The sequence below is a fragment of the Drosophila sulfurigaster genome, chromosome 2L (genome assembly GCF_023558435.1).
Source record: "Drosophila sulfurigaster albostrigata strain 15112-1811.04 chromosome 2L, ASM2355843v2, whole genome shotgun sequence".
Lineage (NCBI taxonomy): Eukaryota > Metazoa > Arthropoda > Insecta > Diptera > Drosophilidae > Drosophila > Drosophila sulfurigaster.
In genome coordinates, this window is record NC_084881.1 from 24,287,845 (window position 1) to 24,339,528 (window position 51,684).

Sequence of the window (51,684 nt, forward strand, 5' to 3'; positions counted from 1 at the left end):
AATAAAAATATATTCAATGAAAGCAATTATTTTGTTTTCTTTTTTTATACAATATAAAAAAGATAAAGTTTACATGCAAATATTAAAAAAGATTTTAAAAATATTTGGCAATAAAAGTGCTGAGGTGTGCATACGTAATTTATCGAGATGTTAAGAGCAGGAAAAGAATAATTAAAATAATTTATACATATTGATGAAATTAAATTGAACAAAACATAACAATCAAACATATTGATACTTTAAATACGGAATTGAATTTAAGTTTTTACGAATTAATAAATATTATTTTAAAGAGATAAACTAGCTAAAAGAATGCAAATTCCTAAACTAATATGTATTCAAAGTTATCATTAAAGATAATCTAATTAAATATAATATTCAATTTTCATAAAATATAAATTGATTTCTGAAATATTTGAATACTTCTTAGAAATTTGAATGCATTATTCGGCATTCTTTCGGTATTATTCAGACGTTTTTTCTAAAGAGCGTGAATAATAAGAACTCTTTCAATATTTTTTACCCATTTCTCATAGATTATTACAAATTATTTAATGTATGACAGGAAATTCTCATTTATTGAATATATATTAGTTTTTCAATTGTTAAGTTTTCAAAAGGTCACATTCCGAACGTCAGCTGGTAGTGAAGAGCAATTTTCCGACTGTTGGATAGCAAATATTTATAATAATTATATACAACAGTAGGAATATGAACTGGTGCATCATGACAATACAAATAAAATCATTTAGAAGCGAGGGGCAAGGACATAACCCAAGTACCGTAACTCGCAATTTGTGTACAAACATGCGACAATGAAAACTAACTTTCTGGACAACAAATCGTGCTGTTCGAACCACAAATGTCGAAGCCGTATAATTACTGCAGCCCCCCTCAACTTGGACAAAAGGATGAGCGTCATGCGTTAAAGACGCTACCAAAAAGGCAAAAGTGGGTGGCAGACAGTCAGAGGGGGGGAAGACAGAAGGGGGAACCGTATCGAGTACTGCATAATTCATGGTTTCAATGCCTGAAATTATGTTAAATTGCTCGGGAACCGCACAAGCGGCCAGCCTTCCCCCCCGTCCAGCCCCGTCCCGTCACCCTCAGCAATTACTCTACGATTGTGGGTGGTGTAGTGCGGGGGTGTTGAACGACATGTAATTTAAACCAAGTTCTCTAAATTGTTAAGTATCTTGGCTAACGGACAGTGTGCCCAAGTGCGTGTGAAGGTGTGTGTGTAATAGAGCGTCACCAAGCGCGTCACCAGCTGCTGCTTTCCCCAGGTGTACGTCCCTTCCTCTGCCCCTTCCTGCTATTAACGTTGCCCACTGCGTCCGTTGTGTAATTTGTTGACGAACCCCAAACTGAAATCTTAATACGCAAACCCAACTGAAGTGAACCGAACTCAAATCACAGCCCACAACGTCACGTGGCGTTTGTTGCCTTGACATCGATTGCCTCTCTCCCTCCCTCCCTCTCTCTCTCTGGTATCAGTATTTCCCTTTGTTGTTGTGGCTCATCTGGTGGCAAATTAATTCCAAGTTCTATAACTCAGCACACAATGCTGTCAAAATATTGCATTTTTTATATTTGCTAAATTATCAACGTCAAACAAGCTACCAGAAGAACAGCTTGCCAAGAATATTTCAATAAAACTTACAACATGCTTGACTAGAATATACCCTAGAAAAATATCAATTGACAAAATAAACACTAAAGACATTCATTTAATTATAATTTGCTAAGCTTGATCAACATTTTAGTAAATTGATCACTATCTCAATAGCCAATATGCCCGCTTTCATTGAGTACAGGGTATAAATTCGCGAAGTTGTTGTCATCATCGGCTTCATTACCTTTTTTTTTTGAATATAAAATTTCGCAGAAGCTCAAGGTATTCCGAATTGACAGCCCCTTTTGGACCCAAAATTCAACGCGAGAGAGAGCGAGAGTGTGAGTTAGATAGAGAAGGAGTATACGTGTGAGTGAGAGTGAGAGAGCAAGCACGCTTTGTGGCCAACCCATAACGACTATAAATTTCCAATTTTATTTTACCGCCGTCACCGACCGAGAATGAAATACACATAACCCAGAGAATCGGGGAAACAGAGAGTCAGAGCCAGATAGAGGGTACAGCTTACGCTTCTTCTGATGGGCTTTTATTATGAACGCATGAAAACAAAATAAGCAGTAAAATTAATCGTCGACTTAGCTGCCGATTAAGTTTTATACGCGACTCGAATCGAAGACAGCATCCATTTTGTGTCGTGTTGTTTTGGTATTTGTGATGCTCGGAATGGAAACTTTAGGCTAACTTGATGTCTGCTCTAAGCTATATATGGTCAAGTGAAATATTTACAAAATGATTTTCTCCACTCTTTTAGTAATTTGTACCAATTTGTAGCCATTGCTTATCTGCGTTATAAAATAGTTAATTGAACAAGTTTGTATTTTAAAACGCCAACAAATTTAGGTATAATAAAATGAGCATTTTTCAAATTTCAATTAATTGAAAATAGTTAGCTATATGAATTATAATACTTTAAAAGAAATTATTTAAAAAATGGTTGAAGTGCGAAAACAAATTCGACTTTGTTGCTATTTAATCTGGCAAATTTTCAAAAGAATTTTTTGCTTTTCTTCACAATTATGCTATTGATAACTTTACACCTTTTACTACTTATTACATGTTTGGAATCTATGGAAAATCTATAGAAGAAAAGAACTCTCTGGATATGATCTCAGTTGAAGGTGAACTGATGCCGGCTCCATTACGTAACAGATGCGATTAGATCGAAACCATATGTGAGTGCCATCCACATAAGTAAAAGTACAATCAATAGACGTAGTCGAGAAGAAAGAAGGGGAAAACCCCTTTTGTAATTGAATAATGGCAAAGTGAGGCAGCTCAGTTTCGTCTTCGGCACACCTTGACATGGTGTAAATTGAGCTGTAATCAATGGGCGACGATCAAAAGGAGCGTAGGAATCCTTTCTAATTCTCTTGCAGCCATCTCATGTTTACCAAAAGGTGCCGAAAATAGGCAAAAGGCTTGAGGGAAACCCTTCTGCGAGATAGCGAACCCAAAGCACACACATGCAATAATCAGATTTGGGGGATTTTGGATGCTTTGTTGCTAAAGAATAGAGCCAAATTAGTTATATACACGAGTTTATATGCAACTCGAGTGCAACGTGCAGAGGCTGCAAATTAATTGCATTTTGCTGCCCAGAAATTTGATATTTTTCCAAAAAAAAAAACCAAATTGCCGCCGCCTACGCTGAAATGCTGAAATTCTAAACTTGAGCAACCTTCGAGTAGTTTGCTCCCCTGCGATATGTTTTGATAATTAATTACGTACATAATGTGCTAATTAATAATATTTTATAAACAAGTGAGGCACTTCAAAGTAAGAGTGCCTAGCTTAGAGGATTGCATTGATCGCCAACACCGAGGAAGAGCGAACAGAGGAGAGATGGAGGCCACACGCAAGCAGCAGCTACTGGGATTAGGCACATGGCCATATCTACATCTGCCATCGTCCAGCCACTGCACCGCAAAATGTCTCGAGAGCCAGTGACACACACACACACAAATGCACAGAATTGAACAGTTCCAAAGATGAAGATAAGTTCCATCATCATCGTCATCAATGCTGCATCGTCTCGCCCTGGTCTCCGAGTGTTGACGTTTTGTAGGCGGTGCCTTGAGTGCCGTTTAAACGCTCATAATGCCGCCGTCGCAGCCACAACTTATCGACAGATTCATATCGTCTCTTGGACTCTTGCTCTCTCTCTCTGTGTGTGAGTCAGGTTCTTATGGTCGTCTCTGCCGCAATGTGCTTGTGTTGCCGCTTTTCGGTTTCGAGTTTGAGTTTTGCCGCAGGATCTGCGATAAATCACTTTGTACATCAGAATCAATAAAAAAAACCAACAGCAACCGAAGGTGTATAAATTGAAATGTTGATGTCTTCATCAACAACATGAGCGGCGTTTGATCTGAGCATTCGTTACACTCATGTAGGTCGTCCATTTGATGTGTGTGTGGTTGGGCCTTGCAGGTAGAACTCTGTTGTGAGTTGGACTTTGGGTTTAGTCATGTGCTTGATTTATGTGCTTAGAAATAAAAACAAATGTATTGCTCGTTAATTTGACAGCTACACGATGACTTAATTGCAAGCTATTGATGTATTATTATTATCTTTAGTTTTATTTATTTCCATCTCTTAAGTTTTAGTGTAGCTGCTGCACATTAGATTTGAAGTTGCCGCCACATTTGTGCGTCATTGATTGGCAGCACTTGATGCTGGGCAGCATTTTATAATTGGCCGCACTTTAGTCCGATTTTTCCATTCAGAATTTTTTTTTGGCATATTGTTATACTCGTTCACGGTCACTCTGGTTTGAGTTTGTTTTCTTCTATCGATGGTTTTCTAATAAATTACTGTTTTGAATAATTTGGCACTGCACAGTGACCACAAATTGTGTTATATATATATTATATACTTTAGCGAAAATTAAAAAAAAAAACTGGATTTATGTATTCATTTAAAATAATAATTCATTCACATAATTATTAAATTAATTTTGAATCGATGTTTTGCCATGAAGAATCGATATCTAAACCATTTTGAAAACAATGTTCTAATCGATAGTGCCTTCGATGTTTCTCCACCTCTACTGTCCGGCTTTTTGTTTGAAATTAAATAAAAAAGTTTTAGTTTGGATCTAGCAATCTAATTAATATAAGTAAACACAATTTCGGTTAGTTTGCTAGCTACACTTCCAAAATTAATAGTGTGCGTGTAAATGTAAAAGGTAAGTGAGCTTTCTATTTGAACTGATGTCAAACGAAAACAACGCCACGCCGGCTGCACAAGGGCAACAACAACAAAAGGAAAAACAGCCAAGGCAGCGAATTTGCTGCAGCCGCAACAACAAGAACAATGTTTACGCGCGCTTCGTTATATTTAAAAAGCGAGCATATCTATAGTCAAGTATTTTGGCCAGCGCCCAGCGATCTTGTATCCATTGATATGCACAACTGATTGCTCGATAAACGAAACTGAAAAAGATGCTTCTTAACGATTAGAGAGTACAAGCAATGGTCGATGCATTGTTGTCGTTTTGTGTGTCACGGGGGGATGCAACGGTGAGGGGGAAGGGGAGGTGTTTGATCTTGGTGCTGTGCCATGATCGAAAATAGCAGCCATTGACAACTCGCAGCAGAGCAGCAGAGGCGGAGATATCTCGATAGACAAACAGACTATATCGCTGGCTGGCTGGCTAGAATTAATGGCGTTACACAGCTGGCAGAATCATCAATCTATCGTCACATAATCCAAACAAATAACAATATATATTGTGTTTATATATCTGTTTTTGCAGCATTCAAAATTTACTGTGGAAACGATATGGCACAGATTACAACTGAGAAACTGAGGACAACGCCAGTCATGCGTTCACATGCAACACCAGCAGTCAATGCTGCCATAGTAGCCTCGGCTGGTGCTGCCACAAAGGAAAATGCTGCAACAGCCAGACAGCGAACGTCGCCATCGACGAATGGCAAAGGCATCGAAATCTTAGACTTTCACGAATCGTGGCTGGAAGAAGTTGAACTTTATAAGGATAAGCTGTTATCGCATCATAATCATCAATCATCAGCGACTCATCATCATCATCATCATCATCAATCAACGCACAATTACAATTACAACAATCGCAGTAGTCCACATCGGCAATCAACTCAATTGCGGAGCTCACCTCCATTGACAACTGCATCGAAAACAACGAAATCGCCACAGCAGAAATCCCCGCCATCGCCTAGGCGATCAACAAAGATCACAGCTTCGGCTGCTGCCGTTGCGGCTGCAGCACCCGCGAAGTCGCCGCCACCGCGTCTCACACCCAAGTTGAACTCTGTGCCAGCGCCAATTGTAGGAGTGCTACAGTCTGAGCCATACAAGAAAGTTCAGGTGCGTATTTGCCGTCAACTCGCAGCAGCATCTACTCAGTTGTTCCCACTCTACTTTGTTACATCTTGTAGTTCGCATGATTATGTTGCATGTAAATAGAATTCTTAAAGAAACCTAAACCAAAACTAGGTTAAAATGAAGTTAGTTAGTAAGGTATTCAAATGAGAAAAGTACTAGAGTAGATATTGTAACTACAGTTTGAGCTTAGTAAGTTAGTACTAAGATTTTTTAATGAGAAAAGTATTATGGAAGATGTGACAATACTATTATATAGTACTAATATAAGAAAAGGGCAATCATACTGTCATACTATAGTAGTTAATCTAGTCTAGTTTGACCCTACAAGCTTTTTGTCTTCGGCATGCCGAATCATTGAAATATTTATTCATTGTTATTTGGTTAATTGTTGATATCATTCTTTGTTCATGTTCCCTGTTCTCCTCACCCAAATCACATTCCTTTTTGGCTGTGCCTTGGCTTTGCTTATTTTTTTGCTAACACCAAAGATGCTTTTAAAGCGTGCACGTGAAGATGCTCTTGCCAAAAATGCAACGAATAGCAACGGCAATGGCAACAGCAGCAGCTGTAAGCGTTCCAATAACAACACTACCAACAATGGCACAAGCACAAGTCCACCAAAAAGCGGAATAGTGGCCGGAAGCTCCAGTGCAACCACACTGAAGGCGCCCAGCAAAATAGTCGTTAATACGTTCCATGCCAGCAGTATGCTCAATGGACAGCAACACGATGAGAAATCCAAAATATTAACACAAAATGGTCTTACCAAATCAGCTGCATCGGCCCTGGAGACTTCGCTCTATGCATCGTTGTATGCGCAGCCGTCGCAGTTGCCATTGCAGTATGTTGGAACACGGATTGCGTCTGGTGAGCAAAACTACATGGGTGTGACGCTTAACAAGTGTGTCAGCATCAATCACGAAGGTCGGCAAAATGATGATGATCCTTGCGCCGGTAAATGAATTTTAATTGAGTTGAATAAATTTATATAAACCTTTTAATCTTGCGATTATTTCTTATTGACAGCCATTGACGAGATAACCAGCTATGAAGACTCCGATTCGGAGGAGGAATATGTGGGCACACCATTTTATCTCGACGAGGACAACGACGAGACCAGCCAAAGTAGACACATTCGCCTCAAACTGGATAAGCAGCCATCGAAAGCCTCAGTGGCAACCACAAATACCACAGACTCAGAAGCATCTGTTTACTATAAGCCAGAGGCGATCTTATCGCCCAGTTTGTTCCCAAATGTGCCTCCATATTTGAACTTCACCTCGCATGCTGATAAAGGACCGCCTATGCCGGCGGCCTTGCATCGTGTGCTCAAATGGAAGCTCAGTCCAGTGATGCCCAAGATTGTGAAGCGTGTTGTGCTCAACTCTGGATTTCGCATCATTAAAAGTGAGTGTTTGCTCCTAAGTATTAGCTTGATTAAACTCTTGAATCATTCAACAGACACTACTGACTGGATGGCCGTGTGGGAGAAGCACATGAAGAGTCCTGGTTTTCGAACCATACGCTCACATCAAAAGTACAATCATATGCCAGGCTCATTTCGTATTGGACGCAAGGATACGATGTGGCGCAGCATAGCCAGCAACATGAAGAAATTCGGCAAAAAGGAGTTTGGCATTATGCAAAAGTCAGCTAACTAACATATAATAATTGGCAACAAATTAATCATGTTTGAAATACACTTGCAGATCGTACATAATGCCGGATGATCTGGAGAATCTGCGACAAGTGTGGCCCAAAAATGCCTCTAAGCTGACCAAGTGGATTGTGAAGCCACCAGCAAGTGCACGAGGCACTGGTATACGCATTGTCAACAAGTGGAGTCAGTTCCCCAAGGATCGTCCTTTGGTTGTCCAAAAGTAGGTGACAAGAGTAATAACAATTGAACCTTTAGTAAATACTTCTTTCTGTTGCAGATATATTGAACGTCCGCTGCTTATTAATGACAATAAATTCGATATGCGGCTCTATGTGGTGTTAACTTCTATTAATCCGCTGCGCATCTACATGTTCAAAGATGGTTTGGCTCGTTTCGCCTCTGTCAAGTACAGCTCAGAGTTGGGCAATCTGGATGAACGCTGCATGCATCTGACCAATTACAGCATCAACAAATTCTCACAGAACTATGCCAAAAACGAGGATTTCAATGCGTGTCAGGGCCACAAGTGGACCCTGCAATCGTTGTGGTCCTGCCTGGAAAATCGTGGCGTCAACACGAAGCGCCTGTGGGCAACTCTGAGGAATTTGATCATACGTGGCATTGTTAGCGGTGAATCCGGTCTCAATCGAATGTATCGCCAGAATGTCAATTTCCGATACAATTGCTACGAGCTGTTTGGTTTTGATGTCCTACTGGATGAGAACCTGGTGCCGTGGCTGTTGGAAATTAACATATCGCCCTCGCTGCATTCCGAACTGCCGCTCGATTTACATGTGAAGGGTCCGATGATACAAGCCGTGCTCAATACGGCGCTGTATCAGGTGCCGCCGAAGCTGAACGAACGCCAACAGCAGGAGATACTTGAGGAACTGCAGATGCAGGGACCCCTTGTGCATGACAAGCGTATCTTTACCACATGCCTAACTGCGGAGGAGGTGCGCAAACACAATCATTTCACTAGTCGCGCCATCGAATTCCGCGAGGAATATGTCGACACCATACTGGACAATCTACTGCCCGATGATGTGCGTTGCCTGATCATTGCCGAGGACGAGCTGGCGCGTTGTAAGCCACTCGAACGCATCTTTCCCACGCCTGGTACTCACACGTTTCTCCCCTACTTTGAGAACGCACGTTATTACAATCGCCTGCTTGATGCTTGGGAGACCAAGTATGCGAAAAATCGAGAAGTGGGCATTGCGCTCTTGTCGCGACTATGTAAGGAGAAATATCATTTACAGGTGTCAGAAGCAGCCATGGAAAAGGTATGTGCTTTAAGTACATAACCGCTTTTATTTTTGTTTTTTATCGACCTTTTTTCAACAGGAACCTAATGTGGCCCTCACTGAAATCGACATGTTGCATGTGAAAAAAGACGAAATGCTGGAAAATCCTACCAATCTGCCAATGAAGCCGGTTGATGATGGCGAAACTGTCCAAAAGCCAAGAAGTCAAGAACCAGCGATAGATCATTAAAAAAACTCCAAGACTGAATGTAAATAGAATCGGCGACCATAGCACTAGCCCTTTACCGTTTGTTGTTCCGTGTTCGTGCATGAAAACGACGACAGAAAAACAAAACTGCAGTCTTTTAAAAGAATCAAAAAAAAAAAACTCACGTTCAATATCAAATGAAATAAAGTTCAAACATTTTTGGTTAATACTTATATATAAACATAAATCAATTTTTTTTTGCATTGCCTAGGAAAACATTTTAATATACATAATTCGTGTTAATTGTAAATAAATATAATTATCACCTGATTAATTCCAAATTCAAAAATTGCGCGAAATAAATCGGTCACTAAAGCGTTATCGATATGTTGTGCTTGGTGCTTCACCTTAATTAAGTGTGACCATGACGATACAAAAAATCGCTAATTGGATTTTAATTTATTTATGAAATCAAATGGTATTCGAATTTTATAATGATTTACAATGAATTATTCCCTCACCGAAATAGGCGAAATGACTGCAAATTTAAAAATAGTATTATTTTTAGACGTAAAATAGTATATTTTTATATGCAACTGCGGTCACACAGGCTATAAGTTATCGGCAAGGCAAACAATGAATGCACGACGTATAACGACGTCTCGTTCTAGAACGAAAACGCGAAATTGTTATTAAAAAGTGAGCAGGCGTACAATTACGTGTAAAAACCCGGTCACCACCACAAATGCAAGTGCAAGTGTATGCCAAGCAATAGCAACAAATTGCGCGTGAGATTTAGATAGCTTCCTGAGTAGCGTCACGTAGACGGCAAAGCGATTTGCAAATCGATATTCACACTCACACACACAAACGCACGCACACACACTCAAATAGAAACACACCAGTACAAACAGTATGGAAAATACATTAGAAGGTGGCGGCAGCGACGGCGGCGGAGGCGATGATGGCGAAAATAATATTTTGCCGCTCGCAACCATGTGTCAGGACACCACTACCGCACTCAGCACCACGCCTGCTTCCCCAGTTCCAGAAGCATCAGCGGTAAGACAATCTCGTAATCTGCCGCCCAATTTTTGCGCCTAATTCTTTTCATATCCATTCCACATACACACACATAGACAATGATAAGCAGCGACGCAGAACTTGCTGCGGCGTCATCGGTGGTAATGGCAACAAACAACAACAACGGCAGCAAAAAATTCGCAATTGGAGAACGAAGAAGAGACGAGCACGTTGGCGATAGAACAGCAGCAACACAACCACCTCAACAATAATAATAATAACAACAATAACGAGAGCAGCACTAAAACTAAGAAAGAGCAAGAGCAGCTGTCAAAAGGGGTTGACGATGGCAATGCAAATACCACAACAACTAAAACTACAACAACAACAGCTACAACGAATAATGTCAAAGTGACGGAAACAGCGCCGACAGCGACGCCAACAAAGGCAGCGACAGCAGCAGCAGCGACTAGTGCCGAATCAGACAGCAACAAAACGGGTAAGCAAAGCTGCCAAATGATTTGTTTTTGTTGTGTACTGTTGCGTTTGCTTATATTTGTTTTAATGCATCAACCCATTTTAGCAGAACGTAATCACAAGAAGAAAAAAGAAAGATAAGGAACGCGAACGGGATGATGATAAGCGCCACAACAACAGCAGCAGTAGCAGCAGTGATCCACGCAAGGATCGCGAAAGCAAGACGAGCAGCAGCAACAACAGCAGCAGCAAATCCTATACGAATCGCCATAGCAGCGATTACAAGAACAGTTCCAGTTCCTCATCCTCCAGCAGCTCCCGTAGCAAAGATAAAAAACCACATAGAAGCGATCGCGATAGGGATCGAGAAAGGGAAAAGGATCGGGATCGTGAGAGGGATAGAGAGAGAGAACGTGACAGGGATCGAGAGCGGGATAGGGAGAAGGTAATCATATTAATATATATTTATAACTGCTTTATTAGTCATTAATCAATCATAATTATGCACAGATACCATCGTCATCGTCAAGTTGCTCATCGAATTCACATTCAGATAGACGCCGTAGTTCGGACAGCAGTCGGAGCAGCAGTAACAACAGTTCCAGCAAGCTGACTGTCATAAAAGAAGAAAAGGATAAGGGAAAGGACAAAGAGAAGGAATCGATCGTGGAGCAGCCAATCAAAGTGGAAGTAGAGCAGCAGCAGCTGAAGGAGCCTGGAGCAGGAAACAATGTACTTAGTAACAACATCATAAACAACAGCAAACACATCAAGTCGGAGAGTGAGATCAAAAAGGAAGCAATTGAAGCGAAGCCTTTGCTCAATGGTGATGCTAACAAAACAGTGATAAAAACACGTGAGGAAATCACGCGACAACTGAGCTTTAACTCACAGCCAGATCCTGTAAAGAAGGAGAACAACACGAACCCAGATAACATAAAAAAGGAGAACAACACGAACCCAGATAACATAAAGAAGGAGAACAACACGAACCCAGATCCAGTAAAGAAGGAGAACAACAATTCAAGCACGAGCACCCCAACCAACTCCTCATCCGTTTTAATGCCTTCACCAGCGCCAAAAAGTAATAGCGGCAGCAGCGGCAATCATCATTCCTCATCTTCAACTTCATCCTCCAGTTGCAGTGTACGCAAATCGTCATCTTCATCGTCATCCAGCTCATCGAACAGTCATCACAAGACATCATCATCATCGTCGTCCTCCTCATCATCGTCCTCGTCACGGCATTCGTCGTCGTTCTCCTCACGCGACTGCTCTAAGTGTTATAAACGCTCCAAGATAAGACGCAGCAGCGTTGGCGTTCAATGCTTGCAACACGCACCGGTTTCCGGAGCCTGGCAAACAGTTCAGAGTCTACCACCGCCACCAGTGGCAAGTCGCAAGGCTCCTGGAGGACTGGAAAATCTCAAATACGGTCAATACTTTCAAGTGGAACAGTACCCGAATGGTGGCGCCTCCGTTGTGCATTTGTATCAGCATGAAATCGATGCACTGCCGCCCGATGAAATGGAGCAGCTGGTGGATGAGTTCTTTAGCGTATGTTTTGCCGAAGACGAGCAGGGTAATGCGCATCACGTGATGGGCATTGTGCACGATTCTGCGCGCTATATACCCGATCTTCTGGAGCACATGGCCGAGAACTATTCAACGCTTACAGTTAAGGCAGGCGTTCTCGGTCGCAACTCTGACATTGAGACATGCACCATGGCGCAGTACAATGAACAGGTTAGCGAATGAATCTATATACACCATTGCTCAAATTGAAATAACTTCCTTTATTATTCAATTGCAGGTGGTGCGCAATTATTGCCAAGGCACATTTCGCTATGGGCCACTGCATCAGATCAGTCTGGTGGGCAAAGTGCACGAGGAAGTAGGCGGTTATTTTCCGGATTTACTCGGTCGCATCGAGCAGAATCCTTTTCTATGCAAGGCAAGTATTATCCACAAATCATTTTTGAACTATACATTTAATTGGCTTATTTAATAGACCATGCCTTGGGGTGTCAATTCCATATTGCAAACGGATCCGCGGCAATCAAACGATGGTCCAATATTGTGGATACGCGCCGGCGAGCAACTGGTGCCCACGGCGGAGTTAAACAGCAAGACGCCACTCAAGCGACAGCGGTAAGCACATACATTTTAAACTTCACTTACAATTCCTTCATTCATTTAACTATTTATTTAATAAATACTTTGCCTCATTTAATCACTAACCTTAACTAAAACCATCACAGCTTTTTAATTGTAATTCAACATTAAATAGCATTTATGATGATTAATAAATAAATCTCATCTATATTTAAATCAATTCGCTTATTATTAATTCCATTGCTTACTTATTTAAGTTACAAATTATTTAGTTTACTTTAAAAATGCATCATTTCCTAATTTAAATGTTCTCGAAATTAATAATGTCCTTCTGCTAAAGGACTCGCATCAATGAGCTGCGCAACTTGCAGTATCTGCCACGTTTATCAGAGGCGCGTGAAACAATGATTGAGGATCGCACAAAGGCGCATGCGGATCATGTGGGACATGGACACGAACGCATCACCACCGCGGCAGTTGGTGAGCTATATAAATACAATAACTGTCATTCTGAACTTCTCTTAACATGTTTACTCATTCATTACTCAGGTATTCTTAAGGCTGTGCATTGCGGACAATCCTATAACCAAAATCGCATCACTAAAGATGTGGTCGCCTTTGCCGCTCAGGACTTTAATACGTTGGTGGAGATGCTGCAACTCGATTTGCATGAGCCTCCCATATCCCAGTGTGTGCAGTGGATCGAAGATGCCAAGCTCAATCAGCTGCGACGCGATGGCATTCGCTATGCGCGCATTCAGCTAATGGACAACGACATCTACTTTCTGCCACGCAACATTATCCATCAGTTTCGCACGGTGACAGCTGTGACGAGCATAGGTAAGCTGATCTTTGTTAGTGAATGTCAGTATAAAATCTAATCAAATGGGTTGTTTTGCAGCTTGGCACTTGCGATTGCGTCAGTATTATCCCGGCCAGGAGGTGATCAACGAGAAAAACAATCCCGTGCTGGCCGAGACGCCGCATTACAAGGAGAAGCAAACCATATTACCCAATCCTATTGGTCACGACGAGCCTGGCAAGAAGACGCCTTCGAAGCGTACACACGACGGCAAGGCGAAGCGCAAGGCCATTGATATCGATGGCAAGGAGCGACGTTCCAGCGAAAGCAGCCTTGAGGATCACTCTCCAGCCAGTGCTTCGCCCACACAGCAAACCAAAAGCAGCAGCAATAGCACCAGCAGCGCCAACAACAACGGCAACAGCAGCACGCCTAGAAAGAAAACGAACAAAGACGACGCTAAAATTGATATGCGCAAAATGGTTTTGGATCACACTTACAAGTTGAAGGCGGCGTCTTCGGCTGTTACAGTGCTCGAGAAGGAGAGAAAAGTGTCCAGCAAGGATAAGGACAAGTCAAGTCGTGACAAAGATAAGGATAAAGACAAAGATACGGATAGAGATAGGGAAAGGGAAAGGGAAAAGGAGAAAGATAAGGAGAAGGAACGCAGCAGAAAGGAGCATAAGTCCGATCAGACAACACCCACAGCTTCGCCAGCAAAGATGCCACGCCTGACCAACGAAACTAGCACAGCAACAGCTTCAGCAGCTGTCACTGCAGTTGCCACAGCTGCAGCGCCTCCACTGCCTGTCATGCTGCCGCTGCTGCCTCTAGTGCCTCAGACACCCTTCATGCATCGCGAAGCGTATGTGAACAGCTTGAATCAAAAGGAGCCTGAAATCAAAATACAAGTGAAAATGGTCTCTGATGAGCCCACAGCTAAGAATGAAGTAGTCCCAGCACCACCCACAGCAACAACAGCAGTAACAACAACTCCATCCTCTCCCCCACCGATCATTGCGCCCGATCCAGTTGAAGATGTGGGCAATGAGCTAATTGTAGAGAGCACGCCACAACTTGTAGTGGACCACGAGGAGGAAGTATGTGAAGAGGTTGTTATACCACTGGACATAGCACCTCCACCACCACCGGCACCGCCGATACCGACACCAACGCCGCCCAAAACAAACACAATGCCCGTTGTGCGCATTACATCTACGCAATCAGCGACGACAACAACGCCACAAGTAGTTAAAGTTGTGTTGCCGGCTGCGTCGCTGACGCCGCTTGTGGGTCGCCTCTCCGCTGTGGTGTTGACGCCACCATTGCCGCCAATGCCATTGCCACCACCACCGCCGCCACCTCCACCACCAACAGCAGCAGCAGGAGCAGCAGCAGCAACAGCCACAATTGTGACAACTTTAAATAGAAGCACGAGCTTGCAGAAGACAACAAGCAGCAGCAACAGCAACAGTAGCAGCACCACAACCACCTATAAAACGTTCCATGTACCCTCACACAAGATCATTCTAACCGGCAGCAGAGCTGCAGCCAAATCCGCATCCGTTACCCCAGTCGATCTGCTCGGCTCGATCATGGCCAGCATGGACAATAAGCCCAGTATAACCAGCTCCTCAGCAACTGCCGCTACAGCGTCCGCATCATCAGCGACAGCCTCAGCTGGCAACAGCAAAAGTTCGACCACAAATACTTCCTCGCTGTCCTCCTACGCCAATTCCAATAACAGCTACTGAGAAATTGTGGCCGGCGAAGCAGGCAATGCAGCAGCAGCCCAGAGGCTCCTTCTCCACCTCCTGAATGCACGATGTCATCCAGAGCATCGTGCAACACACACATTATTAATTATTGCAGCTACACACAATTGTTGCAAATTGTTTCTGTAAATTTGTTTGTTTTGGAAGCAACTCAAGAGCAAAGTATTGAAGCGTTTAACGCAACTCAAAAACTTGTCTTGAGTTGGTTCTAAGAATCGTTTAACTGTATATATAGAAAAAAACAAAGGGGAATTAAGTACGTATATGAAAGCAACTAAAACCCAAACATATACACGCCCTATATATATTATATTTGATAACTGTAGAGAATTAAGCTCAAAACAAAATGCTAAACACTTTTTAGACATGTAGAAATTTTAATTTATTACCACAGGCACTTTAAGCTAAACAAAAACACAGACATTGGCAAAAAAACAGATAGACAAGCTTTGAGATACTTGAATAAGTGCATCATACTATATATATAGTATATTTTTTTTTTGTTGAGTGTGGTCGAGTATTTTTTGATTACCGGCCAACTACAAAGTGCAAAAAGCGTTCAATTATGGTTCGGAAATTAATTCAGTTTGTGTTTCATTCTTTTCTTAATATATATTTTGAAATGTTTTCGAGTGCGGATTAAAAAACACTTTTCACACTGACACACACCACAACTACACACACATATATATATCTCTAATTATATACATATATATACAACACATATATAATTGTAGTTTTTAAAGCCAATGCACGTTGAAGAAACAATAAAGATTCGGATCGTACAAAAATCAAATATATAATCGTGATCATTTACAAACTACAAATAATATAATACAAAATGCAATTACAAAATAATTCCATTTAAACACTACGCTTTAACCGCTGTCCCAATGCAAAGTTGGTGAATAAAGCATATGATGAGTCCTCTAATTTAGAGCTTGGAGCGCAGCTCCTCAATGCGACCTTGGGCAGAGCGCTGCAAGTCCATCAGCTTCATTGCGAATCCCATGTTGCCCTGGACCTTGATCTTGCCCTGGAAGAACGCCTTCTGTGGAGGCAACTTGCCCGTCAGCAACTCAAACACATCGTCATCGCTGATGATGAAGGTAACATCACATTTTTCTGTACGAACGAATAATTATAAATGATAATTAACTTATTTATTTCACAGTCGCTTCTTTACTTACGTGTGCCATTGAAGATCACTTTGCCCTTGCCCTGCTTGGCATCGATCACCCAGAAGCCACTCTGTCCCTGGGGTCCATTGTTTACCCTGAAGCCGTATACTGCGCGCACCTTTTCAATCAGATTATCCTTGTCTTCCTGCATGGCCTGCTCGAGCAGCTTTAACAGCGGCGACACCTTAAAACCCTCCTCACTTGTTGCCGCCTTGACAGCTGCAGTCAGATTATGCTTGGTGTTGCTGGCAGCCGGGAAACCTAGCCGATAGAGACCCACAACAACAGCGCCTCCCAAACCCAGATTGTGCTGCAGTGCCAGCTTTACATTGGCCACCTGGCGCTTCTCGGCCTGACCACGCAGCTGCCAGCAGAGCTCAGCGCACTGAGCCAAACCTGTGGCACCCAGAGGATGACCCTTAGAGATCAGTCCACCACTGGGATTGACCACAAACTTTCCTCCGTAGGTGTTGTCACCAGCATCAATGAACTCGCCAGCCTTGCCCTCGGCGCAAAGACCCAGCGCCTCATAGGTCACCAGCTCGTTGGCCGAGAAGCAATCGTGCAACTCAACAACCTGCACATCCTGTGGCTTGTAACCACTCTTCGCGAACAGACGCTGTGTGGCCAGGCGAGTCATGTCATAACCAGCAATCTTCATTAGGCTTTTGTCGGCAAAGGTAGACTCTGGGTCACTGGCCATCTCCATGCCCACGATCTCTACAGCCTGCTTCTCCAGACCATGACGACGCACGAACTGCTCAGATGCCAGAATAGCAGCACCAGAGCCATCGGAAGTGGGGCAGCACTGCAGCTTAGTCAGTACACCTTCGACCACCTGCGGCGACTTCATAATCTGATCCAGAGTATATTCATCGCGGAATTGCGAGTAGCTAAGCAAAGCGTATAAGGAGATAAGATTATGGTTTATGACACTCATAGAGATAACGTTTTCAATGCACTTACGGATTATTAACGGAATGTTTGTGGTTCTTCCAGGCAATCTTGCCGAAGTGCTCGGGCTTTGTGCCGTACTTCTTCATATGTTCTTTGCCAGCATTGCCAAAAATCTGGGCAGCCATGGGACCAGCTCCGATCTCGGTCAGCTCACCCATTTCTGTGATGTGGCGTTCCATGGGATTGGCACGATCGAAGTACTATAGAGTTAAGCGGAATTTATTTACGGTTTATGCTCTTAATCGCAGTTAATCAAACTCACCTTCGATGAGAGCGAACCACGCTCCATCTTCTCAAAGCCAAGAGCGAGCACACAATCAGCATTGCCCGACTCGATGATCTGCTTGCCCAGATACAAGGCACTGGAGCCCGTGGAGCAATTGTTGTTCACATTGTACACCGGGATGCCTGTCATGCCCACCTCGTAGACAGCACGCTGGCCGCAGGTGGAGTCACCATAGACGTAGCCAACGACAGCCTGTTGCACATCCGTGTATTGCAGTTTGGCATCCTGCAGAGCTTTGGTGACCGCCTCCTTGGCAAAGTCCGGATAGCAAACATCAGCACGGCGACCTGGTTTCTCGAACTTGAAAGGAAATCAATCCGATTCGAATTATTTATTTATAAGACTTAATCGGCACACTTTTAGATTATGCTTATAGCTAGAGATTCAGATTGCTCGACAAAAAAACAACAAATACCACTCTTCAATAGGCTTTCTACTTTGACCGCAGTGCACTGTAGTTCAAAGTCCGGTTGCGATAATTGCTGTTTTCCAGTAGCTTGGGATTGAGCAACTTGTCGTGCAGCCGCTTAGAGAAGGTTTCATCTCTTTGTTGTGTCGTCGCAATGTTTTGGTTTTTATGTGTTTATTTACCTTTGTCATGCCAACACCAACAACATAAACTCGAGTCTTGGTCATCTTGTTAATTACTTCTTTTTTTACTTTTTGATAGAAATGATAATTCCAACCGCTGCGACTCGGCTTTAATAATTTACTAATAAGTAAAGTAGTCGTTGGTAAACGGGCTTGTCAAGTAAATATCAGCAGTGTGACCGCAAGTTGTATATCAAAATATGCTACAATTACCTGGGAAATAAAGCAAAATATACCACAAGGGAAATTTTCAAAACTAGCAGATTCAGTTTCGGCCCGCAACTTTTTGAATTATGTATGCGAGCAATAGTTAACTATTTTATTTATTATCCTTTAATATAAAAGTATATACATCAAATATAGAACATAAGTATAGTCTGTAAAGTGTATATTTAATAATCTAAGGAAGTAAAGAAAGAAATAAATAATAAAGAATTTATGGTTTTACTTGGTCTCTTAAAACCAATAAATGACTTTCAAGAGGTAACTTAAATTTAAATATTATATATCCACCATATCATTATGATCCTACCAATAGGTATGCTTTATAGCTCTTATAGATTTTTGGAATCAGAATATCTAGTACTATCAAATGGCATTCAAGGATTTTAAAGCTTTAAATACAAGATTTACCCTAAAATGTTTTTAAGGTTTCAGAAAATGTTGCTGTTGCTGACCTAGTAGTTGTTGTTGTTGCTGGTCATTTAAAGACGAAAGAAATGCCGAAAAACTGTCAAATCGTCAGATGAAATACCAGGCGAACATAAATCAGCAGCAAGCAACTTAACAGAAAATCACTCATACTATTTGGGTCACTCAAGTGCTCCGAGAATACTCATAGATCAGCTCATGCGCTCAATCGTCACTGAGAGAAATTGAGTTTTTTTAATTTTTGTGAGGGAAGCTAAACTGCTTGCTACTTTATTATGTTCGCCTGGTATTTAAAATAAAGGCGCAGTATAATTTATATTTAATTTACATGCAATACTTACTTTTTTTACTGAATTTTTTCGGATTTTTCAAAATCGATCAATAGATCAAATCAATACAAACTGATTGGCATTAAAAAAAGGACGAATGTCCTTTGAACAGCCGAGTTACAATCATATTTTCATTAATAGAAAATTGCTTCTATCTCGGGTATATCCTGTTAGATCCTTGCAAGTCCTATATCAAACGAAGTCCATTAGTAAGGACTATCATCTATCCGAAGGACTTCAAAATCGTCTTGTTAGTTTTTAAGTTATCCTGTATTTTAGAATTTTCACATTTTCCTCAGCAATCGATAACCAATAAATTTCAATCAGATGTCGACATATTTTATTGATGCCAATCGATTAAGTTGATCATATCCTTTAAAATGATGTCAGGATATGGACGAGGTATGTATAATTTCGTAATATTTAAATTAATTTTTTTGTGCCCCTAAAAGTATGCAACATAAAATATTTCAGAAAATGTTGCTGTTGTTGTCCTAGTAGTTGTTGTTGTTGTTGTTGGTCATTTAATAACGACAGAACTGCCGAAAAAGTGTCAAATCGTCAGATGAAATACCAGGCGAACATAAATCAGCAGCAAGCAATTTTACAGAAAGTAACTCAAACTATTTGGGTCACTCAAGTGCTGTTTTTCGTTCCGAGATAGATCAGCTCATGCGCTCAATCGTCACTGAGAGAAATTGAGTTTTTTTAATTTTTGTGTGGGAAGTTAAACTGCTTGCTACTCTATTATGTTTGCCTGGTATTTTACCTGATGATTTGACACTTTTTGATTTGACACTTTGACTTTTTTTTTCGCGGCCGCTGAAAGTGAACAACAACAACAACTACGAGTGACGGCTAATAAAATAAACGTTGCCTATCATAAAGGCGCAGCGTAATTTATATAATATTTAAATTAAACTTACGTGCAATACTTATATGTCGGGTGTATCCTGTCAGATCCTTGCAAGTCAAACGAAGTCTATTATTAAGGACTATCATCTGGCCGAAGGACTTTCAAATCGGCCTCTTAGTTTTTGAGTTATCCTGTATTTTAGAAATTTTAAATTTTCCTCAGCAATCGATAACCAAAAAATTTCAATCATATATCGATATATTTTACTGATCCCTATCGATTAAGTAATCATATCCTTTAAAAATATGTCAGGATATGGTCGAGTTATGTTTAATTTTGTCCTATTTAAATAAATTTTTTGTGCCCCTAAAAGTATGCAACATAAAATATTGTTTTCAATTCAAATTGAAAAAGCCGTTATAGAATGCTTGTCCGGCATGTCCTAGTAGTTGTTGTTGTTGGTCATTTAAAGACGACAGATATGCCGAAAAAGTGTCAAATCGTCAGATGAAATACCAGGCAAACATAAATCAGCAGCAAGCAACTTTACAGAAAGTCACTCATACTATTTGGGTCACTCAAGTGCTCCGAGAATACTCATAGATTGGCTCATGTGCTTAATCGTCACTGAGAAAAATTGAGTTTTTTTTATTTTTTGTTTGCGAAATTAAACTGCTTGCTACTCTATTATGTACGCCTGGTATTTCACCTGATGATTGGACACTTTTTGGCGTTCGCGGTTCATAAAACCGCAGCGTAATTCTTAATTAAATTAAATTTACAATACTTTCTTTTACTGAATTTGACTTTTTTGCTTATACCCTTTATTACCCTTTTTTTTTTTTTTAATTATATTCCGAAAATTACGTTATGAAGTGCAAGTTATATTGTATTGTTTTCAATACTATAATTGTTTCGCAAATAATTTAAATAATTTATTTTATTATATTTATCATTAAATACATTAATGAATAGCGAACATAATCGATGTTTAACAAATTGAAATCATCGATGTAGCGCGAGTGCTATCGATGTTTCTTTGCGTCTAATCTAATCTCTGCCGTGCCCAATAGCAATGTACAACAGTATGACAGTATAACAGCGATCTCACCCGTTGTATATAAATTTGAACGAACACTTGCTGTTTGTACGCCGGGAACAACAGACGGAATACAAAATGACCAAGACAAAAGTGTACGTTATCGGAGTCGGCATGACCAAGGTACAAAGTATGAAGACGACCTTTGATATGGCCTGCTAACAAAGAGATCTTTATGTTCCAGTTCGAGAAGCCTGGTCGCCGTGCCGATGTTTGCTATCCCGACTTTGCCAAGGAGGCGGTGACCAAGGCTCTACAGGATGCCAACATCAAGTTCGACGAGGTGCAACAGGCTGTCGTTGGTTACGTCTATGGTGACTCCACCTGCGGCCAGCGTGCTGTCTACGAGGTGGGCATGACAGGCATCCCGGTGTACAATGTGAACAACAATTGCTCCACGGGCTCCAGTGCCTTGTATCTGGGAAAGCAGATAATCGAGTCGGGCAATGCTGATTGTGTGCTCGCCCTTGGCTTCGAGAAGATGGAGCGTGGTTCTCTGGCCTCCAAAGTGAGTTAGCTTAATTTGCATTAATAGCATGAACAACAATTTACTTCCGTTTTATTCAATAGTACTTTGATCGCGCCAATCCCATGGAGCGCCACATCACAGAAATGGGTGAGCTCACCGAGATCGGAGCTGGTCCCATGGCAGCCCAGATCTTTGGCAATGCTGGCAAAGAACATATGAAGAAGTACGGCACAAAGCCCGAACATTTCGGCAAGATTGCCTGGAAGAACCACAAACATTCGGTCAATAATCCGTAAGTTTTAGCCGCAAACGAAGTCGAAAGTTCAATCTGCCAGTAGACGCGGCTTATCTAATCTCTTGTCGTTGGGGGCCATCCTCAGGCTGAACATTGGCCATTCGATTAATCTGCTGCACCCTATGGCGTGTTATGTATATCTACTTTTTCACTCTTCCCTTTTAGATACTCGCAGTTCCGCGATGAATATACGCTGGATCAGATTATGAAGTCGCCTCAGGTGGTCGAAGGTGTACTGACTAAACTGCAGTGCTGCCCCACTTCCGATGGCTCTGGTGCTGCCATTCTGGCATCTGAGCAGTTCGTGCGTCGTCATGGTCTGGAGAAGCAGGCTGTAGAGATCGTGGGCATGGAGATGGCCAGTGACCCAGAGTCTACCTTTGCCGACAAAAGCCTAATGAAGATTGCTGGTTATGACATGACTCGCCTGGCCACACAGCGTCTGTTCGCGAAGAGTGGTTACAAGCCACAGGATGTGCAGGTTGTTGAGTTGCACGATTGCTTCTCGGCCAACGAGCTGGTGACCTATGAGGCGCTGGGTCTTTGCGCCGAGGGCAAGGCTGGCGAGTTCATTGATGCTGGTGACAACACCTACGGAGGCAAGTTTGTGGTCAATCCCAGTGGTGGACTGATCTCTAAGGGTCATCCTCTGGGTGCCACAGGTCTGGCTCAGTGTGCTGAGCTCTGCTGGCAGCTGCGTGGTCTGGCCGAGAAGCGTCAAGTGGCCAATGTGGAGCTGGCACTGCAACACAATTTGGGTCTGGGTGGCGCTGTTGTTGTGGGTCTCTATCGATTGGGTTTCCCTGGTGCCAGCAAGGCAAAGTTGTAGATGTTGAATTTGTTTGTTTTTGTAAATATATTCTATGTATTATTGTTGTCTTTTAAATAATCACAATTCATTATTTGTTCGTTAATTGCGCTTGGATTTCTGCTTCCGCTTGGGCTTGGAGCGGCAGCAGAGGCGCCAGAGTGCCACAAAGCTGATGAGGATTATTAGCAGCACTCCAGCAATGGCCGAGTACACGTCCAGCGAGTAGTAAACAAAGCGACTGAGATGCACAGCACTGGGCTGCAGCAGTGGGGCACCACGCGTCTCTGCCACATGCTCCACCCACCACACGGCAGTGTCCAACGGCGGCTGAGGGCGGTTATTGTATGCGGTGGCAATCCGTTGGGCATTCAACTTGTACTCCGGATTCAAGGCAAGCGACAAAGCCTCAAAAACAGTCTCCTCGCTGAGGGTGGCAAAGTCCAGTTTCACTGCATTGCCACGTTCGACCAGCGAAGCAATGTTCAGGAACTGATCACCACAAATGGGCATGCCAACGATGGGCACTCCACTGGAGACGCCTTCGGTTAGGCCAAGCAGTCCACCATGTGTGAAAAAGATGCGCACGTTGGGATGTCCCAGTATGTCTCTTTGTGGCAGCCACTTCATGATGTGGACGTTTGATGGCTGATTGGGCAACGTTTCGTTCTCCCACTTCCAGATCACCTGTTGCTTGAGACGCGCCAATGCACGCAGCAAACCATCACGCTTCTCGCTATTCAAAGAGTGCGCCTTGAGTTGCGATCCCCAGCTGATGACAATCACGCCATGCTCGGCATTGTCCAGTAACTGCTGCAGCTGCGAACTTAAAGGTTTAGGCTTCCGGACGTGCACGCCGCCCACCTCGATGACATTGGGTGGCAGTGGCTTGGGGCCACTCAGCGAGAAGTGCTGGTTGAGGAGTATTAGTGAGGTGTTCTTCACCAGCTCAGCAGTGCTTGGAATGCCAGGGCCAAATCTCTGTAACAGCAGCTCATCAGCAGCAGGCACACACCACAATCTGAAAGGTAATGCAGAAATTCAGTTGCAATCTTCGCTAGCTATCAAGTTACTCACTTGTAGAGCAAGTTGAGCGAGTGAGTGGCCACCCAGTTACCCAGGCGTGCGCCAAAGTCCATCTGCTGTGATTGACCCAGGAACAGAGCAGATATATACGAAGGAATCAGGGGAGCGCCCACGCGTTCGTAGTGCCAAGGCATCATGGCGGAGCTGCAGAGTGCCACAACAGGAGCTTTCAGCTTGTAGGCCACGCCCATTAGGCAATCCGTGTTGAAGTGCTCCATGAGTATGACATCATAATAGCCTGGTGGATGCTTGAGCACCTGCTCCAATCCATCGCTGTAAAGTGTCTCGCGGCAAGCATCGTTGCCATAGGCATAGAGGTATGAGAAATCCACATAGGGCAACAGAAATGACAGGCGACGTCCCTCAAAGATCTACGGGAAACACACTTTGATTTCTACTCGATCAATCCAAGAGAGCAAAACTTACATTAAAGTCCAGTGTAATGCTGAAATTACTGTGTAGCCAAGTGGTGGCTGTGCATCCGGATACGGACTGATGACATCCACGTTGTGACCACTTTCCGCCAGACCGCGCAGGATCGGGTGAAAGAACTGAAAGTGACTGATAGCTGGATGCGGAAAGAGGCCCAAGATCTTAAGGGAAAGACTTGTACCCAGAGAGGAGAACAGTGAAAAGAGCAACAACCACATCCAATTGTATTTTGAACCCATTTTACACCGATTCATAATTAATTTTCGAATACTTCGCAAGTATTCTTTCGAATATGTAATAGACGATTTATTATTTATATATGTTATGTGTACGAGTATAGATGCACTGCTATAATTAACCTCTAGATAGGTAATGAACTTGCTCAAAATTACTCAATTACGAGTGAGCGAAAGAAACACTTGTGTTTACCACGAACATCGTCCAACAACTGAGAGATCTGCTTCACCGACAATGTGAGACCCGAAAGAAATTACGTTTTCGATTAAGGGAAGAGAGAAAGACAGAGGCACCCCAAATCTTGGATCATGAGCATTGTAAAAGTAAAATCATAAATAAACAAACAAGGCAACATTTGTGTGCCGATGACGAACTCGAAATACCCTGGAGCATTATTTCGTTACAAGTTCAAAATACCTAATCAATCATTATCAAGGTCGCATTTTTTTTGTAACTTGAAAAAATACTTGAAGAGAATCTTTACTCTAACAATTATTCGGTATACTTCTATTTATAAATATTATATTGAAAAGATCTTTCAGGAAAGGGTATTTCAAATACGAACATGCGATTATGTTTGCCATCTAGGCGAGAGAGTAGGTTGTTAGCACTTTCTGATTGTGCGAAGATTAAATGTTTTTTTTTGTAGTATTTGTTGCTGATAAAGATTAAACGTCTGGAAGATATGTTTGGAAATATTAAATGTCTGTAGATTATAAGACCATTACAGTGCAAATACTCTAAAAGCAACTTTGTCGTAAATATACGAAAAGTAAATAATTATATCAAAAATAAACAGTGCAGTTTTTACTTTTTGGGGTTAAATTGTATAATAGCTAATCATATATTATTACGTTATCGTTTTTTATCATTTCTTTGCTTGCTAGCTTGCCGGAAACTTATGTCTGAAGATATTTCATCGATTTTATTGAAATTAAAGTTATTATCTTTTGAACAGGAAAAAATAATATTGCAAATAAAATGTTTTCGATTAAAAAAGTATTTCAGAATCGTTGTGCTTATTGCAAAATATTTATAAATTACAATTATTGTCATGGAGATAATATAAATGTAATAGACAGATTAGAATGACATAATGACAGCTACAACCATTAAACGAAAATGATTTTAGTGATTAAAATCGCGAGGCAACTATGTTATCATCTATGTAGTTTTAGAACAGGACAGACTATAGTACACTAGGAGGACATACACATTTAAAATATCACATACACTACACCAAGACCCCCTCTTAATCCCGCTTGTTTTTCTGCTCTGGTCGCTTGCCGCGGCATCGCTGGATGAGCGAAACCCAACTAAGAATAACAATGGCCAGAATGCTGCCCACAACAAGGTAAACATCCAGTGAGTAGTAGACGAAACGTGACATCTCCACAGAACTAGGTTTGATAAGATGATCTCCGCCTGTGTGGGCAACATGCTCCACCCACCAAATCGCTGATTGCAACGCCTGCTGTGGTCGATGGTGGAAAGAATGGGACACAATCTTGGCAGCCTCGGCATATCTGGACAGCACGTAGGTGAATTTAGTAAAATGAGAAATGGAGACTGCATAAGTAACTCACTTAGGATCCAGGACACGTTTCAAGGACCGCATTACGCTGTTCTCGGAAATGTCCTCGTAGTTAAGCAGCGCTCCCATGCCTCGCTGCACCAAAGCAGCGGCATTGAGGAACTGATCACCATACATGGGCGTTACAACGGTTGGCACTCCACAGTAAGCCGCTTCCGAGCTGCCCATTAAACCGCCGTGGGTCATAAACACCTTCACATTGGGATGACAGAGAATATCGCGTTGTGGCAACCACTTCATGATGTGCATGTTGGCTGGTTTGTTAGGCAACGTCTCATTCTCCCACTTCCAGATCACCTGCTGCTTGAGTCGAGCCACGGCACGTACAATGCCATCCCGCTTGGCGGTCGACAACGAATTGGCCCGTATCATGGAGCCCCAACTGATGAGGATGACGCCTTCCTCAGCACTGTCCAGAAGTCGCTGCAGTTCAGCACTCAAAGGTTTCGATTTCTGAATGTGTAGACCGCCCACCTCGATAACATTGGGGGGCAGAGGCTTGGGTCCACTGAGGGAATAGTGTTGATTTACCAGGAACACAGATGTGTTCTTCGCCAGCTCACCCACTGAGGGCAAATCATGGCCAAACTTGTACTGCACCAAAGCATCCGCAGTGGGAATCGAGATCAGTCTAAGGTCGATGAATAATTAATAGGCTAACATTGAATAGATCTTTTCTTGCAGCTGCACTTACTTGTACATCCAGTTGAGTGCGTGAAAGGTGAACCAATTGGCAAGGCGACCTGCAAAGTCCATGTCCTGAGATTGGGCCATAAAGAGTGCCGGGATGTGGGAGGGGATTATGGGTGCTCCCATGCGTTCATAGTGCCAGGGCATTAGAGCACAACTGCTCAAGGCGACGATGGGGGCTTTCAGTTGATGCGCCACGCCCATCATACAGTCCGTGTTGAATTGTTCCATCACGATGACGTCATAGTAGCCTGCTTTCTTCTTAAGGATCGTTTGCAACGCATCCGAGCGAAGTGTCGAATTGCACGACTGCTTGCCCCATTCGTGGAGCAAAAAGAACTCCACAAAGTGATTGTAGAAGGCGCGCTTTTCGAAAAACTGCAAAAAAGAAAAATAAAATCAAATTGTTATTGTTTGAATTTTACTTTCGCTTTTAGCAAAGTTCATTAACAAATTCGCAGTAATGAATTGTTTATAATAAGAGACAATGAAATGTGGCAAAAACTGAAAGTGAAAGTTCATTTCATGCGTAATGCCTTGGGCAATCCTTGAGTGAGGTAACGAACTTGCTTTTGTTTGTAAACAAATTAATTGCTAAATACGAAATCACTGCATGGCATTCACAATAGACCCGGCACATATTGTAAGCGGTTCACTGCTTGCTTAGAACCGACATACACAAAGTGTTTTACTGCTTGCCAGTCAAATAAGAATAAAATATCGTAAGCAGTGCAAGCAGTGCCGACTCGTAGTAAACGCACGCACGATATTCCGTTATGTTTTGGTACTTTCACATTGTTGTTGTTGCTCACCTTGAGGTCCACACTATTTGTTAGTTTGTCCATGCCGGTAAGCGGAAAATCCTTGTAGCGTACGGGTGGATTTTTACTGGGAAAATGACTAACCACACTGACGTCGTGTCCACCCTCGGCCAGCGCATGCATGATGGGTTGAAAAAAGTGGAAATGACTGACGCCGGGATGCGGAAACAATCCGAGCACCTTCAGTGGACGACCTGCATCCACTTGGTGGCCCAAGATGTGCAGCGTCGACAGCAACAGCGGCATTAGCAGCAACATTCGCGACATCTTTTTAGTTGGTGAATATGTAGAATTCTGTTTTGTTACAGAATGGTATGCCGAGTAAATTAAAATTAGAAATTAGAAAAATCGAAAATAACACTTGTTGCTCTTCTTGATTATTTGCAAATTGCAATAATTTGACCTTGGCTGCAGTTGGCAACTCTGCGCATGACACAAACAATACCAAATTATGTAAATTTCACTATAGGTTCAACACACAGGTCACACAACAGCAACAATAGGTGATATTTCGTTAATTAAAGCGTTATTTGCACACTCACTTTTGTGTTGAGCAACACTTTATTTTATGAAAGACGAAGCTCAATTATGTATGTGCGTACTCTTGGCAGCGACAGCGAACGCGCGCACACATGTGATTTGTTTGACTTACGGTGAGCGACTGACAAATCAGCAAACGCAAGTCGCTGACTATGGCTAGTCTTCTTCACACATAAAGCTGCGCTGCTCGGCTGCAGCGTCAAATTCGACAATGTATGTACGTGTATACATACTGATCAGGTTATTGTTTTCTGCTTTCTCTTCTTAATTTAAGGCATTGTCAATGCATTTTTCGTTTGCACTCAAATTGGATTCGGCTCTGCTCTATTTTACTCTCTCTCTTGAAGAGACTCTTGCACTGCTTGAAATTTTGACCGGCAAATTTCCATTCTCTCTGCAAGCTGTGCATTTTTTTTTGGGAAGCTTTTAAAGACTTGTTGTGCAGTGCATTGCACTCTCTCAAAATTTTGCCTTGTCATTGATCGCTCTTTGGCAATGTATACAAATGGGGTATTTATATGTGTGCGTGTCATTAAATACACAAATATATGTACTATATAAGTCGGAAGTGTTGTTGCTTGGTCGTCTTGCTCATCAAAAACAACCGGTTGACGTTGCACGAGACCCATAAACAATAAGAGGCAGTCGCAAGCGTGTTCGCTTATCGCTTTCAGTTGTGTAGACGGGCACCTCGAATATTATGCCAAACATTTGTTATCAACTTTCTGAAGTGCCACTTGTAGTAGTATTATTATTAGCATTTTTATTATTGATGACTGTACCTACTAAACGGTAGTTGGATAACTTTATGTAATGAAAGGGTATCTAAAAGTGAGTATGTATGGTGTTAAAAAATTGAATGTACAGTAATCATTACAAGGCGAAATCCAAATAAATAATTATTAGTATTCAATCGACAGTCATTATAAGACAATTAACAAGTCTCAAGTAAACATGAATATGATAAGTAATTGTTATAAGGAATTATTATATTCGTAAGACATCAATATGGGAATACAAAATTTTCTTTTAATCAGCAAAATACTAAAATCAAAGATTATTCAAGAGGTTAGCTGCTAGGGCTTGATTTTAGTAGACTCAGCTAAATAAACAAAAAAATATATATTATGGAAGATTATTTAGTAGGTCGTCTGGAAGGGAATTAAAATTAATATTGATTGTAAAAAACGTTTGTCATTCAAATAAAGCAATTTAAACGTTTAGAGTTAATTATGGTCAACAATCAGATGAATCACTATTTCAGATTATTTTAAGCACTTCCACGAAGTATTTGGATGATTTTTTTATCAAGTCGATGAAGTGGATCGCAAATTACACTTGTTTTCAGCGTCGTCAAGAGCCGATTATTTTGATATTAGAATCGTAACAATCTCTTGGAAATAAGAGCGGTCTAGACAAAACAAATGTGTTTTTAAAGGGAAATTGATAACTGATAAATTGTTTTTGACTCAGCGGAACTCTCTAAATATTCACCATGACTTGCAATAAATAGTAAACATATGCCCTAGAAATGTAATATCTTTATTGTTGTTTTGTTTTGGGTTTCGTCGAAGTGCTAAACTTGTCACCAGCCCATTTGAGGAGCTTTGATAGCTGCCAGAGTGCGATGAGGAACAATAGAACGATGCTAAGGCAGAACACGTAGATGTCGAATGAGTTGTAGACAAGCCAATTGATATTCCTGGCCACACTTCGTGATAGGGGAGCTCCACCAGTCGCGATCACATGCTCGATCCACCAGATCGCCAGTTCGAGCGGTTCTTGGGGCCTCTCTCGGAAGGCAACAGTCGAGCGCTTCATTTGCGATGCAAAACTGAAAATACATAAAACTATTACAACACATTCTATACAGACTATTGCATTGATTACTTCTCGTTCAGTATGGTGTTGAGAGCCTGGCTTAGATGTGGCTCATCAAACTCCTTAAAGCTGACAATAACACCAAAGCGTCGCTGTTCTACCGCTCCAGCATTGAGGAACTGATCTCCATAGAAGGGTGTCACCAGCATTGGCACGCCACAGTAGACAGCCTCCGTGGTGCCTAAGAGTCCGCCATGTGAAACGAAGGCCTTGACCTTGGGATGACACAACAGATCCCGCTGTGGCAGCCACTCGTAGTTGAAGAGATTCTTGGGTTTGCCCTCGTTTCCAGTTTGATTGTTCATGCGCATTACAAAGGTGTAGCCGGGCAGCTTAGAGATTGCATCATATAAGGCCTGGCGCTTGAGAGGAGGCAACGTGCTGGGATTGACCATCGAACCCCAGCTTATATAGATGACACCTTGACTGGATGAGTTGAAAAGTTGTTCCAGGTGCTGAAATATAAAATAATGAAACATAAGAATTTCATGATATTAAATATAATTGTTTGGTTTTTAAATAGTATGCAAATATTCTTGCATTTAAAGAATCTATACTAAATTTATATTAAAATTATGAAATTGTTAACGTGAGAACATTCTGGTATTTAGAATATTTTGTGTTACAAAGTTAGATGCATGAAAATAGTTTTAGAAAATGAGCTAAAACTGTTGTTTGAAATTAAGAAAATAATCGACAAATTTACAAATCAATTAAGAAGTAAAACAAGCCTGAAAAGTTTTAAGATAAGAGATAAAGAAATAACAATAGCCAAGGCCAAGAAATGTGATAAATAATTGATACGTTTTGTGTGTGTGTAAATAAAACGTCAAGAATGCTATATTAAGAACAATGAATTGCTCAACTTTACTGTAAAAACGAGAATACGATGAATAATCAAATTCTTATTCTTGTTTTTTTTGTATGCCATGTCGCAAACATATATATGTGACATCTTGATATATGTATGTATATTGCAAAACTCTTAAATTTTCTTGTAAACTTATTGATCTAAATGTTTCTCAATGACTGGTTGGGTTGTCAAAGTGTATGCTACAATTCCTAAAGTATTAAAGTATTCTTGATGTGTACGAGATATTAAGCTTTATATACTATATTCATATACTTTACTATTACAGACAAACCCACCTTCGGAAGAGGTTTTGCTTTCCCCACTTGCAGCCCTCCCACTTCGACGACGTTGGGAGCATAAGGCTGGGCGCCAGTCAGGGAATGATGTTGATTTATGAGCATGAGACTTGTGTTCTTCACAATTTCATTAATCGGCGGAAGACCAAAGCCAAAGCGTTGGCTTATCAGCGCGTCCGTGGCTGGCTGTGTAATGAAACTGCAAGTGAAAAGTGCGACATGAGATATAGAGACAAAAGAGGAAAGTTAATTGAACAGCAACTCACTTGTAGAGCACATTGACAGTGTGAAAGTGTAAGAAGTTATTGAGTCGAGCCATAAAGTCCATTTGATCCGTGTAGGTCAGAAAACTCATGGGCATTGTGGGGTTAATGAACGGTGTGCCCATGCGTTTGTAATGCCACGGCATAATGGCACAACTACTCAGAGCAATGACTGGAGCATCCAAGAGGTGCGCCACAGAAGCCAAGCAATCGTTGGAGAAATGCTCCATGATGATAACATCATAGCGTAGGGGGGAGCTCAACAGATCGGCAATCAGCGGTGAGTTCAAGGCCACCTTGCAGGATCGCAATCCCCAATCATTGAGCATGAAGAACGTTGGCACCTTGAAGGGAATGAAACCCAATAGTTGCGACTCCTGTTCAAACATCTGCAAAACCGGAAATTCGAGTGAGAGTAGATCAACTTGATGGTTATCAATCAACTCAACTCACCTGCAGATCCACAATATCGGTGAGCAGCGGCATGCCTTTGAAAACATAATCCGTGTAATTGGCCACTGGTTGCTTCAGCGGGAAATAGCTGTACATGCTGATGTTGTGACCACGCTGCGCGAGTTCCACAAACATGGGGCGAAAGAAGTCAAAGTGACTCTTGCCGGGATGTCCAAACAGTCCCAGTATCTGAGCTCCCTGACCACTCGAGGTGACTGCGATCAAACCCAAGAGTACTATCAATGCTCGATTAAGCATGTTGATGCCACACCTGTTGCTGCAGATTCGTTTGTAGCAGTTCAATAGTGACACCAAGTTGTTGCAGATTGCTAAATATCACTGGATGGAAATACCTTTTTAAAAGATTTGATTGCTCTATCTAAATTGCATTTTATACCTGCAAACTCCGCTAGATATTTTTGTGTATGTTGAAAGCAATATGGGAATTGCCTTTGCCAGTTGACTTTTTTATCACACACTGCAACTTTTAAGCCAGTTTTTAAATGAAAATTACTTTTTATATATATTAAGAATATTGCAAATTCTTTTAAAGTAAAATTTAAACTTGCTCGCGCTCCAAATTGCTTTTTACCCCACGCTGTAGATATTCTTGTATCTTTTAATTGGCATATCCGAAATTACATATATGTATATGTATTTTTGATCGCTGCAAAGTGTTCAATGCAAATTGCTATCTTTGGCCATAAATCGTGAACGTTAACACTTTTTTCTTTATATATGTATATCTATAGTTTCGGTCAGCCAGCTATTGTGTTGCAGTTGCAAGTGCTTAATTATAGATGCCGCCTGGCATTTAGAGACACTTTGGCTGCAATTTTATATGCAAAACAACCTTGACTGACTCAGCAGCAGCAACAGCAGCACAATCCCTTTGTCAAAGCACAGAATTGAAATGCAGTTTTTTTGTGTAGTTCCGTTATTTGCAACTTGTCTATTGGACGCTTCCAGTGAGACTGAACTCTACTTGTTGCTGACGGTTGACAACGACTGCAGCAGAAACTTGACTCACAGTTTAAACAAATAACAAAGAACTCGAGACTAGGAGTTGCAATGGGAGTCAAGCTCAGACTCAGACTCGAAATCGTGATTGTTGCAGTGGTTCAGCCCTGCGGATAAGGTGCTGAGTGGGGGGGGGGCAGCCAACCTTGCCACAAGCCCAATCAAGAGTGCATTTTGTGGTAACGTCAACTTCGATTACGTTCGGCTCTCCATTGATTCAATCAATGTAATTAATATGCAAATTGCATATGCAATGAGATTTATTGCAATTACAATACATCACACACACTCTCTGTCTCTCACTCTCGCTCTCTCTCTCTCTCTCTCTCGCACTCCTGTTCTCATCACTTAAATAATAGTTAGTAAAATATTAATTTATTGCAAGACCGCAAACAATATTTGCAAATGCAATTACCTACACTAGAGTGAAATTCTCATATTTGTAATTACGTTAAACAAATTTCACTACTAGAACACGTTTCACCTGGCATATTTAACAAGTAAGTTAGTCTTCTTTTTGTAAATAATATTGATATTTTATGACGCTTTTAATTGGCAAATAAACGTATGCGTGTTTTAATTGCAATTTTAATATTGAAATCAATGCGACCATATAAAACAAATTTCAAATATTTAACTCTGCTGAGTTCATTTCAAAAACAACTGCAATATTCTTAAGACTCATAAAGGTGCCATTCAAACAATTTCAAACAGCGCCCAGAAGAGCGCCATAAATAAATTTTTTAATTTTCATCCGCTGTCAAACGCACCTTTTTCGTAGCATACTTTCGTGCTGATATTAGAAATCGGAAGTCTTATTAGAATTTCTTGAGGGCGAGGCGAGCATTTGAAGCAATGACAAAACTTGGAGTAAGTTGGCTTATTAAAATTCACTTGGCTGATAATGGGTCGAATAATAACCATAATTTTTGAGATACTTGCAGTAATTTCAAAATGTTGCACACTCTATTCGTACATAAAATATCATTGCCTGAGAGTGCTGCCGCCCGTGGCAAGTCGTTAAAATTAAGAAAATTATTTAATTAGGAAAAATTTTCACGTTCCGCTCAATTAGCAGAAACTTGACTGAGATTTTGAGAAGTTCGACTGGGAAAAACTGGACTCTGGACGTTGCCCGATGACGATGACGACGACGACGACAACGATGTCAACAGCTGCTTTGTCAAAAGGGGGATGTGTGTTTGAGTGAGGCGGGAGAGACAGGGGCAGGCAGGGGAGGATGATGGTTGGCAGGAAGTGTTGTGTTAATATTTGCGACACGTCATTAAATGTGCCTTAATTGTGAAAATTTTCACAAGCGAAAAGTGAAAATGCCAAAAGCAGCAAAATTTACGACACATTATCAAATCAAGTGTGGAAAAACTTTTATAAAATCACACTCACACACACACACACACAGCCAAACATAGAATAGCATCAACAGCTGGCTCTGGAAAATTGAAGGTATGCCTTTAAGTGAGTTTCCTTGAAAATCGATAAGCATCCTAAAATTGAAAATGTATCAATTTATTTTAACGTCTTTTGCACTCGCAATGCTATTATTCGCTCCATTTTTCTATTCGCCTTTTTTTTCTATTTGCTGATAAACGGCAATAAAATGGAATTTTAAATGATAGAAATCGTATTGAAAAGTCACAAGATAAGCGAATCAACAGAAAAAAAGGGTTACGGCCAGCGCGTGTCCGTTTCTCTGTGAAAAGTGGGCGGGACACTTTTATAAAATTTTCCAACCATTTACATTTAATCGAAGTGCATGAAATGATAAGCGTGCGAGAGTGTGTGTGTGAAATTTATAACAAATCAATAAAATGACAATAGGTGCAAACTTTATCGACGGCCAAGGGGGAGGGTTAAGGTAGCTGCGGACGACGTTCCATTGTGCAAAAATATTCTCAGTGCCAGGGGGAGCATATACATTATAGTCGTGGAAAAAGAGACGGGGGAGACGGAGTACACAAATGAAAGTTTTCGATAAACAATTTTTCGCACGGAAGTGCAATTTGAAGTGAATGCTTTGGTTCCATGTCCTGAAAATGCGGAAATTATACAGAGAAAGTTTCTAATACATTTGTTACCGCCAATCAATCGCTTTGTCGTAGGTGTTTTCGATTGCACAGCACGAAAAAAGGGTTGCTCACTGTAAGTGCTAAGAAACTAGACATATTGCTATCTCAGGGCACTATCCGGTAGATCTATTCAGGCGGGGGCTAGAAAACTTTCTAGGCACTTTTCAAACATTTTAAAATATTGCCAAGGTGACGACTTCTCTGACTTGTCTAGAGTGTAGCATAGTTTTAGGGAGGTTTAAAACTCAACTACTCAAGTTGTAATGCTTAGGCAAGTGTACTAAATAAGTTGCCTAGAAGTATGCTATGAAAAAGCAGTCACTCATTAGCTTTAATTTGTATTTACGTATTAAGTATTCGAGGCATGTGTCAAACGCACAATTTGCTGCCGTGAAGCATGTGGCAACTCAAACACTTCTACTCACCTGCTGCAGGTGCCCTTAATTGACAGCACAAAACTATTTACGGGCCACGTCACGTGATCTATAAATGCTCCCCAAACACACTTAGATTCAGTTCTTCTGCTCCCCATCAACATTCTATCCATATGCTGCATTGATTTAGTCGTAAGCTGCTTTTGACTTTGGGACAGTTGGAGTTGGCTTCAAGTCAGGTGTCGTATCGTCCTGGTATATCGATTAATAAACAAACTTTCAGCATAACCATCACATGTGTGTAAGTGTGTCTGTGCCCTGTGTTGCTGTTCTAGCTATTTCCGTGACAGTAATCAATTTATTTTTGGCAGTGCGCCGATTGCGTTTCCGTTCCTTGGAGCATTGGATCAACTTTTTAGCCCAGAGCAAGAGAGTTCTTGTGTTCCGCATTTTGGTTTTGGCGTTGCGATTTCCGCCAACATGTCGATAAATCATGCTACGTCCCAAAAGCAGCGAATAGTTCAAGTCTTAGACAGCGACAAGAATGGAAATTGTAATGGCAATTCCCAATTCGATGGGGGGGAATGGAATGGATAAAAGTTTTGGGGACAGATCCTTTCAGGATGTTGGCGTGATAGATAAGCTGCCCCAGAGAATGGGTTACGACGCTCTTTCTCTCGCTCTCTCTCTCCTGTCTCTCGCCGCTGTCTGCTTAATCAATCTTCTTTTTGGCAATTAATTAATTTCGGGCCAAAGTCGACGGCACGTGACCATCAAAATGAAGCGAAAACATCTTTAAAATTTAAGTCCCTTTCCCCGTCCTCGCCTGGCAATTTCGTGCAATAATAAAATGTGTTGTCCATTTTGTTGGGCCGGGGTCAAGTGCGGCTGGAATTGATGTTTCGTTTATGATTTATCGTCAATAGCTCTCGGCCCAGTCATCGCTCCATTTAATGGCCAGCATATTGCACAGTAGCCATGCAAAAACCAAAAACTACACTCGCCTTGCGTTGCGATTGTTCTTCCATAACCAACATCATTGTTGTCGTCGTCGTCATGCTGTCATAATCATCAGAAGACACAGAACATTCATCCATCGCCCGTTTTGCAACGCCCACATGTGCTCGCCTCTCTCTCTCTCTCTCTCTCTCTCTCTCTCTCTCTCTATGTCTCTGTCTTGCTGCAGACAACCCCCAACTGCTGGCATCCTGATGTAATAACCATGTTTTCAGCTTGTAATGCGGCAGGGCAACAGCAACAGCAACAGTCCTTAGCTATTACAGCGTTGCGGGGGTTAAAGTCAAGTCCTGGCCGACAGGGGGAGGCCAAGAGGGTCGACATCGACATCGACATCGAGATTGAAACTGAGGGTGCGACGGGTTTTGCTACTTGTGCGAGTTGTGAATTGTTTTTGATGTTAAATGTGTGATAATTTAATGACTGTCGACGCCTGACGCATCACAGGACTTTGCTTCCACCTCCTCCACCTCTTCATCCTTCGACTTCTTTCCAATCTGTGCCTTGAAAATTGAGTCGCAATCTTCACTTGAGCTGAGCGTTTAATTTAGTGGAATAATAAAAACGTTTTTCGGGCATAAAATTCTCTGCGGCTGGAGATGATTTGTGCACTTTTGTGCCATGTAACAGATTGTCTTTTAATGATTTCCCCTCTCCCTTCCTCTCCGGGGGTTGTTTTTGCCTATCACTTCAATCCCAAAGTGATACCACGATTAGCCTGTGGGAAATCTGATCTGAGTGTTTGTTAATGCAAATTACTAAATTGAAAACATTAGATAATCAGACGAGTTAAACGAGTTTAGCTACGACTAAGCATATACTCTAAATTCCATAGCATATTATCTATCTATACACTTACTCATCGCTTTCAACAATTGCATTCGTTGTTCGCTGTTTCAGCTGTTGTTCTGTTTTGTTGTCAGTTGTCAGTGCTTAGAACCAGTTCAGAACATTCAAACACTATTCGAAATTCATTTACATACTTGCACAGCGCGTTTGATTTACATAGTCACATTTTCTGCTTGCGATTTCAATAATTTTCTTTAGGGCGATGAGTAAGTTTAGAACTTGATTATGATTTAAAGTAGAATTTTAGAGTAACTAGTTTTTTGCTGTCAAATATGGAAGTGGGAAGAGAAAGAATTATTCGACTATTTTGAATTTAGAGATTATTTTATCCACGTCCGCTTTTTTCGTTGTTGCCATGGAAATAGGTTTTCCAGTCTTAAAATATCTATATTGCTGTATTTAAATTTTGCTTATTAGATTACTTAGTTATAGGTGGATCGTCAGTCGGGTCGAGTGCTTGATTTTAATAAAAAATTTGCATACATTAATAAAGATATAATTTACCAATAAAATGTATTTAATGTCTGAGTTTCATAGGTCAAGAGTAGCCAAAGTAAGTTGCTCATTGATAATTTTGTGACCTTCAAGAGATAGTGATGTTTTTTTTTTAATATTCCCCTTTTTTTTATATTCTTATTTTACATTTTTAGTTGTAGTAAATTTATATAAGGTTTATCAAATAATATATTTAAATTTATATGAATATCATATTTCATTTCGAAAGCATATGTAGTTCATTAGTAATTAAAAGACATTATTTTAAAACAGATAATCTTGCATTCAAATATGTTTCTTACATTTAAAGAATTTCATATTTTATGCTGTACCCATTTCAACCTAGAATTAAATAAGAATATAACCATTACCATTTGATGGCTTATAGACGTCTTTTCTTTTGTGGCTTAGTGAAATTGGGCTCAAAGCTAATCACAATTTATGCAAATCCAAGCGAACGTTTGCTTTGCTTTTTGTTGGCCTTTTGTTGATTTCGCGTCTAATGTGAAAATATGGCGCATATGGAAAAAAACTGAATTTCAAATGTGCGAATTGTGGCGAAACCCCACGCAAACACACACCCACAAACACAGACACACACACACACAGAGAGAGAGAGACACACACACACATCGGGTTGATTTGCATATGATGACAAAGTGCTTGCAGACAGCCGCAAACAATGAAAAATGTTTTCAGCCGGCGGCTTTTGCGGAACGGATGCTAATAATTTAATTTGCCAAAATGCAAAATGGGAAAACGAAACCTGAAAAAAAAACACTTTATACTGTACAGCAAATGTGACACGTGACTGCGATTTATGTGTTAAAACAGGCGTCAAGAAATTAATTGTGATATATATTATGAATTATATATATACCATATATATGTATATATATATATTTATTGCAAACAAAATGCGAGCTACATCATAATGATCAACTCCAATTTCAACTATCCTCCTTCTCCTCGTCCTCCTTCCTCTGCCTAGCAGAAATGCAGGGCATTGAACTGCTCACGATTGTTGTTCACCATATTGTTGTATTTGTAGGCCGTGGCATTGGCGCTGTTGCTGCTGCTGTTGCTGCCACTTGAGGAGCTGTTCACGGTTAAACGGTTGTTGCGCAGGAAGCTATCGGCCGGACTGGCAGACATGGCGTACTTGCCGCCGGCTACCACATCCATGCTGCGCATGGGACTCAGATGCTTGGCTGGGATGGCCTTGCTGGGGGTACGATTCTGATGGACCATTTTGAGGGATTGAGATTTTCTTTTCAACAGTTACAGCGGATAACTAGAGCTTGAACAAAGTCAGGGCACGTTGGTTAGAAGTGTGAGCACGGAAAATTCCAGACGATTGCCGCAGTTGCTGGTGCGTGAACCCTTTTTAGAGGATAGATGTTTAGAGAGACTGCAAGGGGAAAAGCGAAAGAGAAGAAATTATGTTAGTAAATTTCCAAATGTTACAAGTTGAAAGTTCAAACTAACCTTATATTATTTAAAAGCTTCGCTTTGGTATCTGGTGTCTTCATTGACACATTTGTTTTTTCACGTTATGGAACAAATTTGAGAGAGCCTTGTTGGTTATTATTGGTTTTAGCCACGTATCGTGCCGATTTGGTTGTGTGTTCAAGGCGGCTGCTGCTAATCGCTTTTATACCCCAACCGCTGATCTAGTTGGGGAATCGGCAATCGGCAAACAACATCATCATCATGCGGCCGGAGCGTGATAAGCTGACGAGGAAACCAGTCTTCGACATGTGTGTATGCAAATCTCTGATGATATTGTTATGAAAACAGTCCCAAAAAAAAAATAAGAAACATTTGTAGCAGACTGTTTATCGCTATGCGTCAATGCTGACCGAAAACAACAAGAGGCACGAGAAACATCTCTCCACGAAACCAGATCGACGTCATTGCAATCGAGAAATGGCAAACGAATCAATGAAAACACAGCATATCGAACGGGAGTTCCCTAATCACATAGAATGTTGACGAAAATCAAAACAAACAACTAACGATTTATAGTTGAATTGAATTAAGGACATGATTAAGCAATGGAATATCAAGTGAATCATTTGACCAAATTGTTAAAATATTGTTACTAAGAATTTCAATTAAAATTCATTTGAATTAATGTATAAATTTCTCTTATTGAAAATTATTAGCTAGAATTCCAATTCTAAATAATTTGAATATTTTTTTCTTAAGAACTTCAATTCAAAATTAATTTGAGAAATTCCCGATCTTTGGAACTTTAAGTTCAATTATTTTTGGAAACATTTTCAGCTTGACAACATTGCGGCTTAAAGTGTTGCCACTTAATAATTTCATGCTGCCACACCGCACCTTTATATAAGAAAATTTAGTATGGACTTTATTTGTTGGAACACTCATAAGGAACCTGTCCAGTCTGGAATATTTCTTTCTTTTTTTTTTGGGATCGCACGCTTCTTAATAAATAATCCATATGTCTGGTTGCATTTGCATATTGCACATCATGATGTTTTTGGTATTTACCTGTTTGTTAGACATCGATAACGAGATATTGTTGTTAAGGCCAGACAACAAAACCGCAAATCAAGTGCAAGTATTGACATTTAAGATGCGAGGACCTAGACGTTCAATGCCCTCATTTGAACCAATTTGTAAAACTACGTCAATGCTGAGATCATTAAATTAAATTATTTTTATGCAAGCTAACTGTTTACTGTATTTTGTAAATTATTCTCATGTTGTTTGTCATTAAATGCATAATTAAAAATTAATTTGTTTGTAAAGCAATTCTACTTTATGTGACTACGTAATATAAAAAGTGCGGTCCTTCATCTTATCGATTTCGATGTCGAGAAAAACAAAATTGGGTAATAAAAAAATAATAAATTACTAAATATAATTTGTTGGGGTAATGATAAGTTTCTTTCTATATATATATGAAATACAATAAGAAATGAAAATTGGTTTATTTTTTCAAATTGCATGATACTCTTATTTCTTAATAAATTAAACCAAACAAATAATAATAATAATATAAAGTTGATTTTCCTATTAAACTGTGATATATTAAAAATGATTATAGCATTGGAGTTTTAATCATTTTGAGGTTAGGTTGCATTATGATGAAATCATTCTTAAAGGTAAGAACACTATTTGTACGTTATTTATGGTTTTTGCTATATGACAAGCATAGATAAGATTCAAGTACAACTATATACATATATAATATGTATATATATGGCCGACAACAACAGATTTAAATACTAAAAGCAGTCAACAGGCTTTCGAGCTGATGGCTCTTAAATAAACATTGGCTGATGCAATGCAGCGTTCATTTTTCATCATCATCATCATCAACAGCATCAGCATCAGGCAGGCTCCGCTATTCGATGAATATGCGACTATGTACGTTAGGTATTCATACATATTCATAGCACTCACACGTGAGTTGCAACAATGTAACTAGAATAGAAGATGCCACACATTAGGGTAGTCTATAGTACCCCTAGATAGATGTACTCCATATAGAGCCGGCCGGCCGGTAGAGTCGATAGGGCAAAAAGCTTGAGCCAAGCTCGAACTCGAACTACGTGAGTGACAGCAGGCGGTACGTTGGCTAAGGGGGTATATAGTATATAGTATACGTATAGCAGTGGAGAGATATGCATATTATCTTGATCATTATAGTATATCAGTTTGTTATTGTAAATGTGATAAACCAGTTGGTTGGCAACTCTAATTTGCATTGCTGTCGCTCGAACGGGTTTTTGTCTGCGTCTGCTACGCTGTCTGGGGGTCTTGAGTTTTTTTTTCTGTGTTTTCTGTGTTTGTGGTATGGACTTCGGGGTCTCGGCATTGGGAGGGGGGATCCAATACCGGGGCCGGGGCTTTCTTCGTTTGCTCATGCGACACGTTGTCAGCAGCTGGCTCGCCGTAGTGTTCGCAGTTTGCTTTTAGAATTGTGACGAGACATTTTTGCAGTAGGTTTTTTTGTTTTTGCATTCGAATGCGCGGTATTTAAAGCAGTTGCAGGCATCGTTAGAGGTTCAGTAGAAAGTTGAGTACTGAGGCGAGCGCAACCTGCAATCGGCGGTGCACGTGTTCGGGGATTCCTTTAAATAAATTCCAATTACTTCCTTTTTTTCTTTGTCAAATGTGCAACTTGCAAAAGTTTTGTGTCAATGCCAAAAATTAGCAAACTCAAATTACTTAAACAATTCAGGTAAGTCAAGGGTCAAACAATGAAAGACATGCGAAATGTACTCACTATGGGCATCGTTGTTTTCAGATTGAGCAGTCTGTCATCCAGCAAAGGATCACGCACGGGCAACTCGGCCAACAATAAGGAACTTAAAGTGCTAACGCTGCTTCAAACTGTACCGTGAACTTTGACCTCTGCCCACTCAGCATTCCAGTAAACTGCGCAGTTCAATCTCAATTGGAAAACACGGAATTTCAAAAATTCAATCAGCAATTTTATAGCAAATTGGTTTGAGTCAACTTAATACCCAACGGAAGAACAAAAGAAAAATCCATCGAAAATGGTCTATACGGAACGCACCGACAAGTGTCTGACGTCCAGTAAGGATAATGCTGCTTCCAGCAAATCCCAATCGAATTCCTCCTCGTCGTCGTCGTCGTCCTCGAAGACGCACTCAAGCAACAGCTCGGGTGCGTGGAGCAGTCAGGCTTCCAGTTCCGAGAAGTGGAAATACAATAACATGGTCAAGGATAATCGCGATAAATTCAATTCCATGCACTTCTCCTAATCTATTTTGGGAGTAGGGGGTATGGGAATGGGATCCTTGGACACCTGGTGTCCGCAACGTGATTGAGACTTAAGTTCTGTTGTTATTTCTGGGTTCTATGGGTTAACTTTATATTAGATGTAAACTTACTTATTTACAACTGTTAGATCATCTAAAATTCTAAATTTAATCAACAAAATTAAAAAAAAGATGCGCAACAAACACGTTTTTATGAAAATTAGGAAACATTAATGAGGATAGGGAGGCAATAAATATTTCGAGATGGTAAACATAATTCCGGGTAAGTTAGAAAGTTAAAAAGGTAAGTCTAATAACTTTACAGCTTAAAATTTAATTTATAAAAAATGTCTGTTCAAATAGTTAAACTTTCTAAAATGTATTAGTGAGGTTAGGTTGAGTTTTTAAACCAATGTGAGGTTAAGTTGAATTTTGGATACAACTAAAATTGCAGTTAAATGGTTGTGAAGTATAAAAGTATTCCTAAAAGTAAAATTTTGGTCTATTTAGCAGAAGTTATTCAGATTATATTAATATATTGCTAGTCAAGGTGTCAGCTTTAATTTTTGAAGTGAATGCTGGATTAAATATGATTATCTGCGACTTAAAAATTATATTCTAGACAAAAACTATTTGCACTAAGTTTACCCTAACACCTTGCAATTATTTATTCATATTCCCTTGCCGCCTTCAATCCATCATAACCCCAATGCAACGACCTTGCTACTTGACTTCTATTGATGTCTATGGCACATTTGCATGAACTGTGGCTATTACCATGATTAGCTTATGCTTTTGCACGTCCATCCCTTGTCACTTCCTTCCCATTCCCATTCCCATTCCTATTCAGTTTCCCATTCCCAGTTAGACGGAACTTTGGGTAAAGTGCACTTAATACACATTAGCTACGCTTATTTGACAGACCCGGTCATAGGACTGCAATATTCATGATGTCTGCCCGTCTTTTCAAATAGCTCTCCCCCCTGAGCCAACTAAATTTCAATCGCAATCCAGATTCAATGCTACACTTCTCAGACTCATCATCACCCTTAGCGCTTGCGCTTGCGCTGACTGTGTGTGGCACGTGTGGCAAAGTCCGGGGGCGAGTTGGAGATGGGAACAAGTGTATCTCTGTCGGCTCAGGCATTACCGCAGAACGACGTCCGCTATCCGGACTTGTGTCCGTCCGGGCTTTTGCGGTAGCTCCGTTACGGCAGCATTTGAAAGTGCGAATTTTTATAATTTTTCAATTGTATTGTTTGCCAATGGGCAGATAGATTTGCCCGCTCACAGATGCCAGCGAGTGGGAGCGAAGGGAGTGAACTGCGGTCGTCCTTTTGACACATGACTGCACAAGGGACACAAGGGACACAAGGGGCACGTGGCACGTTTGGCTATTAGAGACGATTTCCTTGACGGCGCTAATAGAATTTTTCTCTACAGTATTCATTTTGTATTTTCTTTTTTTTTTCAACTGTATTTATATATATGTATATGGTACTTTTTTGGGTCTTCCGGATAGCTGACACTTTTGGGGGCGACACACTTGACGTGTCCTGCGTCTAATTGAAGCGCTTTATTTTTGGCTGATTTCTCTCTATAAATTGTGTGTTTGCTGCACTGTAATTGCTTTGTTTTGAAGCGCCGGGCGGTCGCTTCTTAATCCTGGCCAGGCGATGCTGTATCCTGGTGTCCTGATGTCGGTTTCGTCGACATCTTCGTCACTTTGCAATTAAAAACACACAGCAGGTGGCACAGCAGCAGCAAAACCTTTGAACTTTTGATGCTATAAAATGTGAATGTGTCACTTGCAAGGATTCCTCAAACGGGCCACTGACTGAACGGGCCTGACTTTTGATGGCACTGCCGGAAAAGCAATTATCACGTCATTATCATGGAAATCCCGCAACATTTCTAAATATAAAAGTAAAGAGATTTTTGTTGTGAAAAAGAGGCCTTTGGTCGGGTGAAACAAGTTCGTGGAACTGCAGCAGGCATTTCATTATCTGCCTCATGGCTTTTTCGCTTCCGTTTGACAGACAACCTTTGTGAGGCGCCAGTCTCAATGCCAATGTTGCGATAACATCTTCCGTCGCAACATGTCACATGCCACATGCCACGCGGTGGAAAATTATGAATAATTTCCGTAACTTTTGCCAGGCAAAAATCGCAGCTTGCAATGAAAAAGTGACACGGCCAAGCCCATCTCCGCCTCCGCCTCCGCCTCAGCCCGTGTCTCCTTTTTCTGTTCTCTACTTTTAGAGTCGTAGTCAAACCTTGCTTGCCGCGTGTCTGAAGTGTGGGGCGTGCCGTCAGATACAACTTCCGACATCCGACAGATGTTTCGCTCTCCGCTGCTGCTACTGCGGGAATGCAAAAGCAGCAGACTTCCCTTACCTTTCCCTTTCCATGCCTTTTCCCGTCCCTTTCAGGTTCAGGTTCTGTCTACCTTTCTGCTTGGGAGTTACGCCTGGTTGCAAAACAATTGATGGCAAATTTCTCGTCGCGGATGTCTCCGCCAGCAGCTTGTAAATTGTGATTGCGATTGCAGAGTGCGAATGTTTGAATGTGAATCTGAATCTGAATGTACTTAAACATCGCATACGGGCGTTGACAGTTGCCAGAAAGGTGTTTGGCGGGTTGTTCTTCCTGGTTTCTGGTTGTTGTTGCTGTTGTTGCTGTGCGTGTCGCATGGCAATTTGATGGCAAGTTGTGACGCCAGTTGCCACACATATCAAACAGACATAATCCAAATTTCATTTACCTTAAATTGTTGTCTGCAATGTGCAAACACTCTTACCTATAATATTTCATGTCAATTTCATACAACAATGTGGCAAAGTGATCAATGCGCTAAAGGTGCAAATTTGAATGGTTCAATCAGTCGAAGAGTTGAGCATAAACAGATGTTTGAATGAGTGAGTAGCTAGATAGCTAATGATAACGTAGAGAAGAGCAAGCAAATCTATTTTTATTATAACAGTCTAATAGGTGGATTTTAAAAAGTATTTTAGAAAGCTGAGCTGGATTGTATATATAAAATAACATAAGAGCGAAGTTTAGCCTGACACTATGAGAAGCGAATAGAAGACGTGTTTACTATATTTCGATTATTATACGGTTAATATAGATTCTTAATAAGTTAATGTTAAATTTAATAGCAAATTGTAATATACAAAAGAATAGGTTTTTATTATAGTGCGATTAATATATGATCAATATATTTATATTTGTTATATTTAAAAAAACTTGTGGTTAAATTCAAAAGCAAATTGTAATCTAAAAAAAAAAACTATTAAAATGAAAATCGGACTTAATAAGAAAAGCTGAATTTTTCACACTGATTTGAAAATAAAATAAAATAAATACATAAAAAATTCTAAATTGACAACAGCTAGCAAAATGTGGAGTAACTTAACTGTGTATGGTCCATTTTTAGATCACTCTTTTATTCTAGATCTCCATATAATACAGTGATTAAAGTTGTATAAAAATTTAAAACGCATCTCCAACACAAGGTTGACCTCATCATGACAACATTTAATAGATACAGCTATATCTATTAAATCCTTACACAACAATCAATTTTAATTGCTTCTGGAAGAGATTTCTTTACTTCTGAATATGACAATTATGCAGATCTCTAATCCACATTGACGAACGTATATCAAGTGACATATCATATCACATAATAATATCGATGTGGCCTCATGTCATTTTCTGATATTGTGGATTAAACTTATGCAAATGCAATATCTAATTTACAAAATATACCAAACATGCGGCCAAACAAAGGGCAGCAATTACATGAAAATCTCAATTCTATTGAGAATTGAGAACAGAGATCTGAGCACTGAGCAAGGCGAATCGACAATTGTGTCGCGGCTGCCAATAAAAATGGGAAATCAACCACCGTAAAATATGAAAACAATTTTCGAACCGCCATTTCGAATCTGATGCTGATCGACAGCTGTCATGAATGACAATTGGATTGCAATACTGTTGTGTTGAGGTCCTGGGTCAAAGTCCGCCCTGCATCCAGGGTCTAGCTACTGAATGTCACGATTCATCTCGTAAAATATGCAATAAAAATATGAGACCGCAGCATTTGTACAACATTTGTGTTGTATTTATAGATGCTGTAAACTGAGGCGAGGTCATCAAAATCAAAATCAACATCAAAATAAAAACAACAACATCGACTACATCGACGAAGTTGATATGGAAATTGAAACAATGGCAATGGCTCTACTCTCGCCTGGAGTGCTTCAATGCAAGCGTGAAGGACTCTCGAGTAAAACGCAGAAACGTGGTTGCGTTTTTGTGGGCAGCCCTTCAATCGAAGAGTGGGCATATCCATGGTTATCCATGGCAAGGTTAAGCAAGTGTGCTACCCTCATTGCAGAATGGGGCATATTAAATAGTACATTAAGGCGGGAAATGAGCTACAAATAATAAACGGATAATTCGAATATTTTTGTTGAAGGTGGAAAACAAATTGTGATTGGCTAATGTGTTATGAATAAAATGTATAATAAGTTAGCAAATAATTAGTACTTAGTTCTGAATACAGCCTGCATTATTTACAAGATTGTATTTTCATTTATAATTCTCATTAATATTCATAGCTTATTATTGTAAAATACAATATTACGTTACTTAAATCAAAGAGCTTTAAATAATAAGATTTCAAAATAAATATTTGTATTGATGCTAGAAAACTGAATAATCAGTTTACATTCATTTTAAATAATTTGAATTTATTTATTTATTTATCTTTATAATATTATTCCAATAATAGACATATTTTCATTAACTTGCAAGTCAATTAGTTGCGTATTATAAATTATATTTGTTGCAATATTTAGTTTTGTTTACAGTAGAGCATTCGTACACATTGTAAATTCAAATTTATTTTCACTTTGCGGCATTTTGAAATTCTGTACTTATGTTTTCATAAAATGTAAAACCTTTAAATGCAATTATGCCACATACAAAACGCCAATGATATGCTTAGACTGTCTTTTGTTGTGCCTTAAATACACACACGCTTTCCCTCTCTTTCTCGCTCACACTCTCCTTCTCTCTCATTCTCTCCCTATATAGACAGAGGACGAAAAAGCTGCACGAAGCTTCCATTTGTTGCACATACACAGCTCCCGGGTGGTTCAGACTTTACATAGAGGGCCGTACTTCATATATACTTGTATGTCCTTAGATTTGATATGTGCATGTGTGTGTGTGTGTGTGTGTGTTGGGCATATGGAGGATATACGTTTCACAATCGCATCATTTTGAGCAATTAAGTGTGTGTATTATCCCTGTAACACCGCCACTGTCAAAGGGCCTTGAAAACACATCAAAACAGACGCTGTGCCGACTCTCTGTTGCTGCCCCTGCCCCTGCCACTGCCCCCTTCTCGGCCTCTTGCCACAATGCGTTGCGCATAGGTCCTGCCACCGGAAGTACATTGAATATGAGTACGAGTGTGCGTGTGTGCGCCTGTGTGTGTGTGTGTGTGTATGCTTTTATGTGCAAATTGTGCATTTATGTCGACAATGCCCGCGATGATGATGACGATGACGACTCAACTTGACGCGTTGTGAGGTTACTCTCTACCTCAACCTCGAACAGAGATTCTACTTCTGATGCTGCTTCAGCTTCAGCTTCGGCTTCAACTTCAGCTTCCATCTCCGGCAGCCCAATAACAATGCATTGCCTCCTCTTTTCGTGTTTTGTGGTTGCAGCAGGCACTGTGATTCAATCTGAATAAACGACTGATGTAAAGTGAGAGTGATCAGATTGCCAGCTGTAGCTTAGCTACTCTGGTATATTCTTTTTGTTATGTTAGAATAGGAATTATTATTTGAATTAATTTCTTTATACCTATTTATTTTCATTTACGCTAACCCATCCAATTCAAATTGTTTAGAGATCTCTATGTTATATTTGTTTCATTTTTCATTTATAAATTTATTCAAATAAATTAAGGAGCATAGAAGACAGACTTCTTGATATACTCCAATGCATTTAAATTATTTCCACCCAGTTATATATTATTTTCATATACTCTGGTATATTCTTTATTATGATAGAATAGAAATTATTATTTTAATTAATTCCTTTACATAATATTTATTTATTTTCATTTACACTAACCCATCCAATTCAAATTTTTATATTTGTTTCATTTATAAACTTTTTCAAATAAATTAAAGAGCATAGAAGACAGACTTCTTGATTTACTCCAATGAATTTTAATTCTTTCCACAAAGTTATATATTATTTTTATATACGTTTGCTTGGACAGACTTAAAACATTTTCATTCATTCATCGAACGCAGTTTGAAGCGGTCTCTCAAGTGCAGCTATCCTTGCTGCATTCTGTTGTTTATCTCTGACGAATCTACTTTTCTCTTTGTCTGATTATTGGAGGAGTCGCACGCCTGTCAAGTCTGCTGATAAACCCGCAACATCTCATTAGATAGTTACTCCTACAAGACAAACAAAAAGGGTTGTCAAAAATAGTAAAGAGATCTAAAGAGAGGTTGAAACACATGTGAAAAAATGATGCAGATAAAAGAGTTTTTGAAAACTTGTGAAACACATTAATAACATATACTATTAAGACAAACGATTCGCATTTATATATTTGTATTTAATCTTAAGAACGTGTTCTTTGTTAATTTTAAATAAAGTACCATAACAGTTCTATCTATAAAAGTAAAAATACATTTTAAGTTCACAGACAAGACACACAAAGAAATTACATTTTGTTACACTTTCGAGCTGTCAAACACAAGCTGGCCACAATCGCCACGCCCAACCGCCCAACGCCCAGCAGCTGGCATTGAAGTGACAGTTTGGCCAATTGAAAATTCAATTTAAATTCAATTGATATTTGATTCACAGCATCACAGCAAAACACTTGCCGCAATCACATTCACATTCACATTCACACTCTAATAACATACGCTACGCAGCGGGGAAGCCCCATTAAGTGAGCTTTGAGATTTTGTGCTCGGACTTTTGCTTTGTGGTTGCCAACAGGAAGAAGCTGGCGATGAAAAGCCAAAAGCAAAAAGCAAAAGCAAAAGTAAACGAAGCAAATGTAATTAGAAAGCATGTTGCCAATGCCGAAGTCACAAACGAAAATGTGATAATTGAAACAGGGGCTTCAGCCTCCAGACAGAGAAAGACTCGAGAGCGTGCCATAAGAAAAACAATAAATTATGCACACAGCACATAAAAGACACAACCTGCCTGCCGGTGTCGTTGTCGTTGTCGTTGGCGTTATCGTTGTTGCCAACCTGTGTGAACAACAAACCCAAAACCCGAAAGCAAACCCTAACAACAGGCCACAAATCTGAAAACGCAAGAGAAAGAGAGCGCGGAGGAAATGGCAACTAACACTAATTGCCCGACGGGCAGACAGAAGTTGTTGGCTCCCTGAACAAAGAATTTGGCATCCTGAAGCAGCGATGCGGTAGCAGCTTGTTTTTGTTTTCCCAGCGACGTCGTCATCTCTTTGTGGGCCCTGAAGCCATAGAACACGCGAGCACATCCCCCAAAAAATAACTGAATTGAACTGAATTGAGCCATGTCCAACACGTTTGGGCAATCTCATAAATTATGTGAAAATTTCATTAAGACAAATTATTGTCTATCAATATGTTGCCACTCGAAGTGTGTCTAAGCAAGCTGCTCTGGCTACTCGTTACTTTTGCTACTTATCTTGTTAATCGCTCTGTTGTGACCAGTTGAGGTACTTAGTTGTAATTTATGCGATGTAGATAAATTATATAAGGACAAATCCTTAGAGATTGGGCAATTCGTTACTCGTTTATTAGTACTCGTCACTCGCTACTCGGTACTACAATCTATAGTCTTGCAGCACCTTAAGGTATGGAACAATATAATATTAACAATAATTTAATTATTAGTTTCATTCTACTCATTACTCGTCACTCGCTACTCGCTACTCGCTAACTCAGTATCGATCTAATTAATATATTTATAATTTGTTTCACTCCAATCGTTACTTATCTGTTCTGCTCGCAAATTTAGTCTGTAATTTAGGAACTTTTAAATAATTTTGAATTTTTTTAATTGAACGCTTATAGGACTTAAATTCATAATTTCTTATTAGTTACTTAGTTATTTTACTCGTTAGTCATTTCTGGCGACAACATTTATACTCTTTTCTTTTTGTCACCGGCTCTCTTTAACCAAGTGCAGTACACAATCTAATATAAAATCACAAATTATGTTGCCCCATTGAACTGACCCTCAATCGCTGCTCACTATTCGTTCTCTGTTTACTCGCTGCTCATTTGCTGTCTGCTCGATGGTCAGGGAAATGGCCTTTTACTGCCTGGCGCGTATACGTATTTGCGCTTGTGTTTATATAATAATATTTGCGGCTCATAATTGCATAAATTTTTAAATTGAACATTTTGTCGGCCTGCCTGCCTGCCTGCCTGGCCACCACCCTCCTTTACCGGTGTAACCACAGCCCTGGATATAACCCCCCAACCACAGGACTGAACTCGAGTCGAGCCCAACTTGATGTTCGGCTGTTCTTGTTCATTGTGTCGGTGTCGTTGTCGGTTGCTTTGGTTTGCTTTGGTTTTAGCTTAAATACGTTGCAAATGAAATTAAACATGCCCGCGGTACCCAACAGTAAATTGAATTATGGCTCTTTAGTTCGGAGTCTCGATGTGTGTAAGTGTGTGTATGTGTGTGTGTACATAAGTCACGTGCTTGCAACGAAACTCTCGAGAGGCATGTGAATTTACGTCGTGAGATAATCATCGGTTGAGCAAGGGTTCAACTTTGAGCCGAAGGGTTGCAGTTGAAGAAGTTTCTGCTCTGACTTCACTATTATCTAAGCAAGTGATTTTCAATTTTCATTTCTCCACTTGACTTCAACTTTCTCTCTCTCTCTCTCACACTCTTTGTAGCTAATTGTTATGGGGCCATAAATTAATATTCCCAACTATGCGCAGAAGAGTGTCACACAATCCGTCGATTTACACACAAATTCGTCGCACAACAAAACCGCCGACTGTTTCGGTTCATCAAATTAAAAATTACAAGAACAAGA

General features: G+C 40.5%; 10 protein-coding genes across 10 annotated transcripts; 5 read left to right on the forward strand and 5 right to left on the reverse strand.

The window, feature by feature from the left end:
* The first annotated feature begins 4,660 nt into the window (after positions 1-4,660).
* Positions 4,661-9,348, forward strand: LOC133839561 (tubulin monoglutamylase TTLL4). The gene is made up of 8 exons (XM_062271175.1): positions 4,661-4,820; positions 5,391-5,980; positions 6,487-6,952; positions 7,025-7,405; positions 7,460-7,646; positions 7,708-7,878; positions 7,936-8,944; positions 9,006-9,348. Exons 2-8 carry the CDS (start codon positions 5,417-5,419, stop codon positions 9,153-9,155), a joined length of 2,928 nt encoding a protein of 975 aa, XP_062127159.1. The 5' UTR covers positions 4,661-4,820; positions 5,391-5,416; the 3' UTR covers positions 9,156-9,348.
* A 680-nt stretch (positions 9,349-10,028) lies between these two features.
* Positions 10,029-15,612, forward strand: LOC133848215 (uncharacterized). The gene is given in 10 exon segments (XM_062283700.1): positions 10,029-10,175; positions 10,431-10,635; positions 10,720-10,736; positions 10,738-11,058; positions 11,124-12,359; positions 12,427-12,567; positions 12,625-12,764; positions 13,069-13,208; positions 13,278-13,568; positions 13,630-15,612. Coding segments are annotated over 10 exon segments (4,293 nt in total). The 3' UTR covers positions 15,285-15,612.
* A 467-nt stretch (positions 15,613-16,079) lies between these two features.
* Positions 16,080-18,481, reverse strand: LOC133850153 (sterol carrier protein 2). The gene is made up of 5 exons (XM_062286151.1): positions 18,321-18,481; positions 17,706-18,029; positions 17,453-17,643; positions 16,496-17,379; positions 16,080-16,430 (listed from the first exon to the last, which is right to left on the reverse strand). Exons 1-5 carry the CDS (start codon positions 18,363-18,365, stop codon positions 16,240-16,242), a joined length of 1,635 nt encoding a protein of 544 aa, XP_062142135.1. The 5' UTR covers positions 18,366-18,481; the 3' UTR covers positions 16,080-16,239.
* A 2,746-nt stretch (positions 18,482-21,227) lies between these two features.
* LOC133835293 (sterol carrier protein 2) lies at positions 21,228-22,908 on the forward strand. Its single transcript, XM_062265288.1, has 4 exons — positions 21,228-21,378; positions 21,440-21,763; positions 21,826-22,016; positions 22,185-22,908. Exons 1-4 carry the CDS (start codon positions 21,334-21,336, stop codon positions 22,846-22,848), a joined length of 1,224 nt encoding a protein of 407 aa, XP_062121272.1. The 5' UTR covers positions 21,228-21,333; the 3' UTR covers positions 22,849-22,908.
* Positions 22,660-24,584, reverse strand: LOC133848226 (UDP-glycosyltransferase UGT5-like). Its single transcript, XM_062283711.1, has 4 exons — positions 24,581-24,584; positions 24,340-24,506; positions 23,905-24,284; positions 22,660-23,848 (listed from the first exon to the last, which is right to left on the reverse strand). Exons 1-4 carry the CDS (start codon positions 24,582-24,584, stop codon positions 22,930-22,932), a joined length of 1,470 nt encoding a protein of 489 aa, XP_062139695.1. The 3' UTR covers positions 22,660-22,929.
* A 1,008-nt stretch (positions 24,585-25,592) lies between these two features.
* On the reverse strand, positions 25,593-32,276 carry LOC133848236 (uncharacterized). The gene is made up of 9 exons (XM_062283723.1): positions 31,974-32,276; positions 31,524-31,909; positions 31,258-31,456; positions 30,118-30,563; positions 29,773-30,061; positions 27,679-27,981; positions 26,871-27,244; positions 26,169-26,807; positions 25,593-26,108 (listed from the first exon to the last, which is right to left on the reverse strand). The coding sequence occupies exons 1-9, from the start codon at positions 32,229-32,231 to the stop codon at positions 25,835-25,837; spliced, it is 3,168 nt and encodes a 1,055-aa protein (XP_062139707.1). The 5' UTR covers positions 32,232-32,276; the 3' UTR covers positions 25,593-25,834.
* Positions 32,277-38,708: 6,432 nt separating this feature from the next.
* Positions 38,709-39,066, reverse strand: LOC133850486 (uncharacterized). The gene has a single exon (XM_062286606.1). The coding sequence runs from the start codon at positions 39,064-39,066 to the stop codon at positions 38,803-38,805; it is 264 nt and encodes an 87-aa protein (XP_062142590.1). The 3' UTR covers positions 38,709-38,802.
* Positions 39,067-39,091: 25 nt separating this feature from the next.
* LOC133850487 (uncharacterized) lies at positions 39,092-39,914 on the reverse strand. The gene is made up of 2 exons (XM_062286607.1): positions 39,304-39,914; positions 39,092-39,226 (listed from the first exon to the last, which is right to left on the reverse strand). The coding sequence occupies exons 1-2, from the start codon at positions 39,345-39,347 to the stop codon at positions 39,127-39,129; spliced, it is 144 nt and encodes a 47-aa protein (XP_062142591.1). The 5' UTR covers positions 39,348-39,914; the 3' UTR covers positions 39,092-39,126.
* A 1,935-nt stretch (positions 39,915-41,849) lies between these two features.
* LOC133847131 (uncharacterized) lies at positions 41,850-42,354 on the forward strand. The gene is made up of 2 exons (XM_062281938.1): positions 41,850-42,034; positions 42,101-42,354. Exons 1-2 carry the CDS (start codon positions 41,994-41,996, stop codon positions 42,195-42,197), a joined length of 138 nt encoding a protein of 45 aa, XP_062137922.1. The 5' UTR covers positions 41,850-41,993; the 3' UTR covers positions 42,198-42,354.
* On the forward strand, positions 42,350-42,782 carry LOC133847122 (putative uncharacterized protein DDB_G0281733). The gene has a single exon (XM_062281926.1). It carries the CDS (start codon positions 42,354-42,356, stop codon positions 42,579-42,581), a length of 228 nt encoding a protein of 75 aa, XP_062137910.1. The 5' UTR covers positions 42,350-42,353; the 3' UTR covers positions 42,582-42,782.
* The last annotated feature ends 8,902 nt before the right edge of the window (positions 42,783-51,684 follow it).

Bases quoted from the DNA above. Each gene is read 5' to 3' on its own strand.
- LOC133850487 (XM_062286607.1), bottom strand. From the start codon at position 39,347: ATGAAGACACCAGATACCAAAGCGAAGCTTTTAAATAATATAAG. The intron at 39,227-39,303 runs GTTAGTTTGAAC...TTCCCCTTGCAG, and splicing joins AAGCTTTTAAATAATATAAG to TCTCTCTAAACATCTATCCT.
- LOC133848236 (XM_062283723.1), bottom strand. From the start codon at position 32,231: ATGCTTAATCGAGCATTGATAGTACTCTTGGGTTTGATCGCAGTCACC. The intron at 31,457-31,523 runs GTGAGTTGCTGT...TTTCACTTGCAG, and splicing joins ACTGTCAATGTGCTCTACAA to TTTCATTACACAGCCAGCCA. The intron at 30,564-31,257 runs GTGGGTTTGTCT...TTTATATTTCAG, and splicing joins AAGCAAAACCTCTTCCGAAG to CACCTGGAACAACTTTTCAA.
- LOC133850153 (XM_062286151.1), bottom strand. From the start codon at position 18,365: ATGACCAAGACTCGAGTTTATGTTGTTGGTGTTGGCATGACAAAG. The intron at 18,030-18,320 runs GTAAATAAACAC...TTTCCTTTCAAG, and splicing joins TTGGTGTTGGCATGACAAAG to TTCGAGAAACCAGGTCGCCG. The intron at 17,380-17,452 runs GTAAGTGCATTG...CGCTTTGCTTAG, and splicing joins AAACATTCCGTTAATAATCC to CTACTCGCAATTCCGCGATG.
- LOC133848226 (XM_062283711.1), bottom strand. The intron at 24,285-24,339 runs GTAAGTTTTGCT...TGTTTCCCGTAG, and splicing joins GCATTACACTGGACTTTAAT to ATCTTTGAGGGACGTCGCCT. The intron at 23,849-23,904 runs GTGAGTAACTTG...ATTACCTTTCAG, and splicing joins TCGCTCAACTTGCTCTACAA to ATTGTGGTGTGTGCCTGCTG.
- LOC133847131 (XM_062281938.1), top strand. From the start codon at position 41,994: ATGCCAAAAATTAGCAAACTCAAATTACTTAAACAATTCAG. The intron at 42,035-42,100 runs GTAAGTCAAGGG...CGTTGTTTTCAG, and splicing joins AAATTACTTAAACAATTCAG to ATTGAGCAGTCTGTCATCCA.
- LOC133847122 (XM_062281926.1), top strand. From the start codon at position 42,354: ATGGTCTATACGGAACGCACCGACAAGTGTCTGACGTCCAGTAAGGAT.
- LOC133839561 (XM_062271175.1), top strand. From the start codon at position 5,417: ATGGCACAGATTACAACTGAGAAACTGAGGACAACGCCAGTCATGCGT. The intron at 7,406-7,459 runs GTGAGTGTTTGC...ATCATTCAACAG, and splicing joins TGGATTTCGCATCATTAAAA to ACACTACTGACTGGATGGCC. The intron at 7,879-7,935 runs GTAGGTGACAAG...TTTCTGTTGCAG, and splicing joins CGTCCTTTGGTTGTCCAAAA to ATATATTGAACGTCCGCTGC.
- LOC133835293 (XM_062265288.1), top strand. From the start codon at position 21,334: ATGACCAAGACAAAAGTGTACGTTATCGGAGTCGGCATGACCAAG. The intron at 21,379-21,439 runs GTACAAAGTATG...TTTATGTTCCAG, and splicing joins TCGGAGTCGGCATGACCAAG to TTCGAGAAGCCTGGTCGCCG. The intron at 22,017-22,184 runs GTAAGTTTTAGC...CTTCCCTTTTAG, and splicing joins AAACATTCGGTCAATAATCC to ATACTCGCAGTTCCGCGATG.
- LOC133850486 (XM_062286606.1), bottom strand. From the start codon at position 39,066: ATGGTCCATCAGAATCGTACCCCCAGCAAGGCCATCCCAGCCAAGCAT.